The 67,408-nt window shown below is 51.0% G+C and overlaps 7 protein-coding genes and 1 long non-coding RNA gene across 11 annotated transcripts in view; 7 read left to right on the top strand and 1 right to left on the bottom strand.

Moving 5' to 3' along the window:
• Positions 1–1,564, top strand: part of HOXD11 (homeobox D11) — a 2,240-nt gene extending 676 nt beyond the window's left edge. The window contains exons 1-2 of the mRNA XM_081583187.1: positions 1–102; positions 846–1,564. The exon at positions 1–102 is cut by the window's left edge and continues 676 nt beyond it. Coding sequence (XP_081439313.1) covers positions 1–102; positions 846–1,081 — 338 coding nt within the window. The 3' untranslated portion in view covers positions 1,082–1,564. The remainder of the gene's footprint in view (positions 103–845) is intronic.
• Positions 1,565–8,844: 7,280 nt separating this feature from the next.
• On the top strand, positions 8,845–11,200 carry HOXD10 (homeobox D10). The gene is made up of 2 exons (XM_081584815.1): positions 8,845–9,589; positions 10,923–11,200. The coding sequence occupies exons 1-2, from the start codon at positions 8,845–8,847 to the stop codon at positions 11,198–11,200; spliced, it is 1,023 nt and encodes a 340-aa protein (XP_081440941.1).
• A 3,687-nt stretch (positions 11,201–14,887) lies between these two features.
• Positions 14,888–17,018, top strand: HOXD9 (homeobox D9). Its single transcript, XM_081583188.1, has 2 exons — positions 14,888–15,711; positions 16,066–17,018. Exons 1-2 carry the CDS (start codon positions 14,946–14,948, stop codon positions 16,305–16,307), a joined length of 1,008 nt encoding a protein of 335 aa, XP_081439314.1. The 5' UTR covers positions 14,888–14,945; the 3' UTR covers positions 16,308–17,018.
• A 5,389-nt stretch (positions 17,019–22,407) lies between these two features.
• On the top strand, positions 22,408–24,933 carry HOXD8 (homeobox D8). Of its 2 annotated transcripts, none has more exons than XM_081583190.1 (2): positions 22,408–23,057; positions 23,444–24,933. In XM_081583190.1, the coding sequence occupies exons 1-2, from the start codon at positions 22,511–22,513 to the stop codon at positions 23,734–23,736; spliced, it is 840 nt and encodes a 279-aa protein (XP_081439316.1). In that variant the 5' UTR covers positions 22,408–22,510; the 3' UTR covers positions 23,737–24,933. The 2 variants fall into 2 exon arrangements, with proteins under 2 accessions (XP_081439316.1, XP_081439315.1); XM_081583189.1 differs by having other exon boundaries at positions 23,441–24,933.
• Positions 24,934–26,948: 2,015 nt separating this feature from the next.
• LOC145543028 (uncharacterized) lies at positions 26,949–28,973 on the bottom strand. Its single transcript, XR_014080362.1, has 2 exons — positions 28,822–28,973; positions 26,949–27,200 (listed from the first exon to the last, which is right to left on the bottom strand). It is a non-coding gene; the product is annotated as an uncharacterized LOC145543028 (long non-coding RNA).
• Positions 28,974–29,037: 64 nt separating this feature from the next.
• HOXD3 (homeobox D3) lies at positions 29,038–65,077 on the top strand. Of its 2 annotated transcripts, none has more exons than XM_081583185.1 (3): positions 29,038–29,202; positions 60,780–61,409; positions 63,499–65,077. In XM_081583185.1, the coding sequence occupies exons 2-3, from the start codon at positions 60,863–60,865 to the stop codon at positions 64,254–64,256; spliced, it is 1,305 nt and encodes a 434-aa protein (XP_081439311.1). In that variant the 5' UTR covers positions 29,038–29,202; positions 60,780–60,862; the 3' UTR covers positions 64,257–65,077. The 2 variants fall into 2 exon arrangements, with proteins under 2 accessions (XP_081439311.1, XP_081439310.1); XM_081583184.1 differs by lacking the exon at positions 29,038–29,202 and adding an exon at positions 60,124–60,223.
• On the top strand, positions 43,035–48,652 carry HOXD4 (homeobox D4). Its single transcript, XM_081583191.1, has 2 exons — positions 43,035–44,631; positions 45,162–48,652. Exons 1-2 carry the CDS (start codon positions 44,190–44,192, stop codon positions 45,494–45,496), a joined length of 777 nt encoding a protein of 258 aa, XP_081439317.1. The 5' UTR covers positions 43,035–44,189; the 3' UTR covers positions 45,497–48,652.
• A 701-nt stretch (positions 65,078–65,778) lies between the features above and the next one.
• LOC145543027 (uncharacterized) overlaps positions 65,779–67,408 on the top strand; it is a 5,585-nt gene continuing 3,955 nt past the window's right edge. Inside the window, exon 1 of one of the 2 annotated variants that reach the window (XM_081583192.1) lies at positions 65,779–67,408. This exon is cut by the window's right edge and continues 192 nt beyond it. In XM_081583192.1, the coding sequence (XP_081439318.1) occupies positions 67,265–67,408 (144 nt within the window). In that variant the 5' untranslated portion in view covers positions 65,779–67,264. The other variant, XR_014080361.1, reaches the window with a different exon arrangement.

Below are 67,408 nucleotides of genomic sequence, written 5' to 3'. Positions count from 1 at the left end.
GCGCCAAGACGACCCCCGGCTCAGAGCCCAAGGGGGCGGCAGAAGGCGGCGACGGCGAGGTGCCCCCGGGGGAGGCGGGGGCTGAGAAGAGCGGAGGCACAGGTAGGCACCGGACGCGGGGTGGGCGGCTGGGCTTGGGGGCCGTGGGCGCGGGGGGGCGGAGGGGGCCTCCCTCTGCTTGCGCCGTTTTATGTGCTACTTTATAAGCGTTCGAAAGGGTTTATACATCCTATAAGATTTCCCTGGCCGTTGTAAAGCGTGTTTACGATAGGAAACCAATTTAGGTGGGCTTAAGGTAGACTTCGAGGAGGACATTAATCGCTGCAGAGAGCTTTCCCCCAGTTTCGTGCGTGGAGGGAGGTAGGAAGGGAGGGGAGATTTCAAGCCAATTTGTGACTGTGGACACTCGAGCCTCCTGCTTTTAAAGGAGTGGGGGGTTGGGGAGAGTTTGATCCTTGAACTGGACTTTATCCAAGCCTCTGGCTGACGCACGCTGCTGGCTAGAGTCGAGTAGATGCCCGGCACACTCTTGTTTCTCTCCCTTCTGAGTCCAGCTCAGAGCCTGCCTCGCTTTCTGCTTTCCCACCTCGATGCCAGGCTGTGTGTGTGTGTGTGTGTGTGTGTGTGTGTGTGTGTGTGTGTGTGTCGGGGCGTGAACACAGGTCCACGCCCGCACTCTCTCCTGTGCCCGCCCATATATCATCCCCCACGACGCAGGCAGGGCCTTTCAGCCATAGCAGGGACGTCCCCAACCGGCCGAGGCCTGGCCCTTGCGCGGCCCGAGCAGGCAGCCAGGGGTGGGCAGGCAGTGGCCTTTCTCACCCCTTGGTCTCTTTAACTTTCAGTGGCCCCCCAGCGGTCTCGGAAAAAGCGCTGTCCCTACACCAAGTACCAGATCCGCGAACTGGAACGCGAGTTTTTCTTTAACGTGTACATAAACAAAGAGAAAAGACTCCAACTCTCTCGGATGCTCAACCTCACTGACCGACAAGTCAAAATCTGGTTCCAGAATCGCAGGATGAAAGAAAAGAAACTGAACAGAGACCGTCTGCAGTATTTCACTGGAAACCCCTTATTTTGAGAGCTCCAGGAGCACCCCTCTCCCCTGAGCCCCACTCACCCACTCTCCTCCCCACCAGCCTGCCCTGAGCAGGCCCAATGTCCTTGGGTTTAATGACGCCTCTTCTCTGTGGAACTCCACGATTCCTTCCCACGGTCAACTCGGGACCTCCCAGCGACCACTGCAGCCTGCGGACGAGGTCGGGGACTTGGCCGAACGGATCCTAATAAGGGGAAAATGGTAAATGCAAACGTCCCTTTACAATTTTACCGCCAATGTGATGTTGTTCTTCCCTCTCTCTGAGCTCCCGTGGGGACGCTGTGGGATCTGTAGAGAGTTAGGCCGAGGGGTTGGAAGGCACTTGTTTTTGTTCTGAGTTTAAGGGACTGTATCTTTTCCCCTTGGTGAATGCAGATTATTTAAACTCTGGGAAATGTACCTTTGGTCTGTCGTATCAAGGCATGAGTCACTGTCTTTTGTGTGAATAAATGGTTTCTAGTAAAATGGAGGTTATAGCTTCAATACACTGTATGAATTCCTCTTTGAAGAAGTTTAGTGTCTGATTAGGATATTTTTGTGGCCAGAACCTTCTCCCTCAAGCAACTGAAAATTAAGTGAAAAGCTTTTTAATCCGGCTAAGATAAGACTTGTTCTCTCCCATCTCTTCTAAGCTACACTGGCATTAAAAATCACTTTAGGGATGACTCTGAATTGAAGATATGACCCAGCCATGCTGGTGCTGCCTGATCCAGGCAATGAGGCTGGGACATCAGGAACCTAAGAAACAAGTCTCCTTGCCCACCTCACCCTAGCCTACACCCAGGGTAGTAAACTTGGAATTCCTTTAAAAAAAAACAAAAAAAAAAAACCTGGGTAGGAGATCCAAATTCACTCTTAATAAGATGTCAAGGAGGCAGGGTCCCTTAAAAGAAGAAATAAAAACTAGAACCTTTCATTGAAACAAAATTAATTTTCCAAAGGGAAGGTATCAGGGCTAGAGAGGGCCTGGGTCCTTGCTGGTATCACAGGGACCTGGAGCAGAGAAGGTCTCCCTCACTGACCCGCCTTGGAAATAAAGCCCAGGACTCCAGACCACTTCTCACAGCATTTACCACTTCAAGTTAAAGAATGTGGTGGAGGCTGCACCGCACTTTATGTTGCAGGGCCAGGCCAGGCTGTTTACAAAACCTTGAACTGTCTAGACAACACCATAAAAGCCAAAGTTCTAAACAGCTTAATTGGGTTATATTATACACCTTCTGGTGGGCCCAAAAGAGATTTCCGCAATGTGCAATAAACTGGAAGAGTGAGAAAAGCTTCTCTTTCTCTGAAAAGAGTAAAGTGAATCTTATGACTCTTAACCTCTCATAAGTCCAAAGTCAAAAAATAAATCCATGAGCTATACAGCACCCCATGCATCTTCCAAGAAGGCATGCATTTCCAAATGCAGATTTTTTTTTTAATTATCAAAGCTTTTGGAAGGAAGGAAAAACATAAGTGCATAAGTGTATGCCTTTGAACTTCCAAAATGTCAAGGTCATCACCTTTAACCTTTCTGAATAATTAGGCGCCTTAAGGTTCTTCTGTGATATTCAACCGCCACCCACTCTCACACACACATGCTCATATACATCCAGAGCCCCACACACATTTATGACCACACAGAATCATATCGAGGGCTCACCATAAATCTAAGCAAATTCCTAATTTCAGGATCAATAACCTTAATTTCCCTTCAAACATTTGTGTAATTCAGTACCAATTGACTTCTTTTAAAAATACTGGTTATATTAAAATGTCTACCAGCATGCTTTTACTACAGCTAGGAAGTGCTGGTTTTTTGTTTTTGTTTTGTTTTTTTGCTTGGGGGGGTAGTCATAGATAGCAGTCCATTAGCTCTAATGAAGAAACGCTATTTTGAAAGTAGGCATTTGAAAAAGAAAGTTCTATTACAGACTTACTTCGTTATATTTGAAAAAAAAAGAAGTCACCCTGTCAAATAAATTGCTGTACTTTCTATGATATGGAACAAAAGAAAATATATTTATATTGTTTCCAAAAGCATCCCTCAACGTTTGGTTAAGGATGCGACAGAAACAAAGCCTACAATTGAATAATTTCGTTCAGAAGGGGACTCCTTTGTTTGGAATCCTAGGCATCCGTTACAATGTCAGTGCCCTAGTAATGTGATCATTCCAGGAGACTAAAACTGGTTTATTTTCTTCCCTCTCCATCTCTCTCTCTCTTGCTCTCTGGCTTGTTCTTTTTTAAATGCTGCGTCTAAATGTAGCAGCTTGTACGTCCACCACCTTAGTCAAGCCAAATCTAGAGATACCATTTCGCGTTTGCATGGCCTTGGAGAGCCACACGGGGGCGTGCTCACTTTCCAGAAGCCTCATTTGTCGGCGAGGCCGCCGTACCGTATCTTTCGGATACTGGATTCTAATATGCAATGTTAACCGGCTAGAAACCGCTAAGGTGTTTGTTTGCTGATTGTTTGTTCTCAGCAGCCATGAGATTGGGAAGTTGTATAAAGACAGAGGAACGCGCGCAGATTCCTGAAATAAGAGATCACCTAATCGTTGTCTTCTTATAGATAAAGCTGTTGTAAAGAATACTTCGGTATAACCTGGTGGTGTCGAAGAGAGGTTTTTAAAAGGCAAATATGTGCATTTCAAAAAAATAAGTCATGCCACTGCAAGTTAATTAAATTATGGAAATCAATTTTCTTGGTTTGAGTGTGGAGAGCGATAGGAAGGTAGGACCACCCCTGCCTAAAACCGCGTCCGCCTCGCACGCTCTCCGACCGCCTGGGGTGATTAAAAGGCTTTTGTTTAAGACAGATCAGGGCGCCGGCAACTTAGCCGAGTGTGGTCTCAGAAAAATGAGACGCGTCGAGACCTAGAGGGTCGTTCTGCGCCGGGGACCCCCGCCCCCACCCTTGGTAGTGCCTGGCGCTCGGGGCTGCCGGTAGTGACCGGGAGGCGCAGGCAGGACTGAGTTGGGGCTCTCGGCCATACAGAGCTAGTGTGGCTGCGGGGAGCGGTAGACAGCCCCGGGGAACGTTTATACTTCAAGGCGTCGTGGAATGGAGTATGCATTTGAAGGAAACGGGGCTTTGCGTTTGACAGAACCCTGGCCACACTTCCAAGCTGTCTGCTGGCCTTGAGCGTGGAGTTTGATTTTGGCACAAGCTCCTGAAAGTAGTTTTCTTTCCATATGCCCTCCTAAACCCCATCCCCACCCCGAAAGCCCCTGACATTTCAGAGGGCCTGGGCCACCATCCAAGGTCCGAAAGAGAAGTTCCAAAATGAAAGGTGACAGTCCCTTCTTTCCTGAAGTTCATTGTAAATCACACGCAACCCCGGAATTAGTGAGGACCTCCTCAACTTCGCTGTCTTTGCCCCCTCCCTCCGGGCCCTGAACTAAAGACTCTGGGTCCACCCCAGGAGTTGGCATCGGCTTCAGTGGAGGCTGGGGGCCATGAGTCTCCCCACCCCATGGGAGGCACCAGCCAGAAGCATTGATGTTCCCCGCGGGCACCCTGGCTCCTGTCTGTCTGACTGTGGGTCCAGCTTAGCTATTGTGAATCGACATTTCCAGGGGCCTAACCTGGGCCTCAGTCCAAGTGGGGTGAGAGTCCTCCTCCCCAAATGTCGTTGTATTCCTCTTTAGCCAGCTCCAGCGGGGGCACTTGTGGCCTTGCAGGGCCCCTTGGCCTTGGCTGGCAGCCGCTCCTAGACCACGGGTACTTAGCAATCTGTAGTCCCTTTCCTCTCGGCAGCGCCCAAGTTGAGTCTAAAAACAGCCGGGGAACTGGTGAATTGGACCAGGACTTCTCCGGGCTGCAGACCTGACCTTTCTGGATCAGTCAGGGCATGTGGGGCTCATAGAGCATGGCCCCAGCATTTTGAATTGCTGAGGTCTCAGAGCTTGAAAGGGAGATTGGAAGAAGTAGGAGTCTTTTGTGTCTGCAAAGGGAAGAAGTTCCTAGGCTGCTGGTCCTTTTGCAATGTCTCCCTAGACCCGTCTTTGCATTGGTGGTGGCTTCCCTGGCCTCCCCAGTGGCCCTTTTGAGTTCTTTTCACACTGGCTGAGAGGTACACGGTGTAACCCAGAAGGGTGTTTGGGGGAAGCAGCTTTTAAAATTTGTGCCCATCCACTCTGCCCCTCAAAAGTGGCACATCTCTGAGAGGTCACTCAGGGCCCAAAATCAGTGGATCCCTAGGTCCCCCAGGCCCGGGGCCGCTGCCCTTCTTCCCGGTGACAGGAAGCGCAGATGCAAGTCACTTCTTGATTACAAATGCTAATTTCTTGCTGAAGCGACCCTTTTAATTTTTCTCTGGAAAGAACTGTGCCAGGGAGAAGGATGTCTTGGTACAATTGTGGATATTCATCTCCTTTATGGTACAATATTGATTTATTATTAATGGTAACTGCTCCAACTGATCTAAAGATGATCAAAAACAGCAGCTCTGTAGCTACATTAAATACTTGTAAGCAAAATAAAGCCTGGCCTTGAAAACCTAGCCTTTTCATTCCATTTGCTTTATCTTAGCCTTAAGATCTTAGACAAACTTTCCATCCTCCCAGGCTCAGATCATTCTCTTCCTTGTATTGTTTCTATTTTGCTTGATTTTTATAGTAAAATCTCTCCAAAATACTGGCAATTTCTGGCCTCAAGGAGCTGTTCTGAAGATAAAAATTTGAAAAAGAATAAATAGAATTTTGTGATAATAGATTCAAAATTATATCTGATACACATTTCCACCCCCCACCTCCGGTGAGTGAAGATGACCCCTTTAAAATCAAATCCACTGTGGGAGTGACTTTGAGCCTGAAGGTGCAGGGAGCTGAAACAGAAAGGTCCCCCAAATTCAGGAGGCAGATGTCCTGGTTAACGGCAGATATACCCCTTCGATGAGGAATTGCTGGTTTTTAGCTTGAATGTTTTCTTCATGTATAAATAAAGATTATGAAAGGACATTTGATGGGCATAAAATTTGCGATTAGATTGAACACTCTTGCCTCTCTTGTGGGATAGGGAGAACTGGACAGCAGAGTTCCAGGCAGCTCCCTTGGCCGACATGCAAAGGGAGGACAGTACTGGAGCGCCAGGCTGGCGTCAGGGCGCCTGCCGAGAGCTTGTGAAGCGGGCACTTTGTCCAGCCCTGGGCACGCTTAGCCGTGGCTGAGATCATGATCTCCGCCTTGAGAGAAGGAAATTTTCGGGGTGCTAGTCCATGGTTGTTAGCTTTGAACAGGACCTTAGCAGACTTGAGTCAAATTTGGTTTTTTTTCCCTGCGTTCCTCACTCCCCCACCCCCAAGCCTAAAAACAGCCACCCCTGCCGAAGGTAATGTTTAAACCTCCGCTTCCTTAGCCGGCATCCCGCAGCCGGAGCAGTTAGAGGCGCCAGGCTTTTAACCTGACAATGATGTTGTATTTGAACAGCTGCGTAAAGGTTTAAAAGGTCTGTCTCATTGCCACCGAGGAGTTTTTTTAAAAGGGGTTATTGTTTGGGCGAGGGCACTGTGAGGGGACTGCCGAAGCAGTCCCAAGGCCGAAAATAATGTCCAACGACTTTTTCCACCAGGCCAGGGGAGATTCCTTTTGGGGAGGGGTGGACAAAGGGTTTGCTGGAAAAGGTTTTTGTGAAGGAGCAAGAGGGCTACTACGTCCACCAGTAGGCTGAGCATCGAGCTCCCCCCTCCAAAAAAGGCAAGGCAGAAACCCAGTTTGCCCACAAGTTCAGTCTCTGGGCCTGAAATCCAAGACCGGCCCCCGTGACAGGAGTGTGGGGACAAGAAAACACGGATGCCTCGCCGGACAGAGAACTGGTTTATGGTCAGAGTTTCCGGGGCCCTTCTCCTCTCTCGGATGCAGGAAAGGGGAGCCAGGAAGCCTGAGAACGGCTCCAGTGCCCTGGCCGGGCCCCTCACCCAAGGCAAACCTTTGGAAATCAAGTTTAAAGCTCCCTGCTGCTGCCCCGAGGCCGCGGCTTCCGAAGAACTGCTCACCGCCTGCAACAGAGAACGAGGGAGGAAGTTGTTGAAGAAGTTTCTCATAAAACTCGGAGTTTCCATGGTGGTGATGGTGGTTGTTCTTTTAATGAGGTCGACCACAACCCCAGACCAAATCCTTTTTATAGAACTTTCCCTCACCAAAGGAAACAGAAGACTGAGGTTCTCCCACCTCCTTTTTTCCCTCCCTTCTCTTATCCAAACAGAACCTTCCCAAATAATTTTAGGAATTGCCCCAAACTGTAAAACTCAACTTCTGACAAAAGTATAGCTTTTAATATTTGACAATTTGTGTTAAAACAAAAACTGACCTTCTTGGTTAGTAGCGAGGGGGAAAAATCAATAGTATAATTTTCAATAATTCATAAAGCGAACGCCATTATGCTAAATCTTAACTATTAATCTTATCCTTTACAAAGTCTCGATTGATTTGTTAATAAAATATCTTCCCGTGTGTGGCAACAGCGGGTATAACTCTTTAAAAACCTTCAGAAGCAAGAAAATTACCAAGTAGCCCAAGAATGTAGATGAGAATTTTATTGATCGCCCTGATTCTTCTTAATATGTATTAATAAATTCCACAACCTTTTGTACCTGCACTTGTCAAAAACCAATGCTTTTACAAAATCCATAAAAGGAAAACATATTTTTCTTTGCAGAAGAACCATATGACACCTTTGCATCACTCTCTCCTGCTTGGCCCAGTCAGTTTTCTGAAACTTCTGGAGTCTGAGGGTGAGAGTTTCCCCTTCCTAGAAAACATTCTTTTCTCTCTTCTTCCTTCCTTCCTCTTTGCCCTCTATTTTCAGGGCAAGTGGGGAGCGAAACCTCGGTTTAGTTGGTTTAGTTCTTCCGCTGAGAACCCGGGGGGGGGGGGGGGGGCGGATGCCGCGCTGCTGGCGAGGGACAGTCTCCGGGCTGAAAGCTCCCAGCAGCCCGGCCCTCAGAGGTCGGGGTGTGGTTCCCTGAAGAGCCGAAGGCTCGAGTAGCCCACCGGGGCGCAGAGGCGCCGGGAGCTGGAGCGGGCTGGAGGGCCGAGGCAGAGGACAGTGCCGGGGCCGGGCCGGTCCTCGGGGCGCCGCGGGGCTGGTCAGCTGCGTGGCCTCTCGGCCCTCGCGGCCCTTCTCGACTCCACTCCCCAGGATATCTTGGACGCGTCTAAGGCGCCAGAGCTCTTTCCTGTGGACTCCTGGGGTGGGATGTCTCAGAGTCTGGGGAGTCCAACTCACCTTCCCAGGCTGTCCGAGACAAAATGAACCAGGCTGAGCCCCCACCCACCGCCCTGTCCCCGGCCCTCTCGGGCGCCTTCTGCCTGGGTGTGTGCGGGGAATGCTTCTGTGTGCTGGCGCCACGGCGCCCGGGCTTCCCTCCCCGCGTGTGTCCTCCCGGAGACCCCTCGGGCAGAGCCTTTCCTTCCGCCTGCGGGGCCCAGAGGCTGGAGTGGGGGACGCGAGTGGGGCGGGCGGGCAGAGCGAGCCCCGGGAGGCTGGCGGGCAGCGGAGAGCGCTGCGCCGGTTGTCTCCAGCGCGCACTATCGCGGGCGCGTAGTAGATGTCGCTGTTGTCCGTGCTTACGCGGCCGGCTGGCCGGGCTCTGGAGCACGTGACCAGCGAGGAGGCTGCGGCTCAAGGCCATTTTCAAATCTCATTGGCTTGGTTGTCATGTGGTCGGCAGAGGCATCCACAATTACACGGGGAATGTTTTCCTAGAGATGTCAGCCTACAAAGGACACAATCTCTCTTCTTCAAATTCCTCCCCAAAATGTCCTTTCCCAACAGCTCTCCTGCTGCTAATACTTTTTTAGTAGATTCCTTGATCAGTGCCTGCAGGAGTGACAGTTTTTATTCGAGCAGCGCCAGCATGTACATGCCACCACCTAGCGCAGACATGGGGACCTATGGAATGCAAACCTGTGGACTGCTCCCGTCTCTGGCCAAAAGAGAAGTGAACCACCAAAATATGGGTATGAATGTGCATCCTTATATACCTCAAGTAGACAGTTGGACAGACCCGAACAGATCTTGTCGAATAGAGCAACCTGTTACACAGCAAGTCCCCACTTGCTCCTTCACCACCAACATTAAGGAAGAATCCAATTGCTGCATGTATTCTGATAAGCGCAACAAACTCATTTCTGCTGAGGTCCCTTCGTACCAGAGGCTGGTCCCTGAGTCCTGTCCCGTTGAGAACCCTGAGGTTCCTGTCCCTGGATATTTTAGACTGAGTCAGACCTACGCCACCGGGAAAACCCAAGAGTACAATAACAGCCCCGAAGGCAGCTCCACAGTCATGCTCCAGCTCAACCCTCGCGGCGCGGCCAAGCCGCAGCTCTCGGCTGCCCAGCTGCAGATGGAAAAGAAGATGAACGAGCCAGCGAGTGGCCAGGAGCCCACCAAAGTCTCCCAGGTGGAGAGCCCTGAAGCCAAGGGCGGCCTTCCGGAAGAGAGGAGCTGCCTGGCAGAGGTCTCCGTGTCCAGTCCCGAAGTACAGGAGAAGGAAAGCAAAGGTCGGTATGAGCAGAGTTGTCACCCCAGCGGGGCGCGCAGCCCCGGAACCGGCAGAGAGAGGGAATACCTGGGTACCCAGTGCCAAACCGGCAGCCTGGGGCCCCGACTGGTAGGTGCCTCTCCTCCCGTCTTTTAGAGGGGCAATCTTAATCCCGAGATGGTTTCTACTTCTGCCGCGCTGCCCTGACCCTCCTGGCTAGTCCTGGCCCCATGCTGATGGCGCCCAGGCAGAGGAAGGGCTTGCCGGGTTTATTTTTCCTGAGCTAGACCTGAAATGCAACAAAAGAGCACCAAAACGCGGCCCCAGAACCTCCTTTCTCCCACTCAGATTTGCAGTCCCAGCCATGCCTTTCACTCAATGATGATTTTAAGGTGGTCCAAGGTACCGCGTTCGTTTCCAAGTGTATGCACCCCGCATCCTGCGAGCTTGGGGACAGCGAGGGCAATGAGATGGCTGGACCAGTTGGTGCTTGGGCTGGAGAACAGGGCTCCCTGCTTCTGCGGGACTAGGTAACCTTGGCTTTGTTGTCTGGGGAAAGTGCCGAATGCTTTGCAGTCCTTTTGCAAAGGGGGCAAAGGCAGAAGGGGGGAGAATGGAATGTGTATGGCCCACCCAGAAGGGCCAGCCTTAGGGCTGGATAGGGCAAAGAGCCCTGGCTTTTCTGCCCCTGATCCTCTGCCCCAGTGCTCAGAGTTGGGCCACAGCAAGGAGCTACATTTCTTGTTTCTGGGAGAATGCTTTTGTGTGGGGGCAAGAAAGCACAAGAATTCAGGAAATACTGGGGCATACAACGATGCCCAGGCAGGGCGGAGAAGGTGTACTTGGTTCCTCTGGTATCTTTTGAAAGAGAATTGGTACCTATAAACCTGGCTGTGGGGCTCCCCGCCTGCCTGGGAGAAGTGGGGAAGAAGTGGCAGGTTTGGGGATCTGAGGCAGCAGTGGGATTTGTAGGCTTGTCAGACTGTGGTTTGCTTCTTCCACTCTAGCCCTGTTGTGAGACGATCATTTAGAATGTTGCTGGTGAGATCCTGAAAGTTTACTATTGTACTAATATTTTGTGCAGGTCACAAAGTAGAGAGAGAAAGAAAGAGAACGCTGACACAGACGGCAAGAATACCCACCCATTTGTGTCATTTTGGGTACTTTAACTAACCTGACATCATTTACAAATATCTTTCAGGGCCCACCTCATGTGAGTAATGTTTAATGCAAGCATTTCCCAAAGCGGCCTGGCTGCCAGCAGAGTCATGGCCAAGGGTAAATTTGAACAGATTGAGAGAAAAAAAAAAATTCTTCATTTTTTTTTCTTCTTCTCCCTTTAATTTTGTTAGAGGAAATCAAGTCTGATACTCCAACCAGCAATTGGCTCACTGCAAAGAGTGGCAGAAAGAAGAGGTGCCCTTACACTAAGCACCAAACGCTGGAATTAGAAAAAGAGTTCTTGTTCAATATGTACCTCACCCGCGAGCGCCGCCTAGAGATCAGTAAGAGCGTTAACCTCACCGACAGGCAGGTCAAGATTTGGTTTCAAAACCGCCGAATGAAACTCAAGAAGATGAGCCGAGAGAACCGGATCCGAGAACTGACCGCCAACCTCACCTTCTCTTAGGTCCGAGGCCCGTCAGAGGCTAGGATCGGAGAGGGGCGCCGAGTTCCAGGGCCGAGTGCTGGAGGACTGGGAAGGCGGAAACAAAACCTTCAATGCTCTTTGTTTTTTGAATTTTTTTTTCCCTGCTAGAATGTGACTTTGGGGTCATTCTGTTCGTGCTGCAAGTGATCTGTAATCCCTATGAGTGTATATATATATATATATATGTATATATATATATATATATATATATAACTAGCACGTGTAATTTATTATTTTTTTCATCGTAATGCAGGGTAACTATTACTGCGCATTTTCATTTGGCTCTTAACTTATTGGAACTGTAGAGCATCCATCAATCCACTCGTCCATCCAGCAATGTGACTTTTTCATGTTTTTCCTAACACAAAGATCTGTGTGTGTGGTTAGTCCATGAGCTCATGGCGTTTTGAATACATCCAGTACTTAAAAGTACTTAAATTACATATATATTTAAAAAGATTAAAACCCACAAGCTTTGGGGGGAGGGGGACTAAAAAAGCACATTACAATGTATCTTTTTGCAAATGAGTTTAGCAGTTGTCCTTGGTGAGATGGAATATTGACTGACTTTGCCTTGTAGCCTTTCCCTTGTGGTGCATCTGTGGTTTGGTAGAAGTACAACAGCAACCTGTCCTTTCTGTGCATGTTCTGGTCGCATGTATAATGCAATAAACTCTGGAAACGAGTGCACTCCCTCTGCTTTCTGAAATGGAAATATGTTGTGAGGGCGATGAAAGACTCTGGTGAGATTATCTTCTGGTTAAACTGCTTGTTTGGGCCAGTTGCTGGGGTGTTAGAGAGTAGGGGAAGGGATATGGGAGAGAGAAGCTGAAGGGGGCCTTTAATACTGAAATTTGGCAGTGGTGGGGGAGTGATAATCCAGACTGTGCCTGCTGTTTTCCTAGTTGGGAAGAAGGAGGGTCCTGTCTCCCCCTCCCCTCATGATAGTAACGTGATTGATTTGTCAGTGGATGTGAACTTTCCTCTAGCCTGAGCCTGGTAAGTAAACTTGTGCCCAAACCGAATTTTCCTCGCAGCTCCCCACTTGTGTGTCTTCCTCTCTTTGGTTTTCGCTGTTCTATTTTTAATGCTTTCAGTGGAGTCTTGGTGATTTCTAGCTGGTGTGCCATCGTCAGGGACTAGGTCGAAATCAGTCTTGCCCACCTGGAAGCCGCGGGGCCTCCATTACAGGAGCAAAGACAAGCAGCAGCTTAGCATTGCATCGGATCCATTTCTGCTCCCATGTTCTTATCCCTACATCCATTCCAAGCACAAGATAGACAGACCACAGTGAAGCCAAGGAGGAGTGAGTTTTCTCATCCCACTTTGCCCTGGTTTCCTTGTGGAAGGATTTTATGCTCAGTCATTGCCTTTTGGTGGCCTACATGAAAAAATTTAAAGCAAGAAAAGGTTTTCACCAGTTAATTTGCCCTTCATTTAATTACAAACTGCTGGTTGGAGCCATTGTATCTGGGAGGCAAGAAAATGTATGAAGGGTGACCGAAAGAATTTGCAGATGAACATGACTTCCCATGAAGTCCAATGTTCCAGTTGTTACCATGGCACAGAAAACTCCAGCTATCTTCTCCCTGCGTGTGAGTGTACATATAGATAGATGGATAGATAGAATGCAGGATCCTCAGCCCAGGAGAGTCCAGACTTTTCTAGTCCTGCCAGGGAGAAGAGGAGAGGCCTTGGGGGGATGAGCTGACAGAATTCGTTACCCCAGGTTGTGCTGTGGTTTCAAAATGTCTCCAGTAGACTCAAGCAGCTTCCTTGACAAATCCTTGTGAAGGATTTGTCAAAGGACAAATGAAAATGACAAATCCTTTTCATGTCCCCCCCACTTTTCCCCTAAAAACAATCTCTTTAAGGGCGTCTCAGCCTTAAAACCCTCAAGCAAGAGTCCTTGGGAGACTCAGTAATTATTCAGAGTTTTAAACTTCCTGCCGAAAACAGAGATTATTTTCCAGGTCCAAGACAGAACGCTTTAGGGGAGCCATTTCCTAGGGTGGAAGATGGATGGCATCAGTGCCAGGTTGGGAACACTGGAATAGATGTGCCCAGACCTCCATTGGTTGGGCAGGAGAAGGAAGGCAATTTTAGCTTCTCAGTTTACCTCCTGCGATGTGGGGAGCACCATTCGTTGTTGACAAGGGGTCATGTCTCAGAGGAAAATCTGGGCTACAGGCAGAGGCAGCTCCTCTGGAACAAAATCAGAAAGCCTTTGGCAAAGGCAATCAATCAGACCATAAGTAGCCATTTTCCCCCTTCCTTTCCGGGGCTCAAGGTAGGCTGGGAGCCCCCCAAGGGTGCGCTGGGCAACTTGTAGAGCGAGGAATATATCCTCCACCCGCCGACGCCCCGACTGCTTTTTGTCTCGGCTCCCAGCCGGGCTTCCGAGGCTTTGTACCATGGATTTGGGAGTGACAATGGGCATTTCCCTCAGATTCAAGGCTGCCCAGCCTTACCTTTGGAGACAGGGGGGAAAAAGTGGGGAGGAGGGAGAGGAAGAAAGAAAAGAATTAGTAAGAGAGTAGCCCAAGGATCAGGCCATTTATTAGAGATCTCTGGAATTCACTTGGAGGCCTCCAAGTGAGAACCAAGGGAAGCGGCCTGGCCCAGGGAAATGCTGTTCCCGATGGCCATTCTTGAGGCAGGGTCGGGGCGGCAGCGGGGTGCGGGCCTGCGCTAGCATTTGGGTTCTTCCCTATGGCGTGTTCTCTTCCAGGCCCTTTCCAGAAGTCCCGGAGAAGACAAGGCACCCTGGCCGCCACGGTCCGCGCGGTGCTGACTGCCAGCTTGCGGACACTTCCGAAGGCAGACAGAGCCCGGGCGGTGGCCGCCGGCCGCGCCCAGCCCAAGGGCCAGGCCGCCCCAGCTCACCCCTCCGGCCTCGGCGTGTGCTCAGCCTCACGTCGGGGGTGTGTGCCTGCGCGGGCGTGTGTGAGTGCGGTAGGGGGAGGGGAGCTTTCCGAGCTGCTCCATCCGTCCGTTTTATTAGGGACACATTAATCTATAATCAAATACACCTCATAAAATTTTTATTGAAAGGCATAATATCATTACAGAGGTCTTCCACCTGTTTTAAACAACACGACAAGCTGTGAGAGAGCGTGTGTGGGTGTGGGTGTGCGTAGGCAGGGGTGGGCTGGGGCCGAGAGAGAAGCACCGGGAGAACTCCCCTTGGGCGCCAGGGGGCCGCCTCGGAAGGCCGGCCTGCCTCGGGCCGCCCAGGCTCGCGCTCCCCGCCCCCGGCCGCTCTGGACTCTGCCAAGTGCTCGGTGCGCCCAGAACTCACGGCCGGGCGCTCGGAGCTCAGATGCTGGGGAAGCAGCCCGAGCCCGGACTGCAAGACCGAGGGCGGCAAGAAGAGGCGAACAAATAGTCCCGAGCGCCTCCTGCGGCCGCGTTCGGGGCGCGTGGTCCCATTCGCCACCGGGTTGGCCGAGTCAGGCCGGGCCGAGCTCGGCGCACGGGCCGGGACCCGTGGGCTCTAATTGCTGCTCTTATGTTGATGATGATTTTTTTTTTTTTTTTAAATCACAGCAGCCCCCAGTTTAGCGGACTGATTTACTCCTGGTATTGGTAAATATGATCACGTGGGCCGCGCGACCAATGGTGGAGGCTGCAGCCTGCGAACTAGTCGGCGGCTCGGGCGCCGGCGGGGAGCGGCGCCGCGGCGGGCAGTGTAACCTTGGTTGGGAGCGCGGGGCGCCTCAAAATGTCCTCCAGTGGCACCCTCAGCAACTACTACGTGGACTCGCTCATAGGCCATGAGGGCGACGAGGTGTTCGCCGGGCGCTTCGGACCTCCAGGGCCTGGCGCGCAGGGCAGGCCCGCAGGTGTGGCCGACAGCCCGGCCGCCGCCGCCGCCGAGTTCGCCTCGTGTAGTTTTGCCCCCAAATCGGCCGTGTTCTCCGCCTCGTGGTCCGCGGTGCCCGCCCAGCCCCCGGCGGCGGCGGCGATGAGCGGCCTTTACCACCCATACGTGCCCCCGCCGCCCCTGGCCGCTTCCGCCTCCGAGCCCGGCCGCTACATGCGCTCCTGGATGGAGCCGCTGCCCGGCTTCCCGGGCGGTGCGGGCGGCGGCAGTAGCGGTGGCGGCGGCGGCGGTGGCCCGGGCCCCGGTCCCAGCCCCGGCCCCAGCGGCCCACCCAACGGGCGCCACTACGGGATTAAGCCTGAAAGCGGAGCGGCACCGACCCCCGCCGCCGCCACCACCTCCACCTCCTCCACTTCCTCGTCTTCCTCCTCCAAAAGGACTGAGTGCTCCGCGGCCCGAGAGTCCCAGGGGAGCGGCGGCCCAGAGTTCTCGTGCAACTCGTTCCTACGGGACAAGGTGGCAGCGGCGGCGGCTGGGGGAACCGGGCCCGGGGCAGGCGGCTCATCGGAGCCCTCGGCTTGTAGCGACCACCCGAGCCCGGGCTGTCCGCTGAAGGAGGAAGAGAAGCAGCATTCGCAGGCGCCGCAGCAGCAACTTGACCCAAGTAAGTGCAAAAGAAATTGCCCCCTGATTTATTGCTGAAACCTGTAAGGCTCGAATGTGCAAAACTGATAGTTTTACTAACCTATAAAAACGTCTAGACGCCTACCCTAGCCTGGGCGAGCTACACGCATCCATAAAAAAAAAGCGTCCCATAACCACCTACCCTGGGCACGCGGTTTGTACGGTAAACAGAGCGCGGACATTAAGGCTTTTTATGATAATTCCCCCCCAAGTTGTGAAAAGCGGCCATCCTTGGTGAAATTAATTTAACGACCTCTTCTCTCCCCCACCCCGTTGTCTCTCCCTGCCTCCCCTCCGCCCCTCGCTCCCCTTCTTCAAACCCCCCTCTTCATAGACAACCCCGCAGCAAACTGGATCCACGCTCGCTCCACCCGGAAAAAGCGCTGTCCCTACACCAAATACCAGACGCTTGAGCTGGAGAAGGAATTCCTCTTCAACATGTACCTCACTCGGGACCGGCGCTATGAGGTGGCAAGGATTCTGAACCTCACAGAGAGACAGGTCAAAATCTGGTTCCAGAATCGTAGGATGAAAATGAAAAAGATGAGCAAGGAGAAATGCCCCAAGGGAGACTGACCCGGCGCGGCGCCGGCAGGACCGCTCTGCTTTGCAATGGCAGTGGGGTTTTTCTTTGTGGGTGCTTGATTTCCAGAACTTCTCCAGCCATTCGGACATTTCCCCCACCCCATTTTAGGTAGAAGTGACTGTGTGGTTGGTTTCTGTGAGGTAACTTGGGGGACTCTGTATTTGCTCGCTTATGTGTTGGAGAAACCAAGAGGCTTTGGGGTTTTGCCCTATCCTGCTCCCCTGTTTTCCTGTTCCGTTGGTTCCTTAGGCAATGCCATGTTTCGTCACTGCACGCTGGTTTGAGGAGCCCTCTCTTGTGTAAATGTCTCTTATATTTCTGAAAAGTGCTGTAGTTTAGCCCCGAGCGCTGCTCAAGCAGGGGCCAAGCGCACCCCATTTCCGAGAGCGAAGGCAGAGCGACGACAGTGCGGAGGCCCGCCCGGGCCGGGCCCCGGCCGTGTTGCCCACCGGTTATGAAAGCCCCTTTTCCTCAGGGAGGCCGCAGGCCCTCCAACTGAGACCTGGAATGAGAGAGGAACCCAGGGCCTTCGGTGGGTCAGGGATTTCTTCTCAGTGCACTGGAGGGGCCGCACTCTCCCTGGGAGGGTTTGGCTCGCGTGGGCGGCCGCGGGTGTAGGCCCTCCCGGTTCCTGCCTGAGGACCAGTTGTAAATGCTACCACTTCCTACCAATAAATGCTGACCTGATCAAATGGAGCCCAGACGCTGGCCCTGAACACTGTGTGCTTGCTTTCTCTGCCTCTTTGCAAAACATCACCCTCATGGGACTTCTTCCCCATCTCTGGGAAGGATACTCTGCTAAAAATCCATGGCCCTTCCACCTGAGAGGTCTCTGCTGTGCCTCTGAGTCTCGCTTTGGTTGGGCAGGCTGCAGCATAGAGCACAGCCCCCCCCCCCCGGGGGGGGGGTGAGCCCTAGGCGGTCCTGTCCCAGCCTGCTTCCAATGGCTCGGCGAACTCTGTACCCTGGACCCAGTGTCAGCATTGCAGCAGAACCAGCAGAGCCCATGGACCCCAGAAGCCAAGGGATCGTCTCGCTGGGGCTTTGACATACCGCACCCCCTGTCTCCCTCTGCTGATGGAGTCGCAGCCATCAACACCTCCGCTTCCCCCCCACCCAACCAGGAAAAGGCCAACTCAGCACCCTGGGGCAACTCCCCCAGTTCCGCGGTGCTAGCTGGCTCCGGGAGGGCTGAGCCGGTTAGGCTCTGAGCTTCCGCCCCTCCCCACAGGAGCCCCGAAGTGACCTTAGAAGATCAAAATGGTCAAGGCTCTCCGCTGCAGCTATCCCCACCCCGCTCCCCCCTCCTCCACCCAGTTTCTGTGTGTTTAGCCCCCAGCTCGGCCCTCTGAGGACCGCATTCAGAGGCTAAAATGAAGGTCATTGTAAGTGAGGATTTGGGCCCAACGCGGCCTTTGCAGGCCCGAGAGGCGGCGGCGCCGGGCGGCCTGGGCTGGGCGGAAGGCGGGGGCGATGGCAGAGTTTTGGGGGGATCCGGATTAAAGAGGGGACTTGAAGGAAAAGCAGAGGGGGGCAGGGAGGGAAATCCAAGGCCCAGATCCGGCAGAAGGTGCTGCGTACCCTCCGCCCCTGCGGCCAACTCGATACCTTGGGCTCTTTGAAAACAGGAAGAGCCAAGGTGTCATAAAGCCATCGAGTCGGCGAGACGTCTGGAGGTAATGAGTTTACAACAGGCCCGGCGCTTCGCTTTGAAAGCATCTCATTTTGATGTTTGTGTTTGTGGGAGGAAAGGAAAAATGCAGACAAAACTAGGTCTTAAAATCTGGACAATAAAATATAAACAGGACTCCGTTGGACTAAGAAGGCAAGGGCTGGGGAGCCCCGGATGAGGTGTGAGCACCTAGGAAATAAAAATAGGGGGAGTAGGAAGGAGAAGACAATATAGTTCTGATTTTAAAAATAAGCTGGGTATAGAAGTAGCCAGTGGGTGGCTCTCAATAATATTGACTATGCCCACCGTCTAGCTCCTTCTTTTTAAAAAAGAAAAATACGTCTGTTATATGGGGGTGGGAGAGTTAGTGCTCTTGGGTCATTTACTTAGGCCGAGCATCTCCCAGCCGCATGGTCGACGGAAAGAGATGAAGCTGCCACGTAAATAACCTTTCACAAAAATATCTAGCCCTCCACTCCAAACAAGGAGCAAAAATATTGTTAGAAATTACTTGTTTGCTTACAGAAAAATTAATCGTTACAGCTGAATTGGAGGAAAGCATTTTTGAAAGTGAGAAAAAAAGATTAACCTCTTAGGAAACACCTTAACTGATTAAAGTCTTTGCTTTTTTAAAAAAACTCCAGTGGAATGCTTAGCCAATTCATTTCACTCTGTGACTTTTGATATAAATTTAATATCTCATTTATTGTGCTTAGAAGTTCCAATGAACACAGCCCAACGGGGCCTTTCCAGACAGGCGTTCAGAGATAAATCAAAAAAGTTTTTAACTTGCCTTCTATCCCCACCCCCATTGTCCAGTGAAATGGGCCTGAAGCGTGAAAACTACAAAGTAGCAAACATTCAGGATTTAAGGCTACATGTAACAGCTTTAAAAGAAAAAAATGAACGAATTTAACTTCTGTAATTTCTTAGCTTTCGAAGTACCTGGCTCCACTGTAAAAAAAAAAAAAAAAAAAAGGCCTATAGCAGTTGATATTTAGAAAGTTGTGATCTCGTTGAATCTAGCCCACCCTGTAATTGTGGGCGATTACAGAATGGGGACTTACTGTGTCTGGCAAAAGAAGGGCTGGAAACTTTTGAAAAAGACACTACTGGAAGCTCTCGGGAGCAGAAATATCTTTGGCATTCAGGGGCCCCTGTTTTCTGCACTTGACTTGTCGACAATCAAAGAGATGAAAGCATTATTAGTGTCAGCGATCCAAGCCCCAGTCAAACTAAAGAACAAGATTGGAATTGGTTTGAGTTGAATAAAGAGAAGTTAAGCTCATCCGGCTAGAGGTGGCATTTGGCCACTAGAGAGCGCCGTTGCTCCATTTTGTGATCGTAAAGCTGGCGTTGCGGCGGAAGAAGGGCTTGATTAAAGATACTTAACAATCCTGTTAGATTTTAAATTAGGATAAATTTAACCAAAAAGAATCAATGTGCACTATTACATTATCCAGAAGTGTTTATTATGTATAAAATTTTGGCTTAGTCAGGATTTCAGAAAACTTGGACTATGGCACAGTTGAAAACGTTACGTTAATGCATTGTATCAGAAAAGTATAGAAGTATGCATGTTTACGAAGTTAATCGCACTCTGTTCCCATTCAGATTATAAACGGAATGCTTGAGGAAAAAAATAAAACTGTTTTGTCCCAAGAGGAAATGTTGTCTTACAATGTTTTCGTAATTAGGCCAGAATGTGTAGAAATGAATTTGTAGTGTTCGTGTTTCTTTTTCGCCCCCCTCAGGAATCGCAAAGTTCTAGAAGGTGCTTTGTATTATTGAGATCTGGGCTCGCTCTTCTTTTCCCCCATTCCATTCCAAAATCCACTTTCGAGGGTTTAAACACGCGCGCACACACACACACACACAGACAAACAGTGAAATTAAAAGGCACGATTACAAACTTTGTTTCAAGGCTTTATTGAAAATAATTACTCTTTTAATTGGGTATTTGCAAGATTGGAGTACAAATCGTTAACCGTCCAAATCAGTTCGTTTGCCTGGGGATTTAAAGGAAGTTTTTAACCTGGTGATAACTGGCAGAAAACAACAATAACAACAACAATAACAAAACCCAGACCCATCACCACTCACACAGCAAAAGCCTCCTTGCACTCCCTGCTAGTTTAAAAATAAGACATGCCTTTATAATCTGCAGATTCATTAGCAATCCGTTTACCTTCACTATTTTCAGCTATTTCCTGTAGAAACAATTACCGAGTCTTAAACATTATCTTGTTATGCCTTTCCGTCTTGACCTTATTTTCTCCATTTGCAAAATAATAATATTCTGTCCACCCGGACTAAGCTCAGGATCTCATCCACGAGCTGGGCCAGCCCACAAGGGGCAAGAGGTAGTTGAAATCAGTCGCCTGCTACGCCTTTGGGAGCTGTCTGGGGTTTTTAGACATTCTCATTTGGCGTGAAAAGCCAGCAAGGTGTGTTTAAGTTTTAGCGGGGGCGTCTTGGGTGGGCTGAGAGAGTGTTTCTGAGGTCAGCTCCCGTGGGCCTGGCGCCCTCAACAACAATGGATTATCCCAAGAAAAAGGGTCACCCAAAGACCCACGTAAAAGGCAGAGTAGGGAAAGGAAAACTCAGCAGAGACCTATTACATTTATTGGACACTGAACATCATCAACACTGGAGTAGAGGTGGGGGGAAGAAGAAGAGGAGAGAGAAGGCGAATTGGTGGTGTAACGCCAACAGGCTTCAGAGCTAGTTTCTAAAATCAGGAATACTTTTCCGATTCACACTCGATTTGTCCACAAGACCCGGGACGTTTCTCTTCCTCGTCCTTCACAGAATGAGTTTTCTCTTTCTTTACCTTTGGAAAAATTAGTAATTTTTAAAGTTGAACACGGCGCCTGTTCTCGGCACTAACTTCACAGGCTTGTTGCATGAAATAGCATCGTTAGAAGATGGGCGCCGCCTGCAGCTGCTTGGAACCGGCATGTTCCGAACGCCGGCCCGGAGGCTCCTTGGGGGGCTCCCGAGTGTCGGTCCCCCGACCTCCGCCCGGGGCCACCGCCTGCCCAGGTCCTCTTCACGCAGGGGCTGAGACCCGGAGCCACGCGTCCTGCCGGAGAAAATACCAGCCTCCGCAGCGTGAGTCCTCCTTCTCGGCTTGGAACATTTCTGTCTGCTTTTCTATTTACTCCCTCAGCAATGCTAATGTTCCACCTCCCCACATTCTTCAGGCTGCCCCCTGCGCTTGGTACTGACGTCTATCAAGGGTGAAATGATGGAAACTATATTCATGGGCATGATTTCCATTAAATATCAATTAACCTGGGAGCCTCAGCCAGGCGTGCAGTGCGTCAAGGGTAAATGTACATCTCATTTCCACAAGGCCCGCTCGACTGGAAAAGAAGGGCTTACTTAGATTCGCTTTGATAATGCACTTTGGTATTGAGGTCACCCTTGTGGCCTTTAATCAAGTCACTTGGATAGGACCTAACTCAAATATTCAGTCCGGATCGTCTACACGGCTTGTCCTCGTTCCCTAGGCTGCGCCCGCGTGTCCAGAGGCGCAAAAGCCACCGCCAACCTCTGAGGGGTTGCTCCAGGGGCCGGGGAGGGAGTCATTTGCTCCACAGTCTCCTGGGAGTGGCCTCCCTGCCTCCCCGCTTCCCCACCCCCAAGTGTAAGGCTCTGCGGTGCCCCCGCCCCGCCGGCCGTGGCCCGCATTCCCTGGGCCCCGCGGGCACGGCGAGCCCTTGGCAGTGCGGTTTTATGGGCCCCCTTTAAGGCTGGCGGAGGCATCTCCGCGCCAGCGTGAGGCGTCCCGTCGGGTGCAGCGGTGTCGCCTCCGCGCGGATCCCTCCGCGCGGTTATCTCGCGTCCATCTCGCTCCCTCTCCCGGCGGTGGCGTGCTGCGAAAATGCCTCGCCGGGGCGCACCGAGGCGGCAGCCTCGGCAGCGGCGGCGAGAGCGGTGGGAGGGGGCTGCGGGGGGGGCGAGGTGAGAGGTGGCGGCGGGCAGAGGGTGTTTTTTTTCCTTTTCCCTCCAGAGCGGGGGTTTGTAAACCGAAGCCAAAGAGTGTCTCCGTGGGCCGGGCGCACTTTTTTTTGTTGTCCCGGTGCGCTCAGGGCCGCCTGGTGCCTGAGAGGAAAGAGTGGAGGCAGCGGGGCAGGTCACCCGGGGTGTTGGCGAGTTTATTGCGGCCAAGCCGGCGCGCGCCGGGAGAGGCCGGGCGGGAGGTGGAACGCGGGGGCTGGGTGAGGCCCTTCGACTCGCGAGGGAGGCGGCGCGAGGTCGAGGCGGCGGGCGCGAGAGGAGCATGAGCGCCCAGTAGCGGAGTGCCCGCGGTTGCGGGGTCTCAGAAGCGGCGGGCGGGCGGGCGGGTGGCAGCAGCAACGTAGCCCGGCTGCCCCAGTGGCGTGAGCAGCCGCCCCAGAGGCCCCCGCGGCAGTGCGGTCGCGCTGAGGCGCGCTCCCTGTCTGCTCCGCGCCGCCCGCCCGCCCGGGGCCGCCCTACCTTGGCCCCTGGCCGCTGGCCGCCGCCGCCGCCTCGATGAGTTCGTACTTCGTGAACCCGCTGTACTCCAAGTACAAGGCGGCGGCCGCGGCGGCGGCCGCGGCGGGCGAGGCCATCAATCCCACTTACTACGACTGTCACTTCGCGCCCGAGGTCGGCGGCCGCCACGCCGCTGCCGCCGCCTTGCAGCTCTATGGCAACAGCGCCGCCGGCTTCCCGCACGCGCACCCGCACCCGTCGCCGCCGCCGCCCGCCGGGCCGGGTTGCAGTGGTGGGGGCGGCCCGGGCCCCGGCCAGGACTACTTCCACCCCGGCAGGGGCAGCCCAGCCGCAGCCTACCAGGCCGCCCCACCTCCTCCGCCGCCGCCTCCCCCCTGCGGTGGGATTGCCTGTCACGGGGAGCCCGCGAAGTTTTACGGATACGATAACTTACAGAGACAGCCGATTTTTACGACCCAGCAAGAGGCCGAGCTGGTACAATATCCTGACTGTAAATCGTCCAGTGGTAATATTGGCGAGGACCCAGACCACTTAAATCAGAGCTCGTCTCCTTCTCAAATGTTTCCCTGGATGAGACCACAAGGTTGGGATGCAATTTTTTTTTTTTTAAGCGGGGAGAGGGGGAGAAATCTGCTTTCATCTCACGTAATTGCTTTAAAACTCCCCTTTTCTCTCCCTCTCCTTTTTCTTCTGGTGTAGCTACAGTGACTCTTATTCATAAAGTAATACAGACTTTTTTTTTTCTTTAAAGTAGAAACCATGAAAAGATGATGGGGTCATAATAATTGCTAGGACGTTCTCGCTGCCCCTCTTGCCTGCCCATGCTATATATTATATCAGACCTAAGGAGAGTTGTGTATATTTCACCCCTTAGACCTGTTTCAGAAACCTCCAGCAACCTGCAGACGCACCATTACATTTTTAATGTTTATTTTCCTCCTTTTTTCTCCTCTTTGTTTTAATCAGCAGCTCCTGGTAGACGAAGGGGAAGACAAACCTACAGTCGCTTCCAAACCTTAGAGTTGGAAAAGGAATTCCTTTTTAACCCTTATCTGACCAGGAAGAGAAGAATCGAGGTTTCCCACGCCTTAGCCCTCACCGAGAGACAGGTAAAAATCTGGTTCCAGAACAGGAGAATGAAATGGAAAAAGGAGAACAACAAGGACAAATTCCCGGTTTCCAGACAGGAGGCGAAAGATGGGGAAACCAAAAAGGAAGCCCAAGAGCTGGAGGAAGACCGAGCCGAAGGCCCGACAAATTAACTTCTACCTTTAAAATTTTACCGCAGACTATTAAAATTAATGATCAGCATATGCTGGTGGACACCACCTGTTTTCTTTTTTGGAAAGGACTTTACCTGTGTTTCAAGCTACCTTCATGTCACTGCTCTTGAGGTTTCTTGCGCTTTGAGAGGGATTTGAGTGTTTTTAAAAAAATGTTTCTAGTGTCGCATAGAAACAGCCCTTGAGCTGTCCTATGTAAGAGTAATTTGATACTGACCTTGTAGCTATATTTTTATAATGGTAGTTTTTAATGTCTGAGCTGGTGATTTTGCCTCGACAACGTAAACTTCCTAATGATTAGCACTAAATAAGTGAATATAAAATGCTTTATTAATCAGACAAGTGCACTTGAACGTTTTAAATCTTTTCTTTATGGTGAGTAAATTAAAAGAAGTTTATTAATTTTAAAAAAATTATGCCCGCAGAATATTTACTTTATATTATTTGATTAAAGTGTGTTATTTATGTATTTTTTTCTGCTTTTATAATGAATGGTTCGGGTGCCTTTTGTTTACTCCTGAAAAGTTTCTTTGAGAATTTTGTAAATGTAATATCTCTGGGAAAAAGTCTGGGCCAAATATTGAGAAAAGCACATGTTAGCTGAAGAGTGTAATGTATAGTCCTGGCTCTGCAGCTTCCTTAAACTTGGGGGAAATGTTCGGCTAGTGACAGAAGTTTCAGGACAATGTCAAAGTTGACATTTAATAATTTTTCTATAGTTTATACAAATTATGGCAGTTTAATCATCTAGAGTGAATGAATACTTGAAAAGTCAATTATAACATTTTCACTTAGATACTTTTTAGTCTGGCAAGTCACCTTGTGGAGCGCCTCTCCTTTCTGAATTTGCTTTCATTTTGAACTGTGCTTGGTATCGCCTGAAATTGCTAGGTTTTTGTGCTGTGGCCGCCGCTGTGATTCCGGTTTTTGTGTTTGCTCGTTTGTTTGTTTTCTGAGGAGGTGCCATATTTATTTGTATTCTCTTCTCTCTGTTTGCACGCCCACTGTGAGCCAACTTGTTGTGTGCATCTCAGATGTCGGTTGGTACGTCCTCTGCTGTTCTCCAGGTTGGCCTCACCTATTTGAAACAAGCCTTGAGAGCAAATGCAGAAAAATCCGAGTGTAAACAACCGCTGCAGAATATAGCTAGCTCCTTAATAAAAGAAATGAATCCTTTTTTCTAGAGCTAGTGTCTTTGAGCGCCGCCAATAACCCTTTTCGTGAGTCAGGAACAATCTCCAGGGCTCATGTGAAGACAGCATCCTGCTAAAGCATCTATTTGATTTTTAAAAGGTGGGAGGGAAGTTACCTGCACCCTTGCTATAAAAATAAATAAATGTGGGGGGGGGCTCTCTTTCATTTCAGAGAGGGTCAGCTAGGCTACTCTAGCTTCATCTTGCTCTAAACAACCTTGATAAGATACTGGGAGAGGTTTGAATTTTGCAAAGGACTGGAGTTGTAGGCCCAGTGGGTAACAACCCAGAGTCCAGATTATACCACAGCTTATTCCATTGAGCCAGCGCTGATGCTGGGGTTTGGGATCTGTTATTAACAAGATATCCATTTTCCATTTGAGGCTACTCCTGCAGCTGCCATTTTATGAGGGAAGAGGAGGGGGAACAGGGGCAGGAGGGAAGAGGAGAAATTCAAGTAAACTAACATTTCTCCCCACAAAAGGGAAAGCCCCTTTATCAGGTAGACTTTGAAGAATTCTCTTCTTTTTCTAGATGCCTGTATGTTTTTAAAGAGGTACATTTTAATTTCCAGAGTAGCTTTTATTGCACAGGTATGAAAATGGAGTCCTGTACTTTGGGGCCTGTATCACTTGTTCAGGTGATGGTGGGCTGTTTGCTTGCTGCTTCAAGGACCAGGAAAACGTTGGCACAGGTTAGGCCAGAGGCGAAGCACCACCTGGCTTTCTATCCAGGGAAGAGGCCATGGCTGTGGCATTCGCTGACCTGAGCCAGTAAAGACAATTTTAAGTCAAGGGTGGCCCAGGGCTTAAGAAACATTTGCACAAGAGGAGACAGCTGCAAACGTGCCTTCTGGATTTGGAAACGTTTTGCTCTGTGTGTTGCCTGAGACTCTGCTGTTGACTGGTTTAGAGCAAGTGTGCCAAGTGCTTGAAAGCATGGCTAGGAAACAGTCTGGCTGTGGAGAGGGTGGGAATAAGCTGGCTAGAGACTGGTGCTGGCTAGACTCCAGCTGCCCTCCATTTAAGGGATTCCTCTATTAGCAAAATTCACTGTCTTCTACACAAGAATTCTCCCTGAAAATCATTTTTAGAGCCATTGATTTGGGCAAGACTCTATATGGTAGGGGACCCGGTGCATGGATTGATGTGGAAATTAGTTAAGGAAGGGAGGTAAAAATGTTTTTTCCTCTCCATTTTGTGCTACTCTGAAAGCATTGTACCTTCTGGCCCTGTTGCACCCCTAACCCATGGTAAATTCGTACCTCATGTACACAAAAAGACTTGCAAAAATTAGTACACTTGAGAGTATTTGTACATTTACACATTTGGTATTTTGGGTATATGTTGTACACATACATAGATTACTCATGTAGAAAGTTTTGGTAATTAATGTAGGTGTACATGCTTCCTTTTGTAGTTGGGGAAAACACAGATTTGTCTTCAAATAAAGAGTCGGTGGAATTACAAATCACACACACTCACCACCTTCTTTCTTATAGTAGCTAGAAACCCCCATCTGTGTTTCATGCAGACAACTCCCAGTGACGAGTGCAGGAGATGCCCTTCTAATTGGCTCAGATCTGTAAACATCTGAGGGTTGCAGCATATCAAACCAACATTTTTGCTGCAGAAATTTGCATAAGCCTTCAGAGAACCCTTTGGAAACAGTCGACACTTTGGGGCCCTGGACTACTTCGAGGGTCTGCTTAGAGAGGTCTGTAAATCATTTACAGAAAAATAGGACCCTCCAATGTTAACACTGGATGAAAAAACCAAGGGTCCTAAGTGATTTAGGTTCTCTGCCTAGACCAGAAACACACAAAAGAAGGTGTGAGTCTCAAAGGTTCCTAGAGAAAAGTCAGTTCAGGGGCTGCCATTTTGTGAGGTTCCACAAAGCCCAGCACACGGCTTATCTCTGCACAGGGGAAAAAGTAACAAATATGGCTGCCTTTTCAAAAGTGCAGTCTTTTCCCAGCCCTCCTTCCACCAGCTGAAATGGAGGGTCATAAACTCTGCCTTTATTTGGGTAGAGGAAAATTGACAATTGAGGTTATTTCTCAGAATGTTTCAGAACTAAACAATGTTCTGAATGTATAGACATGATAGACCAGCATAAAGTGTTACTGTTTGGGAAGGTCCAACAACATGCTCGATTTTGTGTAATTATTCTTCACTGCAGAAGGTGTTACAATTTCACATCCAAACTTGTGTCCTCTGCTTTCCCACTGTTTGCTGAATCCTCACGCATCTGGTGGTGAACAGGGGAAGAGCGAACATTTTAATGAACCTGGCTGCTGCTCTGGGTACCTCCAGCAAAGTTGGAGCTCACTGACTTTTTCTAGAAGGAATATGACTTTTGCTGATATATAGCAACAGAAGCACTTTAATCAGAAACATCCAAGGTCATCAGAACTTTTTCAAGGGATACAAATAGCCTGCTCCAGAGGGTGCTGTGTGCTTCCTACTTAAGTGTATGACCACTTAGGTACTTACTGGGTATGAGGATGTTAATAGAGAACTTACACATTGAAAACGCACATATTTATAAATGTATTACTAGAAGTCCAAAGCAGTGTCCTTGAAAGGATGGGGTAGGGGTGAGGAGAGGTTACCTCTTACAGGCAGGTTTGAAGCCTGGATGGCCATGCCCACGCATTAATGATGAGGGGAGCTAGCCAAGGATGTTTACCTTCAGCTGGGGTTCCCTGAAGCAGCTTCCATGAGAAGAGCAAAAGGAATGGGACTCCTGCCTTTGAAGAAAATGAACTATTTTTTTTTTCAAGCCTGATACCAGGGAGTTGCTTTTTTCCTGAACAAATGGAGTCCCTCTCCTCTTCAATATTGCATTGAACAGGCTCTTCAATGGACAACCATTTTGAGGGGGCAAGGGAGGAGGCGGCTAGAATTAATCCCATAGAAATGCGAATTGCACTTAGGGGAGACTTAAACGAGGATTTTCAGAGGGTGCTAAAAAAGAGTGACTCTTCTCTAACCCAGGACTGTCCCAGGGGGATGTTTCTGTCTAGATTAAGTATAGGTACTGGGAGCTCAAACTGTTATTTTGGAGAAGTTGACAAGTACCTAAAACCATTTTCAGCCTTTGAGCTGGTTGGCGACTCTCCTACTGCAGAAACCCCAAGAAACAGGAGGGACCCCGATTTATGTTGGAAAGAGTTGGGTTGGGGAGAGCACACATTTTCTTGGCCTGCAGAGCCCCGGTTTTCTGCACAAGGTCAGATTGGGTGGCTTGCCTGAAAATGAGAGGGGCAAAAACCGAAAGCGCTTGGCTAATCTTTCAGAAAGGCCTTTTGGTGAGGGGAGGGGAGGAGAAGCCAAGTGAGGGGAGAGTTGGAGGGGTGACTGACAGGATCACCTCCCCAAGCGAGCTCGGCATTCATTCTCTCTGAAACACAGCGCCCAAGGAGCAGGGGTTTCAAGCCAAAGAACCAAAATAAAAAATAAAAGGAAAAGAATTCCTAGAGAAAGGAACCGTGAAGTCTAGAAAGGCAGAGCGAGCGGTGGAGAGGGACACAGAGGGAGAAAGAGGAGAGAGGAAAGAGGAGGAGGAGGGGGAGGAAGGAGAGCAGAAAAACGGAGGGAGAAGAGGGGAGAGGAGAGAGAGAGAGGAAAAAACATGGCGCTTGCGAGCTGTATGTGCAAAATCCGCAAGGAATTGCAGTAAATTCCTTTTTGTTTGAAGAAAATTTACAACTTGGTAATAGACCTTTTTATGACCTATTTGCGGTCGTCATTGGCTGCGGCTGGTCATGTGCAGGCTCCGCTCGCCTTCACGGCCTTTTTCCTGATTTCCCAGGCGAATTTCCCCCCGCATTCTGCCTTTCTGGAGCCTCACCCCCTCTTTTTCTAACCTTTGTCTCCGCAGAGGTGGGCTCCAGTCGCCGGCTGCGGGATTGCGGGGTCCGCGGCGGCCTCGGCTCGCGCCCGGTGCCGAATTTGGCCCCACGGCCGCTTCGCCCCGGGCCGCTCCGCTGCCGCCTCCGGAGCCGGCGGGGAGCCCGGCGGGCGGGAGAGCCCGGAAGGAGCCCAGGGCGCCGAGGCCCCCACTGGCGCCGGCACCGCCCGCCGGGAGCCGCCGGCGGGCACCCGGGTGGCCGAGTCGCGTCGTTCCGACGCGGCTCCTGCTCCAATATGAGCGGGTCCCTGCCGCGCAGAGCGCGAGTAACCGGGCAGCGCCTAGTGGATTACAGCAGCCGCCGGGGCCGACCGCCGCCTCCAGCTCTGCACCTCCGGTAAGAGCGGCCCCCGCCCCGGGCTCCCAGCTCTGCCACCGAGAAGCTTGAGGCGCCCACCCATTCGGTTAGCTCGAGGAGCCTGGCCCGACGCCCCCCCCCGCCCAACTTCCCCGGGGCCTGGGAGTGCCTGTCTGCGTCCCCTGCCTCAGTTTCTGAGCGGGCGTCCCCTGGGGCCCTGGGTGGGGTCGACTGAGCTCAGAAATCGAAGGGAAGCTCCATTTCCTCTCGAGATTATGAGAGGTGGATAGCGGCATAGATCGAGAGCCTCTGGATCCCCGCCCTGGGAAGACTGTGCAGATGGTTTCTGGAGCTGTCAGCTTTGCTGGGGGTCACTACAGGCACTCTGAAGTCTAGAGCAGTATTTCGCGGTTGGTCTGTGGTCAGAGGTACCTGGGAGGCTAACAGGTGTTTCTGAGGATTGGAGCTTGGGGGTGGGGGTGGGGTGGATTCTGTGTATCCAGGGTGGTGGTACGTTTGTTCATCTAGGCTTTGGTGAGCGGTGCTGATTTTCAGAGTTTTTGGTTTATTGGGCCTTGTTTATGAGATGGAATTTTAAATATTAACTGTTTCTCTAGCTCTCAGATTATTTTCGTAACAACTCCAGAAAGGTTCCGCACACATCTGTCAGGTGAATCTGGGTTGTTGTATGCCACAAAATGGATGCATGTTTTGAGAGGTGGTAGTAGAGCAGAGGATCAGAAAACCTGGTGCAGGTCTTGGGAAAAAACCAAGAGACATTTCAGAAATTCGAAGCATGCTTAATAAGCTCAAGCATCGCGTGTGTTTCTTATTTGTCAGAGTAGGAAAAGAGTAGACATTTTGCTCTCTAAATATACTGTTGTGGTGTGTGTATGTGTTGCCTACAAATGAATAGCATAGCAATGTTTCCAACTCTACTTCAAAACCACTGAACCAAAACATCTATGAATCGAAAGAAAATTATTTGCAGAAAGAAATGCTATTTTCTCCTGCGGATTTTGAAGGGCACTTGAGGATGCAGTTCTCAAATCCCATTGCCTCTTCCCTCATGGACACGTGAAATATTAAAACCTTAGGACAATCTGCCGCATTGCGCATGGGGTTGACCTGCGCGTGGCGGAGTATTGTTTTTTCAGGAACCAGCGGAAAAACCTAACTCAATGTTCTCCCAAATATCCCACTGTGACCATGCTGGCCTTAAACGCATTTCTGAACAATAAATGACATTTTTATAGAAAGGTATTTTTAGTAAGTAACGACGGAATTACGCTCCTTTCAAAATGGAGGGCCACGATTTGTGGCCAGTTGACGAGCGCAGAATTGTCGCTGATCACTAATTATGATCACTCACAAATGAGAAACTGATTTTTAAGTCCGGAATGTCTGTATTTTGTAAATATCTCTGTTAGAGTACTGCTGAGATCATTCTTTCATATTGGTATCGAGTATTGCCTACTGAAAAACAGGCCTCTGGACTGGGGCTCCCAAGGCCCTCCCCTGGCAACTCCAGGAGGAGTCCCTAAATTGCCTGGAGCTGCGGTGGGGTTGGGGACGAGTTGTGGCCATGATGGCCAAGCCCCTGTGTTCCGAGCTTCAGTAGCCTTTCCCTGGGTTCGATGACTGAGTGTGCCCAAGTGACTAGGAACCTGGGCGGTCTGCAGGTCCAATTGCACAGCAGAAGGTGATGTCGTGGGCAGATACGGAGGACTACGGGGTTCTTCCTAAGTTCCGTAGTAGCATTAACAGCTTAAATGGTCAATTGCATCTAAGGGAATAAATACGCTGCCAGTCACATTTGAATTCAGGCCATTTAGTACAAGAGGAGACTAGTCAACGCTTTTGCCATTACCGGAAATGCCCCCACTGTCCCTGTTAACCCAATTTTTAAAAACTTAAACGAAATTTAAAAAATACTTGGACCCAAAGAGCTCACAAGTGGGGGAGTGTAACTCCCAGAGTCCTCGAACCGAACCTCTAACCGTGTATAGATCAGGGAACCAATGGCACGTCCGGGCCTTAGTGTCTAAGGTCAGGCAGTGAGCTGGGCTTGCGCTCTCCCGGAGGACCAGGAAAAAGGGCGAAGCTCGTTGTGATAAACGTGGCCAAGCACCAGGGTTGAAACCCGAACGTATTTTCCTGTCAGATGCTCCTCCAAATAAATATATCTCGCCAGAATTCTGTTTTCTGAGCTCGAGAAGCAGGGGAAATCGGAACAAAGACAGTATTTCACTCTGGGCTGGCAGGCAGCTGCTAGAGGTATTTACGGCCTTGCCGCAGTGCGACCGCCGGGCAGGGCACGCGGGGGCACCGGAAGCTGGGGAGAAGCCACCAAGAACTCGGAATTCCGATTTAAGTCCAATTTAGGGCCAATTTTCCGAAATTAATGCGAAAAGATACCCTCTTTCTAGGAACTGGTCTCTTGGACTTCATAGTTGTGCAGAATGAGGGAGAAGTCGTACTCTCGGGACGTAGGGTGGTTCCTTCTCCCCCTCACCCTCCCCCACAAGCCTTGATTAACGACTGAGGAGAAGGCGTGCACTGGATATGAAACTGCTGATCCAAAGGACAACCTTGAGGGTTTACTGGAAACATGGCGATTTTGTTGGTTTGGCGGAACAGGGCTTGCAGATCAGAAAAGACGCTTGAAGCTTTTAACAGGTTTTCCTGAAAAAGTATGTTTCCTGTGCCTCTAAGATGCGGCGTTCAGGCTCCTCTGCAGTTAGGCGCTGCAGCAATGTGCGGTGTTGCACACCGCCCAGCGCTGCGCACAACTCAGTGCGGGGTTGTGCCTGCCTAGCCCGTTCGCCCAGCGTCCGGCGCATGTGCAATGAAATAACCCAGCCTGGGGATCCAACCAGCAAAGCGCGAATGGGGGGAGGGGGCGAGTGGACTCAGAGCTGGGAGATAAAACCCGATCTCTCCACGCCTCCCTCCCTCAGGATTCGCTCCTCATCTTTCCTTTATTCCAGTCTTCAATCTAAATATAGTCAAACATCTTGCCCTTGACCACGTTATTTTCAATCATCTTGACTCACCACCTCACCCCAATTTAAATCTGTACTTCAGAAACAGTCTGCAAATACGAGCTAGTGACCAGAAGAAAACCAAATCTTTCTTTCATGGTGTTAAAATAAACATACATACATTTTTTAACACCTTAAAAGAAGATTATATATATATGTATATAATCCTCAGGAAAGTGTATAGATTTTTTTCAGCCTGGTGCTTCTGCTTTGGGAAAAGGCCTTTCCTCCTGGCGCCTGTTCAAACCGCCAAACTTCAGGCCAGTTCTTCAACCGGACCATTCCCGGATCTTGTTACGCCAGCGCAGCACGTTCGAGGGCTCTGTGGGGACCGGTGGCTCAGCAGAAAGCGGTCAAACAAATAATAAATAAATAAACGCACGAACTGTAGGGTTTTCCCGCCTGGGCTCGCCTAATTAACGGAGGATGCACACTCCTGGGCTGTGAGCCTGTTGTCAGTGCTAGGGGTGGGAGTGGGGGTGGGGGTGGGCGGCCTCAGGGCCCTCTCGACTCCTTCTGGCCGCCCCCAGGGGAAGGGAGGACATGCTCAAAGCCTCTAGCTCGGGAAGACCTCTGCCCGCGCTAAGAAACCGGGGCCTTGAGTTTCCGGGGCTGGAGCAGTCCCCCTGCTCTGCTGTCTGGCACCTTGTCCAGGAGGAGGCGCTGTAGGACAAGCGTCCTGTCGGCTACTGAGGCGCGGGAGATGCCCCGGGCGCTCGCGGGCGGGAGCGTGGGAGGGACACTGACCCCGCCCCTCCTTCTCCCCGCCCTCCACCCCAGCTCACAAAGTGTTTTCCGCCAACGAGGATAGTTGGCGATGCGGCGCCCACCCCCAGGGGCGGCTTCCCGAGACTGGCAGCAGAGGCAGCCCAGAGGCCCGGGAACCTGAAGGCAGGTTCCGGGGTGGCGGGCCACCTCACTTCCTCCGCCTTCCCGGAGGGGGCGCGATTTCTGCGCTTTGGGCTCTGAAGAGCGGGAAAAGAGGGTCTGGTGGTGGGGCAAGCCACGCCCAGTCCCTACCAGCCCCTTCATTTGGGCTGCTGTTCTTGTCTCTTTCCTTTCCTGCAATTCCTGGTACCTAGAACCGGCAGCCTTGAAAAGCCGAGCGTTCAGCGCAGCCTGCCTCAAGCTGATGCGCTCGCCCAGGCTCACTTAGAACAAGGCCTTGGCCCCGCGACTCCCTCGAGGCTCCGAGATCCAGGGTGACTCTTGCGTGCGGCTTGAAAACCCCGCAGTTGCTCATCTCTCCCCTTTTCCACACCACCCCCACACTCTTCTTTACCCATTGCATCCATTTCAGGCCTTTGGTGCGCTCCATGGGGGTGTTTCTTGCATCAGCAGTGACATCCCCAACTGGCTCTGATCCAACCCCACTGTTCCTTGTTGTCTCCTGGCAACACAGTCCTTTGCCTCCCTCATTTCCCTACATTAGAGCAGTGATTCTTCATGAAGACCTGCATTCAAGCCTCTTCTTTATAATGCAGGTTCCTTTGTTTCAAGCCAGATTTACTGAATCAGGATGTCTAGAACCTGCAGTTTATGAACCCTCTCCACCATGGCAGTTAAGATGTATGCTTATGTTTGAGTACTGGTCGAGGGTCTTTCCTGTATCTTCTATGATTCTGTGATTACAGGGGCCAAGTTCTCTCTACCATTTAGCAATGCCCCGCCCCCTAGTTAAGGGAGCTTCCTCCTTCATCAGGTTTTCTAATGTCACTACCCCATAAGCTGACTAGTTGCTACCATATTGGGAAGGGGAAATTGACCGTTTGCTAACTCAGAGATTTTTTTCAAAGAGGTGAGTAGGTTCTAGGTACAGACTGCCTTCTTTCAAATTTTTTCCACTTAACTGTTGTGTGAGCTCAGGCAAGTAGGGCAAAGTCTCTGGGCTTGTTTCCTCATGTGGAAAGCAGGGATAATTAGAGTACCTTCAAGGATTGTTATGAGGATTTTTACTTACATAGCACTACTATGTGCCCATCACTATTCTATTTTAGACATATTAACTCACTGATTAGGCACTTAAAATGGGCTTTTGGCACAAGCCAAACATTCAATACCTGTTTCAATCACATATTGAATAACAAGCATTCAATAGGTGTTTCTTATCATCGGTATCCTTTTTCTGTTTAATAATCAGGCCTAGACTTTTAGAGCTGAGAGAGACCTGGTTCATGCATCCAGTCCCTGAATTGTACAGAGAAGACAGGCCTAGGCTTGGTCACAGGAGAACATGGATCTGGGACTTACCCTGTTGCTGTAGTGGGTCTCATAGGCCCTGCTTCCTTGGGTCTCACTGTCTGGCATCTGCCTACAGGTAGACTTCAGGGCCATATCCAAGAGGAAGATGCCCCTAGCTCCTCAGTGGGTAGATATCAGGTAGCAGAAGCCTCACACCCACACAGGCACATCTGTGACTCCTACAGAAGGCTCAGGCTTACCAGAGAGCAGGCCCTACTGGCCACCTTCTGGAGCTACCTTCCTTACCACCACCCATCAGTCACAGCCTCTTTTACAGCCCCAAGGCAAGTACCCTTTTTTCAGTATCTTGAAAGCTGAGACAGAGTGGAAAAGCAAAAGGCCAGTGGGCAACACAAAGGAGGCAAGGAGTGCTCCACACCCTTAATCTGCTTGTGTTCCAAGATCTGGGCTCCAGGGCCATGGCTGAGCCACAGCTCCCACCTTGGGCCATGGTGATGTCAAGGTGTGTCTTAAAGAGGTCTGTCCCCCTCACATCTCCATCAGCCCTTCTATTTTTTGAGATTCTTTATATCTTTTAAAAAGAATTATATAAATACTATCTCAGGCTGTAACCCACACATATGTACACTCCTCCCATGCAGCCAGGTTTTACCCCTTACCCCTGGCCTCCAGGACTTCTGACTACAGACTTTTCCTAAGAGGGCCTCTGCAACCCTTGGCCAAGCTGCTTCTCCTGCTTAACCAGGAGTCCACCTGGGTTGGATTTTCTGTCCAAACACACCTAGTCTCTCCTGTTATAAACCATGTCTGGCAGAGTTTGGCCCATGAAATTGAGCAGTGCTGCAGTTGCCCAGTCACCCCCATCTCCTGATCCATCTAACCTCTGTTCTTGGTTCTCAATGGGCTTAGATGGCTACCCCACATCCTGCTTTTCTTGGACCCACTGGAGCTTTTTCCAGGTCTGGCCCCTCATTAGAGGTCCTGCCCCAGAGCCTGTTCTTTTGAATGCCATATCTCACTATTGAAATTGTTACCTCTGGGGTTACCTCTCCTTCCCAGAAGACACCAAGGCAGAATTCCAGTGAGCAGACCCCACTGTAGGGGGAGGGGGTGGGGGTAGCAGGAGAAGTATTCCTCTTTCAGCAATAGAGTATAGTGTCAGGAATATGAAATTATGTTTCTCTTCTGCTTGGGACTCCCTGTTCAGCCCTTCTCTGGCTCTTCCACAGTCTGTGTCCCTAAGTGCCAGGCCTGGCAGTTTCCTTCCTACCTCTGGCCTAGGACTTTCATCTGAAATCTCATTCCCACTTATCCTGGTTGTGGAGATAGTGTAAGAGAAGAGTTCAATACCACCTCTGGGCAAGAGGCCTCTTGCAAGTCAAGGTCAGAATATCCTTTCCTAGGCCACATAGCAAGTGTCTCTAGGGCAGGCAGAGAGTGGACCTCGTTACATTTGGAGTGCAGCTGATGCCTCTTGGGGCCCCTTCACTTTCTCCTCCTTTCTGGGAGTGGCTCTGGCATCTGGGATGGGAGAGCCCTGTGGGGGACTCTAGCTCATGGGAGCTCTCTGAGCGGAAACTCCCAGAACTGGCTCTTTCCAGTCAGATGGGGAAGACAGTGCTCAGAATCTCACTGTACCCAGCAGCAGGTTTCTAAGAAGGCTTCTACATCTTCTCCCCCACCTCGTCTTCATGACTTACCACCACCACCATTGACAGTCCTTGGAAAAGCCCCAACAGATTGGCCCAAGCTAGTCTGCTCTTCTCCCTGGTGCTCATCCTTCTTACTAGACAGAGTTTGCTCTTCCCCATTCCACTCTGTCATTCATCTAAAAAAGCCCAAAATTGGGGGCAGGGGCCAAGGAAAGATTGGAGGAAGGTGTACACTCTCCTTAACCATGTTGTCTGGCTATCCTAAGATTAGAAAGTAATTGAAGTTATGTGCCTCAATGTCTTTCTTTCTTTCCTCCTTTCCCCTCAGCAGAGCTAGTTACTTTCCTGTTATCACCTAAATATACAGAGTAGGCTGTATAATTTTATTCTTCTTAGGTAAGCCACAGTGAAGACTGTGGGCAAGCCCCAGTCATCATCTTTCATTATCATTCATTCAAAACATGTCTCCTTGTCATATGTGAAACAGAGCACCATTCCATGTTCGATGCATGTGACAAGGGCTCAGGGCCGGGACAATGGGATGATCCAGAAGGATGGGATGGGGAGGGAGGTGGGTGGGGGGTCCGGGAAGGGGAACACATGTAAACCCATGGCTGATTCATGTCAATGTATGGCAAAAACTATTACAATATTGTAAAGTAATTAGCCCCCAACTAAAATAAATAAATTTATTAAAAAAAAAAAAAAAAAAAAAAAAACATGTCTCTTGAGCCCAGATTAGGTGCCAGGCATTGTTTCAAACACCATCTCCTCAGTCTGGTCTTCTCTTGACACCACCCTCCTCCCATAAAAAGCTCATCACAACTCCCTAGAATGTCAGATATCCTTTCGTTAACTCTGTTTTATTAACCTAAGGAAAAATAAAGAAGGCTTTCCCAACCCCTCAAACTATTTTTTTTAATAAATTTATTTATTTTAGTTGGGGGCTAATTACTTTACAATATTGTAATAGTTTTTGCCATACATTGACATGAATCAGGCATGAGTTTACATGTGTTCCCCTTCCTGGACCCCCCACCCACCTCCCTCCCCATCCCATCCCTCTGGGTCATCCCATTGCCCCGGCCCTGAGCCTTTGTCTCATGCATCGAACATGGAATGGTGTTCTGTTTCACATATGATAATATACATGTTTCAATGCTATTCTCCCAGAACGTCCCACCTAAGAGACACAGATGCATAGAACAATTTTATGGACAAACTTTTTTTTTAAATGGATTAACAAGGACTTGTTTTGAAGCTGCTCACCTAGTGCTAATAGAGTCAGAAAACAGTTTTTAAAGGATTGATCTTTACTCATATTTTAACAACAGATGCTACCAACTGTAAAAGAAAAAGATACTTCTAAGTGGGCTAATGGGGTGGGGGTTGGGGAAGAGAAATAAATGCCATACAATCTGGACTAATAGCTCCCTGCTTTCTATCCAATGATTATGAAATTAGGAAATGGGTTTAGAAATGCACAGAGAATGGGTGGAAATTAGAACGCAAAGAGATTTTAGTAGAAAGGAGTCTCTCATGGGTTTGATAGGACTTGCTGATGAGAACTTTCACAACTGAATTTTATTTAGAAATCTTAGATGTATATGTGCTCTACAAAGTTACAGAGAACATCCATTCTTTTAATCGGAATAGTCAAAATCACATGTTTTCACACTATTTGGAAGCAACTCTGGCGGGCTGTGGAAGGATGTTGGGGGGCGGTGTCAATTCTCTTTTCATTCACTCCCTTTGGTGGGAGCTGGGGGTGTCTTTCCCACCCCCGCCTACCCCAAGGACAGAGTCACACTCTCCAATGGGGCAGTGCTCAGGCCCAAGCTCTTTTCTTGGTTTTCTCAGCAGGAGAGCACGCTGCCTCCTCCTCTCTTAGGCTCTCCCTCTGGTGGGAGTGGCAATGGGGGGGTAGCGGTGCGGAGGGTTAAGAGTGGGGAGAGATAGGATCTTACCCAGATTTGGACCCCAGGCCCTGTGGTTGGGGCACTGTGGGACTGGGGACATCTGACTTCCTGGGCTTGGGTTCCTTAAGAGCCTCATTTGCTTCCTCACACCCTGTCCCCTTCACACCAGGGCTGTTTTATTGTTTTATAACCTTCTTTAGAGCTTCAGTTGCCAAAGATGCCCGATGAGGCTATTCTCTACTTTCTCACGTCACCAAACCCCAAGTCTTGCTGTTTTAAGCAGTTTGGTCACTTGCAAAGGCTTCCCTTCCAGATCTAAGCAAATTACAGAAACCTCTAGGCATGTGGCTACCTTCAACTTTTGCTGAGCCCATTCACAACAATACAGAGCCAAGTGTTAAATCCAACTGCCACCCCAACCCCCAAGCCCACCCAGCCTTCAACCACTCTTTTCTTATTGAAGCTAAAACAAAATCTGAAATAACTTCTGGTATAAGCCAATAGAAATGACCTTTGGCTTTCCTCTTTATTTACCACATCTAGAGCTAGAAAATGATTGAAATAAAGGAGTTGATGGTACTCACAGTAGATGCAGCCAAAGAATCATAAACATGCCCACCAACCAGCCTTTTCCAAATAGCACTATCTCCCCCTCTAAAGAGAGTCCCTGAAAAGATGCTGTTTGAAAAGACCAGGGTATTGATATGAATATGACTTCCCCCCTTGAATCCTAGATATTTGGAACTATTTAAATGTGAGGGAACAGTTGCAGTGAACCTTTATTTAGTGAATAAAAGTTTAAAGCCGAAGGTTATTTATGGTTCTGCAGAGATGGGACCTGAGTGGCTATTTATGAGCACGTGATTCCAATAAACTTTGTTTTATGGCTTGAGAGTTGACAAGCCAAAATATAATTCCCACCATAAATTAGGTTAAGAGCATACAAGTGCAGATGCTTGGTTCCTGGAGCAGCGATAGGAAAGTGAGAGGCTCCAGCTAGCGCCGGGTTCAGAAGGAGACAGGTCTGCTCCCAGCTCCCCTGCCCACTAGGAGGGAAAACCAGTAAGTCACTTATTACTTTTTCTAGGACAACTCCAGGCATGGGGGATTTCTCTGCCCCATCTTTTCTGCCTGGTGTGGGGAGAAGTCCCATGGAAGTTAATTTTAGCTTAACCTAAATCAAGAAGTAGGATGGGAATCCCCTCTCCCTTCTAGACATAGAAAGTTAGGAATTGAGGGTTCTCACCTCCCCAGAGGAACTTTCTGTCTCTCACCTCATAGTGAAGTTCTGCTTCAGAAATGGAATAAATGGGTAGCCTAGGTGGACGGATAGAAAGGGTAAGGATGGAGATGCTCTGCCTCTGAGATTTATCAGAGAAGACCCCTGTCCCAGAATAAAACTAGAGGAGACTGAAAGCTGGACACCAGCCCCTGTGAGGACCACTGCTTTGTAAGATTGCTTTGTGGGTTCCCCAGCAAAAATGCTGATGAAATGATATCATAGCCATAGAATTGGATAACAGTCTAAAGCATTGCCATTTACCTTTAAACCCATCGATTTTCCTCTTCCTTGGCTATCATTTGGGTCCTCATTTCCCTTGGAAATTACTCTTTGTTTTGAATTAGAGCAGAAGTGGGACGGCAAGTCCCAGCCTTGCCTGGTACCTCCTTGGGAAGAAGACAGTTTTGAGGGGGCACTTGTTGGGGCTGGGGAATTTGAAACCAATCTGAAATTGGAAAGGGGATGCTGAGTTGCTCCAGCTCGAGACAGACGGGGAGCTGGGGCAAGGGACAGATGCAGCAGCTGCCCCCTCCTCAGTGGACCTGCGCCCACCCAGCCGATTGTGCAGAAGGAAACACACAAAGGCCTGTTTTCTCCTCGCTTCCCGTTTTCCCACGAGGGAAACCCTGTTACAGACCGCCTGAGTCGGGCCAGGCAAAAAGTAAGGTTTTGCCCAAAGGGGTGCTTGGCGTGAGGGAGGTGAGGGGGGCATATTCTCCTACCGCGGGTCTGCCCTTGAGCACTGCAGTCTCCCGCTTCGCGGGGAACTTGGCGCAGTTCCTAGGGGCGGGCATCCGAAGCAGGAGGGAGGTCCGGGTATTGGTGGGGTGTCTGGGCCTTGTCATTTTTCTGTGTATCATCCATCTCTGTTTTATTATCCTTTGGAATTTAAGTTACCCCGTTTTCGTTGCAACAGGTTCGGGACCGTGAGACACCACCGCTGTAAGTACCTCCCGGTTTCTTCCGAATCGCGAAGGGGCGGTATTGATAACTGGGCGGGTGTGGGGAGAAGGGCCGAGCCAGGGCGGGTGGGCGGGTGGAAGAACGGCCCTGCCTCCCCAGGCCTGGGTTTGCGAGGGGAGCCCGATTTGGAACTGGAGGATCTAAGCTGGACTCCCGGGAAGATTTTCTGGGGCCTAGTTTCCAGTCACCTAACTAAGGGAACGCGCCGCGGGCACTCGCCCTTGTCTCCTTGGGCCTCCTTGGACCTTCCCGGCCTTCCCAGACCTCCCCAGCTCGCACAGGTGCAGCTCCGCCATAGCGGGCGCGTCTGTGAAGAGCTTGCAGCTAATTAGCAGCCTGCCCTATTAACAAGTTGCGCCGAGCATCGCCTTCTGCTCGAACCAACCTGCTAAGCACCCAGGCAACGCGATCCCCATTCGCCGCCCAGCCCAGCTTAACCCGGTCCATCCTGGCCCCGACCTTCTCTCGTTTTTTTTTTTTTTAAAATAAAAAGAAGGGGAGGTGGAAACGCAACCCTTTAGGACTGCGGGTGTGTTGGATTGGCCCGCTGCCAGAAGGGCTGAAAATTCTGAGCTTTACGTGAAAGTCCCTCCTACCCTCTCCCCCGGCTCAGCCCGGGGCTCAGCGATTTGGGTCCTGGGCTGGGGACTCGGGCTCAGGAAGGAGGGAGGGATACGGCCCTTCTAATTCACTCCTGCTTCTCTCTAACTGCAATTCGAGAATTTCTGCACCAGAGCCGCTAGCGTGGCAGGCAGACAAGGGGGAGGGGTGTTTGGGGTGCGGTGGGGGGCAGATTTTCTTGGGGTGTTGGGCTCAAAAGTTTGGCTCTTTCAGAGTTGCTTATGCCGCGGAAGACAGGTACACTTCTGAGGAGGCCTGTGAACTCTCCAGGAAGGCTGTCTCATTAAGATGATGGTGGTGGGGAGAGACTCCAGGAAAGACCAGGGGCCCCTCCCTCATGCAAAACGGAGATGATTTTATTTTAATGAGAGACGAAATGTGTGAAGATGTTAGGAACCAGGCACCCTCCCTTTCTGGTGAGACGTCCTCTTTCTAGGGTCGGAGAAGATAGGGCTTGGCTCTGGGCCAGATTTCTGCCCTCCAGGCTGGGCAACATAATCAACTCCCTCGGGGCTGTGCCTACCCCCCAGGAGTGGAGGATCCACACAGTACATAGTTCACCTCTACGAATCAGGCTGTCTCAAGTGAAACAGGCCCCCCAGCTCCAGGCCGGAAAATCCGTCGTCCCCAGAACTCCTGGTCTTGCCCTCTTTCTGTGGCTCCCCTGGCTCTGGGTGCTTATCTCTGTGGATGCTCCTTGCTTGCAAACCCACGACTGGCACCCTGTTGCTGAACACAGCACAAAAAGCCGGAGACATCAAAAGCATTTGTATGGGCAGTTGAGCGGGAGGTGAATATTTAACGCTTTTGTTCATCAATAACTCGTTGGCTTTGACCTGTCTGAAGGAGTGGAGCAATAAGGTGAAATGCAGGTCACAGCGTCTAATAAATATGAAAATGTGTACCCTCAAGCAGGTCCCCACTCATCCCAGCAGGCTCCCCCAATTTGTCTGGATAAAGTCTAGATCCAAGGTCCCCAGGAGCTCTTGGCATTAAAGGAAGTTGGGGGAACCCCCTGGGACAAGGGAGTTGGGTGTGGGGCAGTTTCAGAGGTCTTGTTAGAACTGGCACCAGGGAAATCCCTCCAATATAGCCAAAGCACTAGAACCAAAGGATTGGGGGAAGTGTGTGAGGAGTGTGCAAAGTGCAGAGAAATCAGCCAATTTTGCCACACTAAGGGTGGGGGGAGTGGAGGGAATTCTCCCTGTTCCACCCCACCAGGCCCAAGTTGAGGCTTGGAAACAATTTTTGAATCATGAGGGTAAAATAAAAAAAAAAACCCGAAATACCGCTAGCTTAGAGTTAAGGATCCAAAATCCTCACCCAAGCCCGGGTATCCCTCTGCCCCCAAAATCCATCCCAGTCCTGAGCCTTCTTGGTGCTGTGAATTGAGAGGTGAGCCCCAGACTGCGAGAAGCACTGGGGCGGGCACACTTCGTGAACTTTTGTACTCTTGTGTGCTGCTGTCGGCAAAGCAAAAATAATGAAACTTTGTGATATGTTTGTAAATGATTTCGAATGACCCCTCGCCCTGCCCTTCACCATTAGTACGCCAGCCCCAGCCCAGGGCAGCTCGGTGCCTGCAAGCAGCGCCTGCCTCAGGGGTGGTAAGCAGCAGCCGGACAGAGAGGCCAGCCGGGCTCAGAGCCCTGGAAGGTAAACGTGCGACTTCTTGGAGAACTAGCTTAGCCAGCCAACCTGGCTTGCCCTGGCAGTGGGCAAAAGAAGGGTCAGAGGATATTCCCTCTTGCCTCTTTTTCTTCTGCCACTAAGGGCATTTTCTCCTTTCTGGAAAATACCACTTGATAAGGGAGGGGGAGTTATGTGCATCTGGAAAGAGGATAATAATACAGTTGCCATTCTGCAATGGATTATTTTTCTTCTGTTCTTTTCTTTCTTTCTTAAGAAGACTGTCCTGACTCCTTGGCTGCTTGGTAACCCCGGCTCTGGTACAAGGATGGGGAACTCATTGCTTGATGGGGAACCAAGCACTTCAGACTACCTGAACTGTCTCTGAAAGTGAGGGTGGCTGCATCGGGCTGGCGGCTCCGAGGAAGAGGCTGGGGCTGGCAACAGTCTGGGTACTTGCTCTGGGTGGAACCTGGAAGCAGTAACGTTGTCTATATATACCCTGTAGAACCGAATTTGTGTGGTATCCACGTAGTCACAGATTCGATTCTAGGGGAATATATGGTCGATGCAAAAACTTCACATTCTCCGTAACAGTCAGAAGTGGAGGCCAGCGGCAGCCGACCTGGTCATTTGCCTCTTTCTGTTTTATTACCTTGGACTCCAGGCAGGAGGATCGTCGGAGCCCAATTATGTAAAGTAGCCTTTTCCTGGAGAAGCTCCTCACCTTCAAAAAGGGCCCCTTGTGTAAATCCCTAATTGGTTGCATGAATGCAGGACCAAAGGGTTAAGTTTGGGGGCACTGGGGAGTGAAGTGGGAGTCAGGTAGCCCCAGGATCAGCTCTCCTCTCTAGGGGCATAAAGTGGGAGGGTGCCCAAAGAGGGGGCTTGTTGACCTTTACTGCCAGGTGGGAAGAAGCCGAGCCAGGTAAAGGGAGTTTAGGGCCCTTTTTGGGATGCTTTTGAGTTTGGTGGGGTTGCCCTCACAACCTTCTTGCGCTACCCTCCCATGCTGCCTTAGCCAGAGAATCAAGGGGGCTTCTTGCCATACCAGCAAGGCCAGATTTGGCTACAAACACCCTGGCCTTCGAAGAAAGCTTGGCAGTTACTCATTGCCTAATTTGATTCAGGCCAGCTAGATTGTAGTAACTTTTGGGTGACCCTGATGAAGACAAAGCCGGCGGGATTCGGCCTTTGTATGGCAGAGTCCCCGCGCTCCCGCGGACTGGGTGGGCGGGAGTCCTGCCTGCCTGGGGTTCTCTGTCCAACTAAGGAGTCACCTCCTCCACCCACCTTTTGACGCCATGCACCTTGAGAAATATGGGAGATTCATTCCCTCTTGAACTGTGCCCATTTTGGGGGGCTGATTGCAGGGTGCATGGAGAGGGCAGTGGACGTTAGCAAAGTCAGTGGCAGACAAAAGCTGGGGTTACCAGTGGGGAATGAGGGTGCTGGGATTAGAACTCCATTAACATCTGGTGGGAGCCCTCAAAGGTTCCACGGTGAGTCATTTGATTACACGTATGTTATTTAGTTAAATTTGTGAAAATTATGAGATGCTCACCAACCCAGTGATAAACTCACTCCCTCGCTATTGGCTGGCCTGGTCACATGGCCGCCAACTTTATTCAGTTGACAGCAAGTAGGAGGGCCCTATGGAAGAAGAAAAAAAGACAACACGAGAAAAATTAGTATTTTCTACCTTCTGAAATTAATGGCCATGAGTTCGTATATGGTGAACTCCAAGTATGTGGACCCCAAGTTTCCTCCGTGCGAGGAGTATTTGCAGGGCGGCTACCTAGGCGAGCAGGGCGCTGACTACTACGGCGGCGGCGGTAGCGCGCAGGGGACCGACTTCCAGCCCCCGGGGCTCTACCCACGGCCCGACTTCGGTGAGCAGACCTTCGGAGGCGGTGGCCCCGGGCCCGGCCCGGCTCTGCCCACGCGGGGTCACGGGCCAGAACCCGGCGGCCCAGGCGGCCACTACGGTGCTCCGGTAGAACCATGCCCGGCGCCCTCCGCGCCCCCGCCCGCACCCCTGCCCGGCGCCCGGGCCTGTAGCCAGCCGGGCGGCCCCAAGCAGCCGCCCCCCGGGACTGCCCTCAAGCAGCCGGCCGTGGTCTACCCGTGGATGAAGAAGGTGCACGTGAATTCCGGTAAGGACGGGCCCAGGACCGCTCAGTCTCCACCCCGGCCCGGCGGCCTGAGCCCCGAGAGGGGGTGCGAGTGGGTGGGGGCGTGTGGGGTTTCAATGGGGGCCGCAATTACTCTCTCCATAAATTTTTATAGCCGAGGGAGCAGGCCGGGACCATGTGGCTGGCTGCTTGGCTGTGGGCGCAAAAAGGGGTGGAGATGGGGGTGGGCTGGGGGAGGACTCCATTTTCAGAGTGGAGGGAATGCGGTGGAGGAGAGGGGATTTCCAAAATGCCTGGGAATTCTGGAGCTGGCGGCAGGCTGGGGGGACTGGGGTACGTTTGGGGATCCCCGCCTTTGAGCCCGGGGGAGCAGGTGGGTGGGAGGGAGCGTGTGCGCTGGGGAGAGAGGGCGGGCGAGAGGCAAGGAGCAGCGGGCCAGAAGGGAGCGCAGGGAGGGCCCGGCCTCGGGGCGCGCCGGGAAGTGAGCGCTGGTGGCCAGGGGCCTACCCCGAGGCTGGAGCTGACCTTGTGCGGTCTGTTTTGTCTCTCAGTGAACCCCAACTACACCGGCGGGGAGCCCAAGAGGTCCCGAACGGCCTACACCCGGCAGCAAGTCCTAGAACTGGAAAAAGAATTTCATTTTAACAGGTATCTGACGCGGCGCCGTCGGATTGAAATCGCTCACACCCTGTGTCTTTCCGAGCGCCAGATCAAGATCTGGTTCCAGAACCGGAGGATGAAGTGGAAAAAAGACCACAAGCTGCCCAACACCAAAGGCAGGTCCTCCTCGTCCTCGTCCTCGTCCTCCTGCTCCTCCTCAGCTGCCCCCGGCCAGCATTTGCAGCCGCTGGCCAAGGACCACCACACGGACCTGACGACCTTATAGGAGTGGGGACCCTGGGCCCACCCCTCCCTGAGCTCCTGCCTGAGCCGAAGCTGCGGGGGCAGGCCGGGCCTGCTGTCACCTCCCTGGGCTCTAAGGTACTGTGGGGTGGACCTGGGACACATGCAGGCCTCCCTCGGACTAAGGTTAGCATCCTGCCCGAGGGCAGCCCCCTCCCTGGAGTGGGGATGGGGGTGGGAGGGGGCGGGATTCTCTCTCTAAGTATATTATCAAATGGCAGGAGCTACTGAGAACATAAAACCTTGGCGAGTCATTAAACTCCTGAAAATCTCTGCTGTTGGGTTTTGAATTTGCAAATGAAGGTTGGATGCTTTATCCCAGTGTGAATTTGAACATCCTCCCCCACCCCACCCCTCCAGGGATCTTTGTGGTTTAAAAATGTGCCAGAGTTGAGGCAGAAGCTTGGCCACCCCTGCGCTAGGTGTTTTCAGTAGAAGCAGGAGAGCTGAGCCAGGATTCCTGAACTTTCTGGGTTGTCTGTATAATTTCCAGTGTGAAAAATATATATATTTTTTGTTCCCAGTGTCCCCATGCCCAAAGAAGAGAGTCTAAGAAGGAAGTGGAAACGGGTTGTTTTATGTTTAGATTATATTTGCTTAAATATTTATTTGTTGCAGAATTGGGGTACAGAAATAACTGACATGGTGTTGCCAAAAAACTTAACATGTGAAAGGGGCTGAGTTGAGCAGAGTCAGAGGTGCGTGGCCTGACTTCTGGCTGGAACTCCACCCCCTCCCCACTCCCAGGAAATGTATATAGGGGACCCTTAACCCTTCTAGAGGAAAGGGAAGGATCCACTCAAAGTTGAGTTCTTGAATATGTATTTCCACATGTGCGTTTTTCAGCACTGTGCTTACAACTAGTTCTGGGTGATTAGAGGAAAGGGAGAAAAGAAAGAAACAAATGGTCCAACATTTTCCTTCTGGGGAAAGAAAACAAAACCTCCATGTTCTGGGTCATTAGATAATGACTGAATTTTCTGTTCCAACTGGATTCCGAATGTCCCCAAATACTCCATGTAGCAGTATTTTATAAGAATTGGTGTATGGCTGGTATGGGAGAAGGGATGTGCATTGGGAAGAAAGTGGAAAGGTGAGAAAATCTTGCTTTTACAAAAATGAAAAACTAACTGAATCTAGAAGTCCACAAAAGTTGGTCTTAGGGTTTTTCCCCCCTAAGTTTTAATTTTTCAAAACAAATCTAAGGACTTTCTCAACCTGTTAATTAGAAGCAGAATTTGTTAAAGTACAAAAGTTTTCAGGCCTTTCCCTCTCCCTTGCCTTGAGAATAGTGGTTTAAAAACAATCGCTCTCAAACAACAGGAGAGATGTTCTTTAGTCATTTTTCTCATGCCTCGCCTGCAAAGGATTCAAAGCTCATTTTTCTAAAATGTTGACCCTTAAGGATAAGGGGAAAGAGTCAAAGGTAATGGCCAGAGTTCATATACTCAAATGAAACAAGGCTTCAGAAGTTTAAACCCCAAAGCCTCGGGCTCCAAAAAGAAACCTATGGTTGTCACTTACCAAAAAGTGACAAAAGTGGGGAGGGAGCAGGAGGGAGATTGAAAAGGAGATTCAGAATTGGGGCTATTTTTCAGTGCTTCAGAACACTTTAGAAGGTTTCAGAGGTAATTTTAAAAATATTTTTGAGTGTAGAGGGAAAAAAGACTTCCTCTACAGGCATGTTCTTTGGTTCTGTGTCTCCTGAGAGCTGAGGGCAGGTATTCACTGGCGTCCCTAGGCTGAAATTCCACTTCTCTAAAGTATCTTCTAAGCCTTGGTCTTTTGTATTAGACCCCAGGGACAGCTCTTTGTTCCTCCTTGGGGTGAGCCTGGCTCTCAGACTTGCACATGGCAATACTTGAATATCGCCACGTCGGGATATTAAAGATGGATATTCCTGCATTATTTGCATCATTGTTTCTATGACAAAAAGCACAGAGTTCATACATAGTCAAGACGTCTTTTTTCTGATGCCCTCACGTTGAGAAGCTGAAAAGGTATTTTACTGAAGTTCGGCTAAATTACAGAATCAGGTTCATCCAGAGGACAAATTTTCTATTCGATTAGCTGTATTTCAGCCGGGAGGACTGACCTCTAAACCCTTAACCTTTTGGACTCTAACTACCCTTCTCTTCTTTTTTCCCCCCTCTAACATGGAGAGCAGTCTTTGGATGTAGCATTTGAAAAGAGCTGCTATCTTTAGGCAAGTTGGAAAGTTGCTCAGATTCTTCTCTAAAACCCAAACTTGATAATATATTGAACCTTCTCCTTGTGGAGGGGGTTGGGTATGTATTTCACAATGTCCAACTACATATGCATTATAAAAATTATTATATAGATTTCTTCCCTTCCTAGAAGTTCAGGAAGTTACTCATTCCAGCTTCAGACCAAATGCCAAACTACTTAACTGCCTTCACTTCTGCCCTAGAGGAAAGCCAAGAGGTATATTTGATGAAGAAAACCCAAGTTCCTTCTTAAAAATAGCCCCACTACTTTGGAAAGTAATTTTATCAGAGAAACAAATTCTTTGTTTATAAGTCTCAGTTCTCCTTCTCGGCTTCTAGGGATTCTCTTTTGAAATGTTAATGGAGCTTGCAAGGCCCAGAGGGCAGCCCTCAACCCTGAGGTCCCAATCAGACCCTCCAGACCCTTGTGTCCATTTGGGCCCACAGGAGTGGGGCGGGCAAGAAGCAGGGCCCCCCAGCCAGCTAGGGTAGGGAAGGAAATGAGTTTCCTTCTGGGAACGTGTTCTGGAGACCTAGATGTAGACAGGCTCAGTGCCCATTTGCTTTTATTTGTTTCCAGTTTGTTCCCCCAAATATGAGCCAGAAGTGTTTGTTTTGAGGGTTTTTTTTTTAATGGTATGTTGGGATAGTAACTAGGGGGGAGTGAAGTGATTGCTGAAGATACTGCTTCTCAGACTCCCATCTCACTTTGTCCATTGCAGCCTTTTGTTGGGAGATGACATTGTCAGTCAGCCCCGTGGTGTCTGTTCACACACAAGATGCTTTTTTAATAGAACTGATCAATGTTCTGCTGCCACTGATTAAAGTATTATTTATACTAATTGTTGCCTGTAGTTTTGATGTAATTCATTGATCTATATTTGAAATAATAAAAGGTATAGTGAAATCTCCCTCCTGTTTGGTGCCTCCACAGAAGCATTCTTCTTTAGGTCTTCTAAAAGCTAACATCCAGTATAAACAATGTATTTTATTATTTTCTATAATATGCCTGATGTATGAGGGTTAAACTGTGTAAGGCATAGAAATTCTACCATTTTCTCCCTCCCCTGTACCTACATACCCCCAATTTGGCTGTTAAATTTTGTGTGCATTGGAAAGCCAGAGGCTGGATTCAGGCTGGGGTGCGGGGAGCAGGGTGGGCATTATTTTTTTTTTAAAGAAAATAAGTAAATTCCTGGGCTAAAAAGAGGCTCCAGTTTAGCTCTGTGCAGGCCCAGGTCAGCCCCAGACCCCCTCGATCTGTGATATGGTGGGTGAGAGATCTCCTGGCTCCCCAACTCTAAGAGTGTCTGGTGCTGGGCTCTGTGCCAACCTGAGGCTGGCCATGGCTGCTCAGATCTTACCCTTCTGGCCTCCAGTCTTGGGCTCCTTCTACTTCTGTGCTGTTCAGCCCCACTGGGGCCTCCAGCAGCTGCCCTTCCTTTCCCGAGCGCCCCTTCCGCCCTCCAGACGACAATAAACACTCCCCACTATAAAGAGTGGCGCGCGCTATTTTTTTCACGAGGGCTTTTCACGTCTTGGCCTCGCCTTGAAGAGGGGGCCAAGACAGGAGTCCCAAAATAGATGGGGGGAAGCTTACTTGCGACAGGAAATGAGCAGAATGCAAAAAATCAGACGTGTGTCCTTAATATATGGAAGGGCTCGCTTCAGACGCGTGGACATGTGTATTTATAAGTGCGCAGACAGAAGTTTAAATATTCAGACACATTTTATGATTGTCCTCTGCCCGTCTTCTGGTTAATGGCTCCTCCTGTGCCCACCAATACATCAGTACGGTCGTGTGTATTGAATCGCGGGCAGGGAAGAGGAGGAAGCGAGTGCCCAGCCCAGCCGGTCGGAGTACAGGACCGTAAATCGGGGACCCTAGGCAGTCGGCGCTTCCCGCGCGCCCGCCATGTTGGGGAGCCCTCCCTGCCCCCCGCGCCCAGCTGGGCGGCCAGCGCTCGCCGACAGCCGGGGGAGGGCCTTTCATAACCCGGAGAATTTTCAAAGTGCGAGGAAGATGATAAGAATAGATTTCTACAAGTCCCGACCACGTGATTGGCGAAATAATTAATTCAGCACGTCCCTTAAGAAACACGGAGTCGTCATTAATCTGCCACGCAAAGGGCTCTCTCCTACTTGGAAAGTGCAGGGATCCCAAGAATATCACCCACCGAGGGGGGCTGCGCGGCGCCCCCAGCCCTCCACCCTCGGCCCCCGGTGGAGGCGGCGGCGGCGGGCGCGGGAGTGCAGCCGGCAGGTAAATATTTTGGCGACTTTTATTTCCTCGGATTTAAATCCTTAATGAACTTAGCTGTCAGGGCCGCTGACAAATAGTTCCCTTTGCTTCCCGATTTGGAAGCGCGCGCCGCCAAGAAGTTGTTAGTGGCTTGGATGGTGACCTTTGGTTCAGCAAAGCTTTGCACTTATGAAAAATTACTGAGAGCGGCCGAGTGTGTGTGTGTGTGAGAGAGAGAGTGTGTGTGTGTGTGTGTGAGGGTGTGCGGGGGGCGAGGGGCGAGGGTGCGCGCGGGCTGCTCAGAGGCGACAGGAGTAGTAAAAACCCGCCCGGCTGGGGGACGCGCCTGGCGCACGCGGGCCGAGGTTGCCCGGTCGCCTGTGTCTACCGGGAACAATGGTCGCTGTCACGGCATCTGCCGCCTATTCTTAAACCGGTGAGAAAAGGCCCCGGCCCTCTTTTCAAGCAAGGGTCGTAAATTTTTCGTTGCGTCATAATGGAAGGCTATAAAATCGAGTTGAAATTTTACCCCAGGCAGATTTTAACCAACAGATAATGATTTCCGAGTTGCTTCTCTCACTCCCCTCCCTCTCACCCCAGCTCTACTGCTTCTGTCACCCCAGCAAGGAACCTGTCCCTCTTCCCCCTCGATTTTCGTATCTTTAATTTGGGGAGAAGATCTAAAATAAAGACAGGGAAATTCCCTGCCGCCCAAGGAGTGGGAGGCCCTGGGGTGAGGGGAAGACTCGGGGGAAGGAAAACGGGTGTGTAGAGTCGGGGAGAGACCAGGGATGAAATGCTGGAGCCGTCTCTCCCACTGGCTCGTTTCAGCCTTTTTTCTCCCAAACTCCCGAGAAGCTAGCTGTCGGGTCCCATGAACCACCCCGCTCCTACCCCACCGCACCCCACCCCACCCCAGCTTGCCAGAGGTCTGTGCTGGGGGCAGCAGCGGGCATTCTCCTCCTCCAGCTCGTCACTCCGGCCCTGATGCCTCCTTCCCTCTAGTTGGCTTTGAGGATGATGTCGGGCGAGCTGGGGGCTGGCTGCGTGTGGTGGTTGTTTTGGGATTGTGTGTGTTTTGATTTCTTTTTTGGCGTGTGTATATTTCCCCCATCAGGACAGAGACAAAGTTTCCTCCGTTATGAATTATACATTCAAACAATAACACATTAATTCAATTATTCAAAGATGACAAATGTTTATGTGCTTTGCAAGTGACTTTGGCGCAGATTCTGGGCACTTTCTCTGAGCTGCTTGCGTTTTTTCTCAATGAGAATTGGCTGTCACCCTCCCAACCTCTCCCCCACCCATCCACCCACCCACCCAGCCCACCTCACCTCACCCCACCCCACCCCACCCCACCCCACCCCACCTGGACATACCCTGGTAGCTCCAGAGAGGAACCCACAAAAAACCTCCCCAGCCCCGCTGCCGGCCCGGCAGCCAACAGCCTCCCAAGGCCCGGCTTGGCGGGCACTGGCCCGGGCTATTTTATCAGTGTGACAATTGCCCGGGTTGGTGTGATAAATCATCGTAAGTAATTCCTGAAAGGGTGCGAGGCTGTTGGGGGCCGGGCGAGGACTGTAAATCTTTCCGGTTTATTGCTCTATGAACATATGCTCCGATTGAAGAAGGCTTAGATCCTTTCCTGGAGACAAATTCCCGCAAAGGGGCCCCCCTCTTTGGCTGGAGATTAACACTTGCTGCGGGCCGGCTGCACGGCCCCTGGCGGGAGGCTTGGGGGCGGGGTCCTCCGGGTGAGGGTGGACGGGGGCACCCACGGTCCGGCTCCAAGAGGCGCCCTGAGTGGGCCTCTAGCTAGGGCCGGCCAGGTGAACAAAGGAGGGGCTCGCTGACAGGTCTGGGGGCTCGAGCCTGTGACCTGTTATCCGGGACTTCCTGTGCTTCTGGAGTGGGAATGCGGGGGATCTTACCCCCTTCTCCCCGGCTCTTGTGCGGCTGCCCTGCCCATGCGCCTACCCCTGTCCGAGACCTTGCAAGTGGCAACAGGGCATCGGCTCCGTGCCCGATGCCGCCGAGAAGCAGAGCCGGCTGTGAAAGCGGGACTTCGGGGATGGAGTGGACACCCCCCACATGGTGCGGGATTCCGGGTGCGAGTTGAGCTGGGGTAGTGCGGTGGGGGCTCACTGCAGGCCGGGAGCTGGAGGCTGGCTGCTCGCCCTGGCCAGGAGCTTTTTTTTTTTTTTTGGCCAGGAGCTTTTAAGCTCTTCCCACATGCAGAGTTGTTACCCTTGTTACCGTAAATTACACCCGACCACTCGGAGTGTGCTGGAAATCTATCCTGATTTACTATGTCTAAAATAGAAGCTCCCTCTTTCTCCCGGCTAAGCCCAGCCAGCGGGCAAGTCCCGCATCTCCCTTCGCGTTCTTGGAGGCGCCGCAGGAAGCGGGAAGCCGCGGCCTGCTGTCGCCGGGCCTGCGGGATCCATGGGCCCTGCCCGGACCCGGAGGCTCACAGATCGCGGCAAACAGCGGCTCCACGCCTTGGCGGCTCCAGGCCCCGCCGGACCCGGGTGAAGTTCGCCAGATGCAGAGAAGAGAGAACGCCCCCGGTCTGGGCGGATGCTTATGCGCTTTTTCTGGCTCTGAAAGTGTAGGCTCATCGGCTATGTCCGCGGAACGAGCCAAGGCCCCAGATTGTGGTGGTGGTGAAGAGGGGCGTTCCTCGGGGTCTGTGAGCCAGAGGCTCTCAACCTTAGGACGGGAGCCTACGCTCTGCCACAACTTAATTGCCTCCCAGGGGAGGGGAAGAGCGGCGCGTCCGCCTAGGCTAGGCTGCGCCTTGCCCGGGTGTTTGAGGATGCGGGACCTTGTACCGGGCGCGGCTGGGGAGCTTGGGGAACCTGGGCCTCTGATGCTCCGCAGCTGCCTCCGGAGACGCCTGTAAGAGACGCAGCTTCTAAAATTTCCAGTCCCCAGGCCAGCCTGGTGGAAGGCTGGGCCAAGGTCAGAGGTCGTGGGGGGAGAGACGCTCAGCGCCCCCATCCCACTGCTAGCGGCCAGGCTGGAGCTAGGTCATTCCCAGGCCTCGGGATAGGGGCTTTCCTTCCGCCCCAAACCCACCCCGGTCTGCCCAGGGGAAGGGACCGAGATCCCACGCCTCCTGCCCCTCCTCCCAGCCCCCAGGCCTGGCTGCGCTCCGGGGCTGGATGGCGTGAAAGTTTCAGCCTCAATCAGTACAATCTTCCCTCGGGGTCACGTGAACAAATATGCTCGCATTTGAAGGCAGCGTCTGTATTTCCCGACTATGAGGGGGTTTCCGGGGCTCTCTTCAAATCCAGAAAGGGCCACATTCCGAAAGGAAAACAAACACCGAGCTCTGGGGGGCCTGGGAGGGCTGGGCAGGAACCCAGAAGTGGGTGGGGGCGCGGGTGGCCGCCGCTCTGGGCCTGGGAGCGGACAGGCAGGCGGTGGACCGGCGGGCGTGCAGCGCAGGCAAAGCCAGCTCGGGGACTACGAATTCGTTCCTCCCGCGTTTATTGGTAGTTGAACCTCAGCCTGGTTCCGTTCTACCGGGAATTCCGTGTGCTCTGGTATATGGCCGCGTCTTGGAGCGCGCAGGACCAGGGTTGGACAGCGTTGTCTGCAGACAAAGGGGGAAGGCTAGCTCTGCCCCCCACTGGCGCCCACTCTGAGGCCGAGGACACCAGGTTTATGATAAATTGGGATCCAGGTAAGCAATTGCATGACAAAATAGAAATCTTTGGGCACAGGGCAGCTTGCTGCCCTGAATGGGATAGTAAATATGATTTATTTTGTGTAATCTGTGATCTTGATTATTGCCAATTGGTGAGGCAGCCCGTGTAGACCTAGATACACTTCTACATATACATCCAGGATGGTGATTAATCCTAAGGAGGATCGCTTTGTGGGGATGTTCCCCGCCTACCCAAAGATTAGGGGGACATACTACCTTGCCAGGATGGGAGGGTGGCCGGTAGCATAGTGGGGGGGAGATGGCAGTTTGAGGAGGGGGCTGGTGAGGGGACTGGGCGCTGGAGGAAGTATTGGGGGGGGTAAATGTATAGTTATGAGAATGGGTGGAAAATGAAATGAATAAAAAGAAACTTTTTTCAAAAAACATTGTCACTTCCAAAGTAAGATGGAGCATCATATTAATTCTGTGTCTTGAGCTGCCTGGCTGGGCACAGGCAGGTTGATTTATACGTATTTAAAATAAACTCTGTGAACAGCCAGCTCCCTGCATTGTTCTGGGAGCTAGCTCCACATACGCACGCTTTTATCCTCTTACTGTTGGCTTAATTTTTTTTTCTCTGTGAGGTTAACGTGCTATTCAAGCTTCTCCCCCAAATTCAAGAGAGCCCCCAAACTACCCAAAAGAGTTTGGGGGGCACCTCCACAGACCTCCTCACTAATCTGGTTTTTGACTGCAATAGTGGCAAAGAAAAGGCTTAGGGCTTCTGGGTCCTTCTTAAAGAAACTGAAATGACAGCTAAATATTTGGTTCCTGCATCCCATCCATCATTTTGTGTATTGTGTCCTGTGACTCCTGGATGTGGGAGCACAGGACAGTTCATCCTGGGTCTTTTCCCAGGACCAAAGCCTGAGAAAGCGGCCCAATGAGTGAGCAGATCCTAGCTCCTGGAAAACTGCTATAGGGCTAGGCCAGACTGGGCCTCTGTGGGAAAGGGACCCAGAAAGCAAGGAGCACTCCCTTAACCTAAGTTGGGACAGGTCTCAGCCAGAGAGGGACAGACTTCCAGGGTCCTAGCCATCAAGTGAGAGCAGTAAACTTGTTTGGTCAATTGCTGATGCTTGGCTCCATCAGAAGTTAAAGTCGCTGGACATTTTTCTTCTCTTGCTGCCTTGGAGCTGCGCGCCTGCCAACTTAGTCAGCTGAATCCAATTACTGCGAGCAGCATTTCATTTGGCCCCGTGGAGCACTCACTTATAACTTCCCCGAAAATTTCAATAATCCGCACCAAGGCTCCCTATCCAAAAGGCTTTTCCCCTTTTCCCGGGTTACTGGTAGGGGATGGGATACACGGCCAGGTCTGCTGGGGCCAGCTCTTCCTTGACAGCTCTGAGACGGGGTTCCTTCCTGCTCCCCGTTTCTGGCTGTGAAAGGGGTACTTGAGCTGGTGGCTCAGAGCCAACCAGATAAAGCCTGCAGAAGGCTGGGCAAGCAGAAGGCTGAAGTTAGTTGGACCCGTGCTGGGTGGTGGGTGGGCTGGGGAAAGAGCCTGCGAGAAGACTGTGGGGGCTCTGGGCAGCCCAGCTTTGACCACCTTGGGGTCCTCTTTGCTTTCCCCTTCCCAAGGTAGCCCAGAGCGCACCGCACACCCCAAGAACGCCTGGGATTAACTTACCCTGTTCCTCCGCGGCTGGGAAAACAAAATCGAGCTACAGGCATGGGGGAATCGGGGCACTGGGCGGCCTCACGATTTAGATCTTCTGGGGGGAAGTACCTAATTTTGAAGAACTTTTTCCCCCCAAATAAATAAGAAATAACTAAGCGGCGAAAGTTGTCCACCCACGTGAATGTATCATATAAAGTGGCTTCAGGACCCGCTGATCCGGTCCGAGGGCTTGAGTACCTCGTGCTTCCACCGCGCAGCCCTCTGGCCCGGCTCCGTGGAGTGGGCCCTCTGGGTCTGGGGCTGGCTGGGGAGCTGAGCCCGGGCGCGCTGTTAGGAGCCCTACCGGTCCGGGATCTCTCCGAGGCGCTTCCGTTGGGTGTTCATTAAGGGGTGAGTTATTGCCGTCCGAGCCAAAGGTCACTTCAAAGGCTTATGCCTGCGCGCTCTGGTCTTTAGAAGGGCCCTGAACGCTTTGTGTGGGGCTTTCCCCAGCGCAGTTTAGTGTTTGCAAACTACTGAGTCGACAAATTGCACAGGGCAGATACAAGAGGAGGGGACTGTGTCTCTCCTTTCACCTGACCAGGGCGGGCACCCGCTGAGTGCAGGCAGTGGTAGGCAGCTTGGTCTGTTTTGGGGTGGGGTGGAAGGGGTGTTTGCTTCTTTGCCAGTTTGCAGCTGGTTTGATCCCGACCCAGTTGTGGGCAGCCCAGGCCAGGAATGTGGTGGGTAATGACTGGAATAAAATAAACTCAGGGAAATCGTGGTAGATACAATGTACAAACCAAGAAATAACACCCAGCTCCCTTTTCTCTGTGACTTCATGTGGGATCCTTGACTAGGACCCACCAGGGCCCATCTACACATTTGCCCTCCTTCTCTGGTGCCCTGAGCTGTAGCCTCCCTCTGTCCCAATCCTGCAGTCCCTCCCTTTTGCTACTTAGAGGGTGGGCTTGGCCTGGGGGATTGGGGAACATGGGGCTTTTAGGGCTAGGTTGGAATAAGAGGAGAGGGAATGGCTTCCCTGTGCCTTTGACCCACTTGGCTCACCCCCTGCGCAAGGTCTGGTCCTTCCCCACCGCTCTGCCTCCCCTTTCTCACATCCAGTCAAGGATTGTGTTGTTAAAAGCCACCTGCTCCCCAGGAGCCAACCAAGTCTCCTTTCTGCCAGTGAGAAGGTTGCCTGGAGTGGCTGCAGACACCATATAAAATAGTGACATTGATTATGACACCCTTAAAGGGAGTAATGTCTCTCTGCATGTGTTGGTAAGAAAGAACTGGCTGCTGCTGAGCGTTTTCCATTTTGTTCCAGATCATCTTAACAGAATATCAAAAGGAACTCAAAGAGCCTACAAAGAGTTAGAGACAAAATTTTGAGAGCACACACACACACAAATTGTGGTGAGTGGTGTGATTTTTAAAAGTAATTTCCACTTTACTTCCATTTGTCCTGCAACTCAAATTAGCCATCTCAGGATTCATACATCAAAACATAAAACAAAGGGCAGCTTTGAAGTGGATCACCTCAGTGTGAACTGCCGCCGGTTACATGATAACCGATCATCGGTCTTCAAATTTATGGTGCGTTAATAGGGTGAGCCCAGTGCCTTAAATGCAGGGTGTATTACATTGAGTTATCTGGGCTAAATAAGAGTGATTTAGAAGGCGCGTCCAGGTCGTCCCATAAGGCGGAAGAGCTGAGGCTGAGAGATCAGGAGAACGTGGGCAGAAAGCGCACCAGCTCTATGGTAAATAGAGCCCCTTTTAGCAAATCAGAAAAGTAGTCGTTTCCAATCCCAAAGTAGTAAAGCCAGCAGGGAAGGAAGAATCGTTGCTCAGTTCCAGTGAATTAATGGGGATGCCCAGCAAGATTGGTGTCTGCCAGAAAGAGATCTGTGGGTTTCCAAGGCCCTGATTCAGGTAAAGCAGAGAAGCCCAGACCAGCTCGAACCTTAGAGGGAAAAAATCAAAAAAGAAAGGAATAGAAGCAACCTGCACCCCAACGCCTACCCCTTCTCTTTCAAGTTGCACAGACTAATCCGACCCGCCCTTGATTTTACGACGATCGCTGCTCTAGTCACCACCGGGCGACTGCAGCCGCCTCCCTCCCCAGCCCCCTCGGCCTTTGCGCGGCCACAGAGGGCGGCGGGCGAACGCGCGCGGGGCCGGCCTCTGTGCGTCCGGCGAGCTTCCAGCCTTCAAGGCTGTGGCGGGCGGCAGGTCTCCGGTCTCTAGCCAGGCTGCGCCCATCGCGTCCCGCGTCCGGCCGCCGAGCAGAGCTGCTCCGAGAGGCCCGCAGAGGCCACTTTATATACTCCCCCTACTCCCCGGGCGCGGGGCCGGGAAAAGTGCGGAGCAGGGAATTCTTTTGCTGCGCCTCCTCCTACGCAGAGCCTGTTTTCCACTTCTGAAAAGTGCCGGGCCTTGGGAAGTGTTTTTCTTTTCATTCCTTACTGAAGCGTTTACTGCAGCCGTGCTCGCAGCCATAAATTTTGCTACAAACCACAATGACAGGTGCATTGATATGCACCGTGAGAGCTCCAGCTGCTTAATAACTCCGTCCCCCAGCCGCTTTGAGCGCCTTTTATTTATTCGGTATCATATTTAAGTATTGATCCCCGGCAGAATTAAGTGCAGTGAGCAAGTATCAGGGTTCGGCTGATTCGGAGGCACAGAGGGTGCGGCGGGGATCCGGCGGTGGTGGCTCCGAGGACGCCTCCCTTTCGGCTGAGGACCGTTTGGCCCTGCATTCCCGGCCGGCGGTTGGGCCTCCAAGCTGAGCTGGGCAACTTCCCGGGACCACGAGAAAAGAGCCAGCTAGATCCCATTTGGCGCCCCTGCCCTAGGAGGAGCCGAGGATGGCGCCGGCGGAGTTCTGGGGTGTCTGCCTTGGCCGGTGTTCCGGGCCAGGGGTGGGGCCAGGATTTGGGGGTAGAGGAGAGGAGGAGAGGAATGGGCAGCTGAGGACTTCGAAGACCACCCCTCCCCCTACGCGGCTTAGTCTTCACCCCAAGGCATTTGGGTCCCGGGGCCCAAATGAGCAGAGGTACCAAAGGGCGAGAAAAGAAAGCCCTAAAGGGGGGGGGGGCTCGAAAAGATGAGCCACTGAACAGTTGACCATTGTCCAAGTGATTTATGACCCGTTCCTGCTTCTTAGGTTCAAGCAGAGTTCACAAGGAGTAGCGATTTCTGGAAAGAAATAAGCTGCTGCTGCTTTTTAAACCAGTTTTGTAACAATATTCTTAGGATCTGTTTTAGCAAAGGTGACTTCTTTGGAGCTCTACGTTTTGGGGTGAGGAAAGAGGCTACAAAGTCCTTCTCCGTGAGGAGAGAGCTATTGCCCTTGCTTCTGGGGAAATGGACATTTGGGTGGGGGATCATCATGGAGTGACCCTTGAAATTCCTTAAGACAATGAAAACAGAAGAGGGAGAACAGACTCTAAGCTTACTCATGGAGCTGCCCAGTATTGGCACTTTTGAGGTCTGTACACAGAGCTTTGTCGGGGAATATGCCATAGGAACAAATATATATGTAAAGCCATCTGTTTCAAAGACTTGGTCAGTTACTAAAGAGGCTATTTTACTGTGACTAGTCTACCTATCAAGATAAACTTGGTCACCCTGGGAGGCAAGAGGGGGGATGTTTTGCTTCCACTGCTGTAGATGGAATGACAGAATGAGTGTCAAAAGTGACCATTTTGACATCCAAAGAGCCCAAGGTTTAAGACTGGAAGCAGGATCCCAGAAAAATTCTGAGATCTAACCAAACTCAGAGTAATCTATTGGCCTGGGGGGAAAATAGATAAATATTAGTCACAGAATGAGGATGTAGCTTTCCATTTGATATTCAGTAGCTTTAATAGTCAGATAATGATACAGAAAATGAATTAAAGAAAGATTAAGACCAGCTTTGTTTGGTAGATATCCTAACTGCATACATTTAAGAACAATAATAGAAACAACTCCTAAAACATTACATCTGACTATTCTGTTATTTCATTGAGAAGCACTTCTCTTATCAAGATTAATGGCATTCTCACATATTTTTAAAACAAAACAAGCAACTATTCTACCAAATAAAGGCCAATGTGAAGAATTTAAAAATTGAGTTCAGTTGTTTGGTGAAAATGGAGGGGAAATGAGTGAATGGAGTTGTAGTACTAATGGTCAAATCTGTTAGGCCACATAAGTTGTCTAGATAATGTGGTCTGTCATGATGACCATGATGGAAACCAGGGAGTTTTGGGGAAGGAGAGTTGCCTGAAAGGTGAGATCAAGAATTCAGATCTAGGAGCTGACCAATGAGTTTTCTTTATCAAGCAGATGAAAGTGGTTGAATAGTACTGGTTACACTTTAACTCATTAGGGGCTTTCAGAAGGAGAAGGGGGTAGGTGAGAAGGTAAACCCCCCATCAAGAGTCAAAGGACACAAAAAGGATAGAATTTTTCTTTTTTTTTTTTTATTCTAATTCTATGTCCATTCATTATGCCATAAGAGGTCTCTCATTGGTTGTTGGTTGGAGGTGGAGTGGAATGGCTGATCAAGAGCAGAGGTCAATAGTAGTATCTATTCATACAGTGGATGCAGGATTAAAATTATGAAGTTAAAACATAAAGCATTTTTTATTCACCCATGCTCCATGCATTTCAAATTCTAAATCTCTTATTTCCAATGATATCCATTTAAAAGTAGTGGACTACAAAGTAAAGCATCTAGAAAAATGTAGAAGCGAAGAAACTTCTTTAGCCTCAAAATAACTCTGGGAGTCTTTAAGTCTTCTTGGGTTTTATCTCCTAGTAGATCTCACAGTGCTGACCCACGCGCTAACTGGCCAATTCTGACCCATTCACCGGAGAGTGGAATATCTGGGTCTCCATGAAAGATGCTGTGATTTTGAAAGGTGGGGGAGATACTTTTTTTTGAGAGTGCTGGCTGTTCTGAGTGTTAATAGGGCTTTCTTTTGCCCATCACATCCATGGGATGACCTATGATTAATGATTGATCCATTCATTCATTCACTCATTCAACATGCATTTACTGCACTTAACTGCATGTGGTGCATTGGGCTGGATGTTAGGAAGAGGTAGGTGAATAAGACACAGTCCCTACCTGCAGAAAGCTCAAAGTCTAGAGAGAGAATCAGTCATTAAAATGTATAGGCCGTAAGTGCTTTTCTATGCAGTTTCAAAGGCTAAATTGACAATCTTGGAGAAAGAAAATTGTATCTGGGAAAAAAAATTAGCCCCCTCCCTTGGATGAAGGGGAGTCTTTTCTAGTGGCTTATGAGAAATTCCTTCTGACCTTTCCAAGGGTTCAAATAAGTTGAACTTCATAAAAATCCCAGATCCTCCTACTATGAAGTGGGTGGGAAGCAGAGAGCCTGGGCTAGTCCTTCTGTATTGACTGGTCTTGCCAATGACAGTCCCTCTGGGACCTCTCACTTTTCTTCTTTGCAGGTTATCTGGAGCCTGGGGCTGCCCCAGCTCTCTCAGGATTTGGCAGACATTGGAGGTGGTGGTGAAGGAGACAGTGGTGGTCAATGTTATTTGAGCAGGGTCAGCAGGCCCCGGAGGTTCCTGAGTACACGATGCAGAAGGCTGCTTACTATGAGAACCCAGGACTCTTCGGAGGCTATGGCTACAGCAAAGCTGCTGACACTTATGGCTATAGTGCCTCGCATCAGCCTTATCCACCCCCTGCTGCTGCCAACTCCATGGACACTGATTACCCGGGTTCTGCCTGCTCCATCCAGAGCTCCGCGCCTCTGCGAGCCCCAGCCCATAAGGCAGCTGAACTCAATGGAAGCTGCATGAGGCCTGGCACTGGGAACAGCCAAGGTGGGGGTGGTGGCAGCCAGCCTCCAGGTCTGAACTCAGAGCAGCAGCCACCACAGCCCCCTCCACCGCCACCGCCACCAGCCCTGCCCCCATCCTCTCCCACCAACCCTGGAGGTGGAGTACCTGCCAAGAAGGCCAAGGGTGGGCCCAATGCTTCTGGCTCCTCAGCCACCATCAGCAAGCAGATTTTTCCCTGGATGAAAGAGTCCCGCCAGAACTCCAAGCAGAAGAACAGCTGTGCCACTGCAGGTAGCCCTCTGAGGGGGCTCATCTCTGGGCTTTCCCCCAGACTGACCCCAAGAAGCTAGCTCACCTAGGAATTGAGAGGCTCAGGGCTGGAAGTACAACTTTGGAGGCCATATGTGTAAATTCGCAATGCAGAAACTGTGGGGGTTTTTTGGCCATACTGCATGGCTTGAGGGATCTCAGTGCCCTGACTGGGGGCTGCAGGGATTGAACCCAGGCCATGGCAGTGAAAGTGCTGAATGCTAACCACTGGGCCACAAGGGAGCTCCCTGTTCTTTCTTTTTAGTGTCTCTGGTTGTGGTCATATCCTTCCAGTGACAGGGTGCTGATGTCCACTCCAGGCTGCTGGCACCGCTGCTGGACATGTCTCATAGTTATTCGTAAACAGCTCTTCCTTATACTGCCCTAATATCTGGACTGCTGGTCATAACTCAACTCCTTCCAGCCAATAGATCTTCAAAACTTGAAGATAGGGACTATGATCCCCAAGCCCAGGGGGTGATGTAGCCCATATCACATGAATCCCACTCCCTTAAATTAATAAGAACTAAAAGGCTATTGAACACTATGTTAAGAATCATGTTAAGTGCTTTACAAGCACTGTCTAATTTTCTAAAGAACTCTTTGAGGTAGGTATATAATAAAACATCCATTTTAACAGATAAGGAAAATGTTAGAGATGATAAGTCACTTGCCCAAGATAACTAAACTACCAATGGCACACCTGGGGAATTCCCTGGTGGTTTCAATGATTAGGACTGTGCACGTTCACTGTGGAGGGGCACAGGTTCAACCCCTGGTTGGGGAACTAAGATCCTGCAAGCTGAAAGGCATGGCCAACCCTCTCCTGCCCCAACAAAACAAACAAAATAACACAAAAACCAAAATCTCAAATGGCACATCTCAGGCCACTCCCACTCAATTCTCCCCATCCCAGGAAATCCCTAATGTGGAGGCACATATCCTAGGGGAAGAGGCTGTACTCTGAAACAGGAGCAGCCTTGGGTTTTTCTCCTTGGAAAGGGAGACCCTGGTGTTGAGAAAATTTTCCCTAGGTCCATTTAGTCTGTGTGGAAGAAGAAGGGCAGGACCAGCAGCTCTGAGACCTTCTGCCACTCTCTGCTCAGCTTGCTTGATTCCTGAACTTTTCTGGCCTTGTGTTCTCTGATGTAATGTTTATCTTCAGGTAGATGAACTTGCTCCCAGGTCCAGGGCTAGCTTGAGGTGTAGTTAGCTTGTTATCAGATCTCTGGTTTGCCTGCTGCTCTTTGGGGCTGCTGCTCTTAGGGGGAAAGAGTCTTCAAGTCTGTAAGCTCCTTCTCCTTCTGCCCCTCCTTCCCAGCTGCAGGCCTAGGCCCTCCCTCCCAGGAGAAATCCATTTGTCTTCCTAGGGAGGGAGTGGACAAGCTGCTGAGAGGTGGCAGGGGTGGTGGAAACCACTGCTGAAGCTGCTGCTCCCAGCATTGCAATACTCAAAATATGCCCAGCCTGGCCTTGGATGCCCTAAAACTCTAGGGCTATATTTTCATGGTATGTCACTTCCCTGCATTTGAGTACTGGGCCCATGGGTGCAGTTGAGCTGGAGTGAATTGCCAAGATCTCCACCCTCATTCCATGCCTGGGGTGCTTTGCCCAGGAACCAGCCTCTGAGCAAGGCAGTTTGAGGCTGCCTCCAACATTCCCCCCACCTACCTTCCTAGCAGCAGCGGCTGGAAGGAGTGTTCAAAGTGAAGTCTGGCCCTTCTTTGACAGGGCGCGGGAGGCCTTACCAGCTGCTACTAGTCTCTCATTAAACTCCTCCTCAGCCTTGGGAATGGGATGATGGACTAGGCTGAAGGGGAAGGGGTGGGCTGAGTGAGTTGGACTTCAGAAGGCAGATGGGAGTTTCAGGTGCCACTGATAGGTAGGCCTGGGGCTCTGAGTTGTGGAAATCTCTTGGAATCTCACCGCTCTAACGCCCCTCCCTCACTCCAGCCAGGATTAAAGTGGGGAGGGAGGAGGAAGAGGAAGGAGTCAGGGAAGCACCCCATTACGGCCCAGGGTGTCCCCACATCTCCCGCTCAGCGACCTCTCTCTCTCCCTCCCGGCCCAGGAGAGAGCTGCGAGGACAAGAGCCCGCCGGGCCCAGCGTCCAAGAGGGTGCGCACGGCGTACACAAGTGCACAGCTGGTGGAGCTGGAAAAGGAATTCCACTTCAACCGCTACTTGTGCCGGCCACGCCGCGTGGAGATGGCCAACCTGCTGAACCTCACCGAGCGGCAGATCAAGATCTGGTTCCAGAACCGGCGCATGAAGTACAAGAAGGACCAGAAGGCCAAGGGCATCCTGCACTCGCCGGCGGGTCAGTCTCCGGAGCGCAGCCCGCCGCTCGGCGGCGCCGCGGGCCACGTGGCCTACTCAGGCCAGCTGCCACCGGTGCCCGGCCTGGCCTACGACGCGCCCTCGCCGCCCGCCTTCGCCAAATCTCAGCCCAACATGTACGGCTTGGCCGCCTACACGGCGCCACTCAGCAGCTGCTTGCCTCAGCAGAAGCGCTACGCGGCGCCCGAGTTCGAGCCCCACCCCATGGCGAGCAACGGCGGCGGCTTCGCCAGCGCCAACCTGCAGGGCAGCCCGGTGTACGTGGGCGGCAACTTCGTCGACTCCATGGCGCCCGCGTCCGGGCCTGTCTTCAACCTGGGCCACCTCTCGCACCCCTCTTCGGCCAGCGTGGACTACAGTTGCGCAGCGCAGATTCCCGGCAACCACCACCACGGACCGTGTGACCCTCATCCCACCTACACAGATCTCTCGGCCCACCACTCGTCTCAGGGACGCCTGCCCGAGGCCCCCAAACTGACACATCTGTAGCGGCCGCCACCGGCCCGAACTCGCGGCGCGATTACCTCTTTGGCTTTGGTGGCGGGGGTGGCGGGCGGGGCCAGCGGGGCAGCTCGGTGACCCCCCCCCACTCCCTCGCTCTGGCCCGGTCCGCTGCTTCCAGGTCTCTGGGCCAACAGCGGCCGAGGCGCAGGCGCCTGGGCCTCCTTTCCAGGCGCACCCTGCTTTGGGTGACTCGCCGTAAATCAGCCACAAGGATTCTCCGCTGTTAAACCTGACAGTGCCACATACTGCGGACAGAGGGACTCTAATCTGGTAATGGTGTCCCGAAGGTAAGTCTGAGATACATCGGCGGCGCGCCTCGCAGAGGGTCCGGGCCTAGCCCGCGTCTAGTTTAGTTGCGGAGACCTTAATTTATATGCTTCTTCCCGTCCCATAAGAATTGCATCGGACTCAACGATCTGTATTTATTATTTGAAGCGAGTCATTTCGTTTTCCTGATTATTTATCCTCGTCTTAATGTATTTATGTGTATATTCGTAGAGTTCTCCAGCCGAGTTTAGGAACGCGCTCCCAGGCCGCGGGGGGCCACATATCACCTCTTTAGTCCCCTTGGTCTGAACTAGTTGAGAGAGTAGTTTTGAACAGTTGTAACCGTGGCTGGTGTTTGTAGTTGTAAAAGATTAAGACCGCAAATTGTCCTTCACGGGTAGAGTCAGGCGGCTCCATGGCGTGGCACGACACCCGATATTCTTTTCCCAACAGCCACAGCCCTCGCCACAGTTTATTGATTTCAAATTGTCTGGTACTATTTGAACAAATATTTAGAATAAAAAATTTCTCAGTCGGAAGTGTATCTGTGTTAATCACGCACACTTGCAAGTAGATCACTCTGCCTTTATCTTGTGCACAATCCCAGAGGAACCTCCCCCCCCCCATAGGCTAACCCTGTGAAACATTGTTTCCACTTACTTGGAATCCAGTACACAAATTGGTTCTGGGGAATACTTGATTACTTTCTAGCTATTGACTTCACAGAGTGCGATATCTGAAGATGCAAACTTAGAAATGTTCTGGGTGGAATGATGGGTAGGGTGTTTCTCTGCTCCCTGTTTTAGTGTTTCTACCACCCTCTTTCTAGATACAGATCCAGCTTTTTAGGTTGCACTTACATTGGGGAGGCCAGAGCTCACTTTTCTGCATTAAGTAGTTAAAAAAGAAAAAAAAAAAACTTTGAAAGAAAACTGACAATCAAAGAAAAGATACAAGAGAAGTCATAAGAAGAATCGAACAATGAAAAAGCTAAGATGCAGAAAAAGAAACGATCATTTGAAGCCATGCACCTAAGCTTTTTCTGTCAGAAATGCCCTCACGATTTTTACCTTATAGAAATCAGTGGTTCATTTCTAAAGAAAACAAACATTCCCCACGATGTAAGTAATAAAAGTTTCATTAATGGAACATAATAAGTATAAACACTTTGTTTACTCCTGTTTCTTTGTACAAAATCGGCAAAATGTCTTTGAGGATTTATAACCGTTTTGTAAATATTAGCGTGGTTTTAACTGGGGCAGACTGCTTACACGGGCTTCTCTAGGAGGAGGCACTCGGAAAACGCCTTCAGATAAGGTTCGATTCTTTTGTATTTCAGCAAAGTCGGCCCACGCATCTCTATTTGGTTTGACAAATAATGCAACTCCTACTACATCCCCGGTGACACGAGGTGAAATTTCTATTGTGTGGAAATCATTTAACTTCTAATCTTCTGGTGGAACAACAATCGTTTCTATTTGGATGTTTGTGTTTCGCTAAATAATGATGGCTCAAAATAATATTTAGTTTCCTTGTTCCTTTGTGCTGTTTTTAAAATGGCATCTCTTAGATTGGGGGCGGGAGGGAATTATCCTTTTTGCTAAATTTCACTTTATCTGAGCAGGTTTAAAGTATACATGTTGTAGAAGTGTATCAACAGAATAAATGACTTCAACCGAAGGGATATTTTACCCACGTTCAAGGCTTAAAATTGTTTTTCTATGAAATTTGCATCCATAGGCAGAATTTCTAATTGTCTTGTAAGAAATTATTTTTTAAAGCTATTAGGGAAATCAAAGGAGAGCTTGCTGCCTTGCAGGGATTACAACAACCTTTCTTAACTGGCTAAATATTAAATAGATGAATTGTCAGGCTGTTTAGATTCAGCCCGGTTTTCCCCTCATCTCCTCTTCCTACCATAAATAATAATAAAAATACATAATGCATCACGGCTCCAGGCGTTTTCCAGCGCGGTGTGTTACCGCAGGAGTATCTGCTGAGTCTGCGGGTGTCTGCAAGGCCCCAAGTGTCATCTGCGGCTTAGGGTTTCATGGATTCGCTTTTAAACGGTGTCTGGCCCGGTTGACATCAGCCTCCTCTCACACTCAGGCTCCAAAGAAGCGCGGGGTTAGGAGCTCCCTCTCCAAGCAGCTGCAGCCGGCCCCAAAGCACCCCCTCGCTACCAGAGTGGGAGTCCTCTTCCACCTCTGGAGAAAGGTTCCCCAAGGCTTCCGGGAGCGATTCGGATGGATGCGTTCCTGCCCCTGGCGTGAGCGTCATGTGACGACCACACTAGGTCGCTCCCGGCACGAGTGGGGGCGGCGGCCAGTCTTGGGAAGGCCCTTACCGCGCGGCCGCCGGCCAGGGCGAGAGCGGAGCCCGCGCACAGCCATTTAAAACTGCATGAATTATAAACAAGCCGCCTTGGCCTTCGCCATCAATTGTGCTTTTTTTGAGCCTGCAATTAATGTTAGGAAGCACCGGAGTCTAAACACAACCAAACACCCTCTGAAGGGCCCAACTGCCCGAGGTTGCAAAGCTTATTTCCCACTGCCACCCCCTCTGCAGCCCGAGGTTTGCGCACACAGTCTCCTCCTCCCCCGCCACCGCCGGCGGTATGCAGCCGGCTGGGTTCCCGCTCCGCGAGGGAAGGTCACAATAGCTGCTCTATCGGCGGAGGCGCCCGCCTCCCCCCTCTCGGGTCTCGGGAAAGCAGAGAAAGGACGATGGGGGAGGGGAGCGCGGGCCCGGCAATGGCGCCCCAGGCCCAGGCCGCTCCTTCTCCCGCGGAGGACCTGCAGCGGGAAGGGGCACGTCTGCAGCGGAAGGACACCGCCACTCCAAACCGCGGCTTCTTCCCGGGAGCGGCG

This window comes from Giraffa tippelskirchi, chromosome 3 (genome assembly GCF_054371585.1).
Source record: "Giraffa tippelskirchi isolate mGirTip1 chromosome 3, T2T-mGirTip1v1.2.pri, whole genome shotgun sequence".
NCBI classification, from domain to species: Eukaryota; Metazoa; Chordata; class Mammalia; order Artiodactyla; family Giraffidae; genus Giraffa; species Giraffa tippelskirchi.
This window is presented reverse-complemented; position numbering and strand designations above follow the sequence as displayed.

Bases quoted from the DNA above. Each gene is read 5' to 3' on its own strand.
- HOXD9 (XM_081583188.1), top strand. From the start codon at position 14,946: ATGTCCTCCAGTGGCACCCTCAGCAACTACTACGTGGACTCGCTCATA. The intron at 15,712-16,065 runs GTAAGTGCAAAA...CCCTCTTCATAG, and splicing joins GCAGCAGCAACTTGACCCAA to ACAACCCCGCAGCAAACTGG.
- HOXD3 (XM_081583185.1), top strand. From the start codon at position 60,863: ATGTTATTTGAGCAGGGTCAGCAGGCCCCGGAGGTTCCTGAGTACACG. The intron at 61,410-63,498 runs GTAGCCCTCTGA...CTCCCGGCCCAG, and splicing joins GAACAGCTGTGCCACTGCAG to GAGAGAGCTGCGAGGACAAG.
- HOXD8 (XM_081583189.1), top strand. From the start codon at position 22,511: ATGAGTTCGTACTTCGTGAACCCGCTGTACTCCAAGTACAAGGCGGCG. The intron at 23,058-23,440 runs GTTGGGATGCAA...TGTTTTAATCAG, and splicing joins TCCCTGGATGAGACCACAAG to CAGCTCCTGGTAGACGAAGG.
- HOXD10 (XM_081584815.1), top strand. From the start codon at position 8,845: ATGTCCTTTCCCAACAGCTCTCCTGCTGCTAATACTTTTTTAGTAGAT. The intron at 9,590-10,922 runs GTCGGTATGAGC...TAATTTTGTTAG, and splicing joins ACAGGAGAAGGAAAGCAAAG to AGGAAATCAAGTCTGATACT.
- HOXD4 (XM_081583191.1), top strand. From the start codon at position 44,190: ATGGCCATGAGTTCGTATATGGTGAACTCCAAGTATGTGGACCCCAAG. The intron at 44,632-45,161 runs GTAAGGACGGGC...TTTGTCTCTCAG, and splicing joins GAAGGTGCACGTGAATTCCG to TGAACCCCAACTACACCGGC.